The following is a 60,948-nucleotide window of genomic DNA, read 5'->3' on the forward strand; positions in this document are numbered from 1 at the left end:
TAAATCTTATTTTCATCAATTAGAATTATAATCCCGTATTTGTCTAGTTATTTAAAGTCTAATCCTTCAAAAATTCCAATATCATAATTTAACTTTCAATCCTAAAAGTTCCACTATTCGTCTAAATGTTATTTTCTTTAATAAAAATTAGTATCCTATATTTATTTACCTATTTAAAATCCAACCCTTCAGAAATCCGATGTCCTAACTTAATTGTCAAACCTAATTAGTATTATTATCCTATACTAGTTTATTTATTAACAATCCAATCCTTCAAAAAAAAATCTAATGTCATAATTTAAGCTTTCAATCTTAAAAGTTCCACTATTCGTCTAAATATTATTTTCTTTAATTAGAATTAGTATCTCATATTTATTTACTTATTTAAAATCCAACCCTTCAAAAATCCGATGTCCTAACTTAATTTTCAAACCCTAAAAATTCTACTATTCTTTTTTTATTCGTTTAAGTGTTATTTTCGTTAATTAGTATTATTATCCTATATTAGTTTATTTATTAAAAATCCAATCCTTCAAAAAAATCCAATATCATAATTTAACTTTCAATCTTAAAAGTTTCACTATTCGTTTAAACGATATTTTCTTTAATTAGAATTAGTATCTCATATTTATTTATTTATTTAAAATCCAATCCTTCAAAAATCCGACGTCCCAATTTAATTTTTGGTCTAAAAAAATCCCACTATACATTTCTCATTCATTTAAATATCATTTTTGTTAATCGCTATTTCCACGTTTACTTATTTCTCTCTTCTAAAAATTCCAATAATTAAAGTTCAATTATTCAAAAATCTGACTTTCAAACTTAATTTTCAAGATCCCACTATTCACTTTCATCTGTTCAAACATCATTTTTGTCAAAATCCGATTTTCAAATTTAATTTTTAATCTCACAAATCTCACTATTCACTTTCATCCGTCTAAATATTGTTTTTGATTAATTAGTAACATTATTCTATACTTACCTATTTATTTCTCTTAAAGATCTCAATCATTAAAGTTTAATTCTTCAAAATTCTGATTTCTAAATTTAGCTACATGAAATTCCGATTGTCCTATCTCCGAACTTAATTTTCACTTCTCGATATTCCAATTTTCGTATTTATCCAGTTACTCATTTATTGTTATCGTTATTATTGTTACCATTTTATTCATTCGTTTCTAAAAGGTCCGCCTTCAAATGATTTTCAAGATTTCCAATTTTTATAAATCAACTTTCATAATTTCTACTTCTCAAATAACTTACAACTCTGATCCCTTTCAAAATTTAACTCCCAAAGTCCCAATTTTCATAACTTAATTTTTCTTAAAAATCCCGAACTTTTAAATAATTCTTCAAAATCCCAATTTGCTTTCAAATTTAATTTCTAAAATTCTCATTCTTACATTTAATTCCTAAGAATCCAATTTTTAAATAATCTCCAAAACTCCAATTTTCAAATAATCTCTAAGATTCCAATTTTCAAATGTATTTCAAAAATCCAGTTTTCCTTCGAACAATTTTAATCCTTGTTTAGTGATGCATGTGATATGTTTCGTGCTCTATATTATGCACTGACTCCATTTCTATGATAACGCATTGTTCGTTCGTGGCCCAGGTACGCATCCACTCCTATTCTGGTCATTCTCTATTGCATGTTTCGATTCCCATATGCGCCTAATCGATTTGAGTATCCATTGATTTTCCTATTGATTGCCATGTCAGCTTCATTTTATTAGTAGAGACCCGACTTTAGGGACTTAGAGGGGTGCTACGGTCTTTACCGTGCCTTCTCGATAAGCAACCTGACCCCCGAGCCCGATCCGGTTTTTTGTAGATTACCTTTTCCAAAATAAGGAATCATACTAGGAGTTTTCTTTTTTATTTTGTTTACCCTTTAAAAAAAAAAAAAACAAAAATAAGTGACGACTCCAAGTCATTTTTTCAAACAATAGGATCATTTTTTAAACAAAAATTGAGCTCGCCATCAAATGGAAAACGCATGAGCCGAAATGCGGGGTCCACAACCATACATTATTTAATGGCAAAGTTTAAAGATACTTAAAGCTTACTATTTTAAGCTTCTAAACATATCAAAGAGAAATAATTTTGAGAACCCTAAAAATGTATTATCCTTCTTCAAAATTATCATCATTTCTCCCAATGGTTTCACTCTCTATCCCAACTTCTCATTTTAGGTGTACTTTTGTAATATCGTGCAAAAGATGGATGGTAAAGTTCTAAATTTCTTTCGAATGACATATTTTTTCTAATTGTGATGAATTGTTTATTTATTTGAATGATAAATTATAAATATTGATGTCTTCTATATATTTGTTAATTTGAGCATCCTGTTAAAACTCAATATATATTTACTAACTCAAACTTAACCCAATTTTAGAAAAATAAGATTGAATTGGGATTAAGCAAATAAAATTTAATTATGAGTGAGTTGATTGATAACTCAAACTAATCCAATCAAATTAAACCCTAAATTATATAGTATTGCTAACTTTATTATAAGTCTTCAAAATGAAATATGTGATCTATTAAATTTTCTGAGAAATTGGTGGAATTTGATTTAGATAAGTTTGTAACTAAGCGAGAAATTAAATAGAGTTAATTGATTTTCATTAAATTCAGATCTTTTTTTTTTTTTTTTTGGCCTAAACAACTCAATTTCTCATGTATATTATTTGGTTTGGTTCAATTCATTGGCTTTGAGACAAAATTGAGCTTTTATATTTTCTTTCCACATTTGGCATTAAAGTGATCAATATTACCATATTATGCTCAAGAATAATAATATTATGTTATAATTCTAATTGTATCAATGTAAGGTGATCACTTTAAAGAGAGGTGGATAGGGTGATGGTCATTTTTTGTAAATTTAATGATTATATAATGGAAGCGACAATTGCAAGCAATAATATAATAAATATTATAATTTGAGAAAATTGGGATAAGAAATAATAAAATTAAAATATTTCAAAAATAAGAGTAACTTTCTAGTTCTTAAATTAAAAAAAAAAAACTATATTTTATTTAATATAAGAAGACTTGTCACTAAAAATTACATTATAAAATCAAAATATTACATAAGCAAAAATTTCAATAGTATAAAAACCAAATATTATATAAATATACAACTTAGTGTAACTAATTTAACTCCTGAAATTATTTATAAATATTTTTTATGAAATCCTAAAATTTATAATATTTCTTTTCATCGGTCCACTTGATAACTTCAATTTTTTAAAATATTTTCTCATAATTTTCAACACCAATTTAACTTTTATAAGAACTTTGTTTTTTTTTTTTTACTTCATATTTTACATTAAAATTAGTATTTTATGTGTTTTATATTTTTTTTTAAGATTTTAATCAATATATTCTTGCAAATATTCTATTGTATTTTTGTTTCTTTCTATTAAATTCATGTTGAAAGACTGAGCTCAAAACATATTGAAATGCAAAAAGCATGAAACCACGACTGCTAAATGTTGTAAAGATGAATATGACTAAACTCATTTAGAATTTGACTTTTTTTAAGCCCTCATTTTATTTGTACTAAGTTAAATCAACTAATGTCGTATTCATGGAATCTTCTTTAGAGTGTATAGAAGCTCTAGGAAGCATGATACCATGTCCTACTTTAGGTTACATCAAACTTAGAGCAAAAATCAAGAAATCCATACCATAGAGGTCATTCAATACAAAACACATAAGCTCCTAAAGAGAGGCCAACTTGTTTTGATGTCTAATATAGATAACCGTTTAAAATATCAACAATTTGTAAATATCAAATTGAAATTTCAAGGTCCTTATATATATATATATATATATATAATTTAATCAAATTTTAAGTTTTAAAAAATTCAAAAATTTTGGGCTAATTGTTTTACCCATTTTTTTGGCCCAGCCCAAAATTTCCAGCCATGGTGGTGTAAGGCAGGGTTATAGACCCGTTAGGCTATGCTTGACAATAAAAAGGTAGTGGGCCAATCTGTGGATTAAAATAGAGGTGGATGAAGGAAGGTGGTAGAAGATTGTAGAAATTTCAGTCTCCTACCCACCAAATCCAGAATGGGGCAAAAGAATGTCAGAAGAGTCCCGATAACACCAGAATCCCGTGTTACGTCCTATATATACCAATCTCCTACACATCAGTTTCATCATCAGAAGATAATCATTAGAGCTTGCGTCTGAAAATTTTCTAATTGCATCAGCTAATCAATTCAAAGATGTCGCTCATTTCAAGTGTTCTTGGTAGTGGCCGCCGAAGCAACATCTTCGATCCCTTTTCTCTGGACATATGGGATCCCTTTGAAGGGTTTCCCTTCACCACCCCTCTCGCCAACGTCCCCTCCTCGACTCGCGAGACCTCTGCCTTTGCAAACGCACGCATTGACTGGAAAGAGACTCCTGAAGCTCACGTCTTCAAGGCTGATCTTCCGGGGTTGAAGAAAGAGGAGGTGAAGGTTGAGGTTGAAGAGGGCAGAGTGCTGCAAATTAGCGGAGAAAGGAGTACGGAGCAAGAGGAAAAGAAAGACAAGTGGCATCGGGTGGAGAGGAGCAGCGGCAAGTTCCTTCGTCGGTTCAGGTTGCCGGAGAATGCAAAGATGGATGAAGTTAAAGCTAGCCTGGAGAATGGTGTGCTAACCGTGACTGTCCCAAAAGAAGAGGTGAAGAAGGCTGAGGTGAAGGCATCGAGATCTCTGGCTAAAGCCTTGAGTTGAATTCTAGTTTTGGTGTTCTGCGTTTTCGGTGGGTTCATCAATAATGTATGAAAATGATGCTTTCTTGCTTGTAATGTGTATGTATATGATCCAGCCATAAATGGAATCCTAATGTACGTTTTCTTTCAATAATAAACAACATTTTAAAATATTAATGCATAATACATTTGCATTTTAATTTTTAATCTCTAAATATTGTATTGCATTGATTTAATTTTTATTTCTTATTTTTAAATTCTTTAATTCCTAGTCTTACGACTCTTACCAATTCAATTTTATATAATTTTTTAAATTGTCTATTTATATAGGTCGAGACTGCAAGTCAGTGAGAGAGAGAAGGGGCGAGTGGCATCGGATGGAGAGGAGCTGCAGGAAGTTCCGTCGCCGGTTCAGGTTGCCGGAAAATGCAAAAGCGGATGAGACTAAAGGTAGCATGGAGAATGGTGAGCCTCGTCTGTGAATTAGAGACGTTTCCGCATTTAAGATGTTTGATGTCTACGTGTCTTTTGTTGGAATATAAATGAATAATATCATAAATGTCTGCCAAAGCCAGAAAACCAGAGATAGAACTTAGAGATATAGAGAGAATGATAGACGCAGAGCACCTGTTTGAGAGAAAACCAGAGAGATAAAATTGAAAATTTGAACAACCTACAGTGCACTGATAAGTGCTCTGTTTCTTGTATACAATAATTAGTTACAACTAATCAGCCTTCTAACAGACTGTAGTTTTCTAATTAACCATTTAACTGAATTTTCTTAACAGCTGATAAGCATACACAAACAGAATACTAGTTAGCGATTTGTTAGTTGTGGCAACATCCTTAACCGAGGGCATGTAGAAGCTCTCTGTTTTGACATCCTGAGAAGCTTTTCATTCATTCCATCTTCCACGTTGGGATTCATCCAGAGTCTGATTCACAGTAGTATATGTATTAATTATATGACTTAATAGTTAAAAATGGAGGAAAATAGAGGAAGTCTAGAAATTTTCTTTTAGGGAATGCATCATCTTGACAACTTACATGCCAACCAGTGTAGCGGTAATTGACCATCTTGTTAATTTCTCAACATCATCGACTTAAATCATTATGTTTACTTCACGCCTTATTTCCTTCTTGTCATGTTCTTTTTTTTTTTTTTTAAACATTCAGTCAGTTAGGGTGAATTCTCCAAAATTGCATCCTGACGACGCCCAGGGTTCTTCAAAATAACCACAATTTCGAGCTAAAAAGAAGAGGTCACTTAATTGATATTTCCAGAACAGAGGACACCCATATTCACAATGTTCATTAAGGACCCCACTAAAATTGCTTGCAAAAGACCCATCCGTACGAGGAAAATTATTCAACTATTAAAAAAAGAGATTTTAGCAATTGTTTTATGTATTCAAAAATTTCAAGATGTTTTCAACAAAAAATTTCTTTTTTGTTTGATTGTAAAAATGCCAAAGAAATTCTTCAAAAAGATGTTCAAAATATTGTTTCAAAACAAATTTTTGCAAGATGGCAAGGTATCTTGTCCGTTTTTTATTTTGAAATTGAATTTATCAAAGGTGATTCAAACTCTGTTCCTGATTTTCTCTCACATGAGTTTCTACAAGGAAAATGACCTCTCAAAAGCCCAAAGCCAATTCAAAAACCACAAAAGCCTCCTATGCAATGCCCCAAGTCCAACAAGAAAGGCTCAAATCTCAAAACCTGGATATGTTCCATGTTCTTGGAACTTTGCCTTCAAACCAATCCAAACAAACTTTTGCTCAAAAGGGCTCGTCAAGTCAAAGTCAACAATATGTGGCTAAGGCCTATGTGATGAAGGTACAGGTTCTTGAACCTTTTCAAATTTCAAACTTTAGGAAACCGAAAATTTAAAAAAAAAATTCCCATGGTAAATTTTTTCTTCAAAACAACTTAAAGAAAACTCGTAAATTTTATGAGTTTATCTTAGTTGATATAGATTATATAGAAATTTCTTATATTCAAAATGAATCCTTTACAAATATTTGTTATTCAAAATACACGATTTGCAAAGTTCTTTCTCAAAAAGCGTAGGGTCAATCTCCTGATACTCACAAAATGTTTTCTAAAAATTTCAGGCCAAAGTCATATGATTATCATGATTATATTGACACTTGGTACTTTACATTTTTCTTTCGCCCCTTTGATCACTCTTGGTTTTTCCATTGGGGTGATGAGATCAAAAATCAAAATGATTTTCCAAATTGGTTCCAAGGATGGTGGTTATTTTTTGGCGCCGTTAAGGACATTTTCTATCCTCAAATTCTTGAAGGATATCAATACTTTTCTGATCATGGAAGTCATTTGATTTTGGCTCCTTGTTCAAAAGTATTATTCTTCCTTTCAAGCTTTCGAATTCCTTGGATTCTTTGTTAAGACTTTGTTCTTTCACAAATGATTCCTGGTCCTGTATTGGTATAGAAAATAAATAGAAAGAATAACACTTCTATTTGATAATCAATAAGAACTTTGAAGAAATCTCTTGGTTGAATCTGGAGCAGTCACAATGGTCTCGCTTAAAACCCAGATAACTTTGACAAAGCTTCTAGAAAATTCATAAACTTTCAAAGAGGTTCCTTTGATGTACAATAAAAACTTAATGCATAGTTGAATTTGAAATCTAAAATTTCATTCAAAACATAAAATTTACGAGAACTTTGAATAAAATAAAACTTACAATCTTTGAAGCAAGCTTTACAATAGAGCTTTGAGGACTTTGAGCTTTCTTAATACAAGGCTATCTCATAGAGGGAAATCTCACTTGTTTTCTCTTTTTAAACTTTTCTCTCTAACTTCTGATGTTTTTCAATGAAAAGTGCGAGCCTTATATATACTCTTTGAGACATATTTGAATGCCTTTGAAATCCGTGAATCTGAAATCTTTCGAATCCACCGAAAGTTGATTATCTCCTTGTGCAGCTGTCTTTGAATTTGAAATACGGTTTTTGAAGCTCACCGTTTGAGTCCATCGTTTTGAAGAGCGGATATGCAGGAGCATTCTTCAAACCAAAATGCATCACATTCCATTCATAATGCCCAAATGGAACAGTGAATGCAGTTTTGTATTTGTCTTTTTTATGAAGTTGAATTTGCCAAAATCTAGATTTCATATCAAATTTTGAGAAAATTGAAGCATTATGAAGACGTCTTATAAGGTCTCTCTCTGTAAGTATAGGATACCTTATCCATTTGAGAACCTTATTCAAAATCTTGTAATTAATAACAACTCTCGGAGCACCTCTTTCAATTTTCGAACGCTTTTGAACATAGAAAACTACACAACTCCAAGGAGATTGGCTTTTTCTAATAAGATTTTTATCTAATGAGTCTTTTATTTCTTCTTTACAATACTTAAGCAACTGAGCATTCATTTGAATTGGTCTTACTTTAATAGGAATTTGGCTTTCATCAAATCCATCAGCATAGGGCAAGGAAACTTTATATTTCTTTCTATTCCAAAAAGCATTGGGAACAAAAGAACATAAATTTATTTCAATTTGATTTTTAATCTTTTCTATTCTTGTTTGAATATCTTCTTGTAAAAGATTTTCTTCTATTTTTTTGTAATGTATTTCTTTGCTTATAAATTTGATTTGTTGTTTTTGCACTTCAAAACGGTGGGCTCCAACGGTGGGGTTCAAAAATCGCCTTTCAAATTCAAAGACAACTGCATAAGAAGACAATCAACTTTCGGTGGATTCGAAAGATTTCCGATCCGTGGATTTCAAAGGCATTCAAATCTGTCTCAAAGAGTCAATATAAGGCTCGTTCTTTTCATTGAAATACATCAGAAGTTTTAGAGAGAAGTTAGAGAAAAAAATTTAGAAAGAGAAACAAGTGAGATTTCCCTCTATGAGATAGTCTTGTATTAAGAAAGTTCAAAGTTCTCAAAGCTCTATTGTAAAGTTTGCTTCAAAGATTGTAAATTTTATTTTATTCAAAGTTTTGTAAATTTTATGTTTTGAATGAAATTTTAGATTTCAAATTCATCTGTGCATTAAGTTTTTACTGTGCGTCAAAGAAACCTCTTTGAAAGTTTATGAACTTCGTAGAAGCTCTGTCAAAGTTATTTGAGTTTTAAGTGAGACCATTGTGATTCCTCTAGATTCAACTGAGAGATTTCTTCAAAGTTCTTATTGATTATCAAATTGAAGTGTTCTTCTTTCTGTTCGTCCTCGATCATGCCTGTATTGGTATATAAAATAAATAGAAATAAGAACACTTCAATTTGATAATCAATAAGAATTTTAAAGAAATCTCTCAGTCTTATTGATTATCACATTGAAGTGTTCTTCTTTCTGTTCATCCTCGATCATGTTTGTATTGGTATATAAAATAAATAGAAAGAAGAACACTTCAATTTGATAATCAATAAGAACTTTAAAGAAATCTCTCAGTTGAATTTGGAGGAGTCATAATGGTCTTACTTAAAACCCAGATACCTTTGACAGAGCTTTTAGAAAGTTCATAAACTTTCAAAGAAATTCCTTTGATGCACAGTAAAAACTTAATGCACAGTTGAATATGAAATCTAAAATTTCATTCAAAATATAAAATTTACAAGAACTTAATAAAACTTACCATCTTTGAAGCAAACTTTACAATAGAGTTTTGAGAACTTTGAGTTTTCTTAATATAAGACTATTTCACAGAGGGAAATTTCACTTGTTTTCTCTTTCTAAACTCTTCTTTCTAACTTCTCTCTAAAACTTATGATGTCTTTCAATGAAAAGAGTGAGCCTTATATAGACTATTTGAGACGGATTTGGATGCCTTTGAAATCCGCGGATCTAAAATCCTTTGAATCCACTGAAAGTTGATTGTCTTCTTGTGCAGCTATCTTTGAATTTGAAAGGCGGTTTTTTAAGCCCATCGTTTGAGTCCACCGTTTTGAAGAGCGGATCTAAAAGAGCATTCTTCAAACCAAAAGGCATCACATTCCATTCATAATGCCCAAATGGAACAGTAAATGCAGTTTTGTATTTGTCTTTTTCATGAAGTTAAATTTGCCAAAATCCAAATTTTATATCAAATTTTGAGAAAATTGAAGCATTATGAAGATGTCCTATAAGGTCTCTCTTGTTAGGTATAGGATACCTTATCCATTTGAGAGCCTTACTCAAAGGCTTGTAATTAATAACAACTCTCGGAGCACCTCTTTCAATTTCCAAAGGCTTTTGAACATAGAAAGTTGCACAACTCCAAGGAGATTGGCTCTTTCTAACAAGTCTTTTATTTCTTCTTTACAATACTCAAACAACTGAGCATTCATTTGAATTGGTCTTGCCTCGATAGGAATTTGGCTTTCCTCAAATCCATCAACATGGGACAAGGAAACTTTATGTTTCTTTCTATTCCAAGAAGCATTTGGTACATAACAACATAAATCTGTTTCAATTTGATTTTTAATATTTTCTATTCTTGTTTGAATATCTTAGAACATCAAAGAAAGAGCTAGGATCATTCTGTGCCCAATATCGATATGATAATCCTCTCCCTCCTTCAGCCAAACAAGAAAAGTTTCATAGATCTAAGAAGAAGATGATAAATAAAAAATATTCAACTTCAAAGAAGAACCCTTTTATAGGAAACCCAAACATAAGAAACATTCAAATAAAAAATATCAAAACATTCCCTCGAAAAAGAAAGATAAAGAAGATATAAAATGTTTTAAATGTAGCAAAAAGGGACATATAGCCCCAAATTGCAAAATCAAAGAAATCACTGCTGACTTAGACATAAGGAAAACGTCTTAAAAAGCAAATGATAAAAGAGAAAACAGAGAGATAAAACTGAAAATTTGAACAACCTACAATGCACTGATAAGTGCTCTGTTTCTTGTATACAATAATTAGTTACAACTAATCAGCCTTCTAACAGCATGTAGTTTTCTAATTAACCATCTAACTGAATGTTCTTAACAGCTGATAAGTACACACAGACAGAATAAACTAATAAATGACAGCTGAGAAGCTTTTCATTCATTCCATCTTCCACGTTAGGATTCATCCGGAGTCTGATTCACAGTAGTATATGTATTAATTATATGACTCAAAGTTAAAAATGGAGGAAAATCACAGAGGAAGTCTAGAATTTTTCTTTTAGGGAATGCATGGGCATCATCTTGACAACTTACATGCCAACCAGTGTGGCGGTAATTGACCATCTTGTTAATTTCTCAACATCTTTGACTTAAATCATTATGTTTACTTCACGCCTTATTTCCTTCGTGTTATGTTTTGTCAGTTAGGGTGAATTCTCCAAAATTGCATCCTGACGCCCAGGGTTCTTCAAAATAACCACAATTTCGACCTAATATTTACGCAGACAAGGTAGAGGTCATTTCATTGATATTTCCAGAACAGAGGACACCCATATTCACAATGTTCATTAAGGACCCACTAAGAACCAAAGAAACAGAGAAAAATGCATGCAAAAGACCCACTCGCGGTACCACATGATGACCCATCAAACTACTCACAGAAACGACGCACAGCAACACGGCTAACATCAGGGACTCAGCCAGAGATTTGAATGGACTTCACATCGGGCTTCTTGGCCGCCTCCTTTGGCACAGTCACAGTCAACACACCATCCTCCATGGCCGCCTTCACCTGATCCACCTTGGCGTCCTCCGGCAGCCGGAACCTCCTCAAGAAGCTGCCGCTGCTACGCTCCACACGGTGCCAAGTGTCTGTCTTCTCCTCCAGTTCGCGGTTTCTCTGTCCACTGATCTGAAGAACCCGCCCGTCTTCAACCTCCACCTTCAGCTCCTCCTTCTTCAGCCCAGGCACATCAGCCTTGAAGACGTGAGAATTTGGGGTTTCCTTCCAGTCGACCCTGGCCTGGACAAAGGACGACGTTTCAGCGGGGAAACCGGAGCGGATCTGATCAGAGAGAGAGCGGAAGTTGCTGTTGAATGGCCAACACTCAAATGGATCCCATACGTCCAGAGAGAATGGATCAAAAACATTGGATCGGCGAGGAATTAGCGACATTTTCAGGGAATTGAGTGATCTGCAGAGAGGTGTATTGAGAACTGCCTTTACTGATTCGCTGGGGTGAAACGAAGGAATTGGGGGTCCTTATAGGTCGGTGTGTGATATTATCTTGACGATTCCAGACCCTTCCAAAATTACAAATTCTCGAATGTTCTACGCGGACGCGCTCCCACGGCGTTTGCGGACGGTAATGGAATTTATTTGGGCCAGTATTACGGGCTCTTTCTTTGGGTTTCTAGAAAATTTGAGATTGTTCGATGGTCATTTATATCTCGCTCAGAACCCTTTTAACAATACACCAATGCAATTAAAAAACATTAGAAAAGAAAAATAAAATCTAACTAGAGAAGGACCATATTAATTAGGCATGACCATTTAAATTAAGTTTACTAATCATATAAAATTATTATCAATTTGATGAGACATTACCTCTTATAAAAAAGTTTATATTATCCTTTCACTCACATGCAATTCCACATATAGCTAAAGAACAAAATTTTAGCTAGTATAATTGAAGTTATATATATAGACAAATTTACTTCAAAAAATATGTACAAACAAAATATTATCTTTTATTTTTTAAAAAAAATTACAGCAAAAATTGCATTCATTTTTTTTTCTAAATTTTTTGTTTTTCATGATTTATTATTATAGACTTTTCTATAATGTTACAAAAACATCATGTTTGATAGAAAATCCTAAGACCAATAATGACTGAAATTTTAATCAAATTCATGAATGCATTAGAGACAACATGGGTAAATGTAGTTTTAAGAGAAAATTGTAAATTTGCTTTACAATTTCTTAACATGACATGAACCCGACATGTTTTTCATGGGTTTGTTTTAAATATAAATAGATTTTGGTCAAATTTATATCAATTTGCATAACTCAATTAATAAATATGTAATTTTTGGATTAATTTGCTTAACAAGAATGTAATCCAAATTGACTCATTTTAAATTTGCTTTTACATAAATAGGTCAAATCAATTGAATTATAAACATATTTAATAAAGACATTAATCATATAGAGGTATATAAGATTTAACTCAACTTAATTATTAAATAGAATGACCTGATTATTAAATGGGTTAAATGGATTACATGACATGTTATTTATTTAATAATTAGACAATATTTAGGTTTATGTTTTTTATACGATTATAATTTATATCAGATTTGGGTTGAATTACATAATTGAATACTTAAACTATGACATTATATAAACACGACCCACCAACATGAATTACCCCGCTTCTATTAGCTAGTGTGATTTTAAATCATATTTAAAGTTATTCTAAAACCAATATTAATAATAGTAATTTTACGCTACAACCAAAATTTTAATGATGGTTTTAAATTATATTCTAAAATACTCTAGTTTATTTTTAGCTTTATTGACTATACACTAAAACCAATAATAGTAATTACGATTTAATGAAAATAATAATAATAATTATTATTAAAAATAAAAATAAAAACAACAACTCCCCGTGGGCCAAAAGTATGAATTTGGGCAACAGTTCCTATTGCTCCTTTAGAAGGAACCAGTTCTCCAGCTCAAAAAACAGATATTCATATGGTCAATTTTATGCCATATTACACAAATCACCTTTCAAAGCCTCTTTCTTAAATTGGAGTAGTTCTGGTTCAAAAGAAAATTTTCAGGAAATTGGAACCTCAAAGGGAAAAAGAAATAGATACATGATCTGGTTTGTTCTTTTATTAGAAGAAAATTTTATCCTCCTTCCACTTTTTCGTCTCCTCCCCTAAAGTCACGGAGGAGTGTAGGATTTCCCAAATTACTCAACTTGGAAGTTGACTTGATTACAGCTAAACTGAATATATTTATATAATGTGATGATATATGTACAAATTTTAACTCAAAATCAAACGCATTTACAGCTCATCATCATCATCGTCGTCGATGTTATAGGAATCATCAACATCAATGGCCACCACTTTGGCTGCGCTAACCCTGGAAGAGGCGGCCGGAATCTTGAAAGGCAACTTGGTATTGCTCCCCACGACAACATCGCACCCTTCTTCATCCACTTTCTTCAAGTCTCCGGGAGGCAAGAAACAGTCCGTGGACAACCCCTTTATGTTGAAGTCCACTTCTTCAATTGTCCACCTCTCCTCCATGCGTGTCCTTGAATGGCTCTCAGAGTTCTCCCCGAACCTGAACAGTGAAACAGCAGTGGTGCCTGCATGAGCGATGTTGACGCCGTCGATGGTTCGGTAGTCTTGGATGAGCGACTCCATGGTGGTTTCCCAGAAGATGCTGTCATCTGCTGATGATTTAATTCTGAGGAGGTGGGTGTCCGCCAGCTGCACCAGGAGGCCTGTTCTTTGGCTGAAGTAGCCCCACACTGTGTGCCTCATAATCTCCACGTTTCTGCTGCTTCTTGCTCTGAGAGTCGATGTCTCCGTCTCAAGCTTCAGTATGAAGCAGTCCTCTTCATTGATTGTCTTCTCCCCAATGCAGACTGAATTGGAGAATAAATTGGCTGTGGACCTTGGGTCAAGACCCTGCACACACAACATGAACATTGGTACTATTACATTTAATTTTATATTATAACTAGTATGGATATGATTTACTTTTAAAAAGTGATGAATATAAATTACAAGTTGATTATATAAATAACAAGAGGGCAGGCCAAACGTGCACCAAACTCATAAGTTCATAACCAACCACCCCATTGGGGTTGGACTTTTGAACAAAATTCACACGCAAAAGATAGACCAGCAAAATTGTTGACTTTGTTTCTTAATTGCCTTGGTTCTATCTTCTAAATTGACTTTTTGATCAAGATTGAACTTACAATTTGGGGCATAAGAATTCATCTGTATCCTGTAGAAAACAAGCAAAATGATGGTTCAACAATCTGATAATTTGGGTTTGGAAGAGGGGGGCACATGGAATTGGGCCTTAAAGTACTTTCACTCTTCTCTTGGGAACGTCAAAAAGAGAACCATGGGATTAACTGTAGAATCCAGCTAAGTCTAGCAGCCAAGAGGCCCGCCTTGGCCCTTGGCCCTTGGACAAGTATAGTGTTCTAGAAATCCGAGATTGGTCAAATAATTGTAATACTAATTTTTATTTATTTTTAATTATTACATTTATTCCTTACCACGTCTTTTGATGAAGATGAGAGGGAGAAGCTGCGTGGGGGTTTTACACAAAACGTGGAATTTTGGGAATTACGGAAAGGACTTTAGATAAATCATTGAACAAAATTTTCTATGAATATTGTAAAAGACTATCATGTTGCTGGGGGATACGCCTTGTGGCCAAAAAAGGAAGGGTAATTCAGTAACTTGGTAAACAAGGATTCCACCATTGGAAACAGCGAATCTTCATCTTCTGATGATGGTGATGATGATCAAAGAGATTGGAGAGAGAGAGTGAGAAAGGAACCTGTAAAGCACGGCGAAGAGGCCTAGGTGGACCACGGGAGGCATGGGAATGGTGCCACGGGGTCTGCCTCCAAGCCACCACGCCGTCACTGCCGGCACTGATCTTGCAACCAGAGACAACTAGTTCCAGGCACCAGAGCTCCGGCCTCTTCTGCCACAGCACGAACCCACCCATCTCTCCACCACCATGACGCACGCCCTTCACCTTCATTGCCTTATTCTTGCAAACTTCGCCTGCGCTGAACTCCGACGTCACCATCCTCACCTTCCCCATGGCGTACATGCTGTCTATAGAGTTCAAAGCCGTCTCCCCTCCTGCCGCCGCTATGTACTGCTGAACTATATATTTCGCCATTGAAGCCTCCTGCGTATAAAAATTATAGGCTTTAAAAAGAAGGCAAAACCAATAAAAGCTATAAGGGATAAAGAGTCTAATGGGGTTTGGCTTACAATGGGATGGTCTTTGATGCTTTGGTTGATGGGGTGGCGATCGCAACGGACGGGAAGAGGGATCAGCGGAGCTCCGACGACTCCGAGAAGGAGCTGGATCTCCGTGTTTCGGCCACCGAAGATGGAGGTTGCTGATCTCTCGGGGTTGGATTTCATCCATGATTTCACGTTCTGCCATGATAAGGAGGTGCTCTTGTGGGAAGGGAACATCTCTTCTGGGATTGGAACTTCGAGGACAGTGTCGAGCCCATCTTCTCGATCGAAGTTGGGACAGAGCTTCCTCATGAGACAGACAGACAGAGAAATGGAAAAGAAGCGTTGAACAAAGAAAGAATGAAAGGTAGGTAGAAAAGCTAGGGAGTTTCAGGTTGTGGTAGTGGAGTTAAGGGAGGGAGGGAGGGAGGGGGAGTGAGGAGGAGAACTAAAGAGAAAGAAAGAGAGAGACTTAGATTCAAAGGGAGGGTAGCTGCTGGTGTATATCACCAACCGACCATGGCCCCTTCCCAACGTGCTCCGCTTTGGCTGTATCGTGAGGGCACGCTCCTTCTCTCTTTCTTTCTTCACCAATAACCATCTTAAATAACATTTTAATATTTTATATTTACCATATGTATAAGGTTGATTTCTCTCCTCCACCTTTTTTGCCTTTTAAATTATATTCCCCTGTTTTCCAACCTCCCAAATTATTCATAGGAAACTATGATTTACTGCTTTAGATCGAGTTCCTAAACTGGCGGAAGAAAAAAATCCTCCCCCCACCAACAATACTAGCTAGACTTTTAAGGATCGCTAGATTTTACTTACTCAAAAGTAATACCTATATTAAAGGTTAAGTCAAATCTACATTTGATTTACAAAACCATACATTAGGTAAGGAAAGGATGGAGGAAAAAGAAAGAAAATGAGGCTTGAGTTAGAAAGGGATGTGTTGGACAGCGTCACTTTGTTGCTCTTTTCACTGCAGGGGTGTCCAGCGACCACCACCAGGCTCGAAAATGGGAATAGTATCTGGAATTAAATTAAGATTAGAGAGAGTGTCGGTGATACTGGGTGATGCCATAACACTCGACCCACCTTCATTTTGATATTCAAGAGGTACGGTAGTTAGGAGTCTTAGGACGACACCCAACAGATACCGTCCCATTAGCGGTGCCACATTACCTCCGACTTTTCTGATCAAATTCCTAAATTAAGGCCCCCCCCTTCATAAATTAGTAGAGCTGCCGCGAACGCATCAGGGGAAAAAAAAATGAAAATGAGCACCAAATCATGCAATGCACGTTCTCATCAAATCTAATGGGGGCAGTGGATGAAACATTCTCGAGATGAAAGTGGGGAGGGATTCCGGATTCGTTTAATTTGTAAATTATTTTTCATTAGATTGGATTTTGAGGCACCCAACGGTAAAATGGGGTGGTGTCAGACGCCCACGTTGGTCACTAAAGCATCACATAAATGCACCTCGTTTGTTGGAGTGCCATGGCTTTTAGCGGCCTATGTGGTGTGGGGGCCTTCTTTACAGCTACAGCCATATTTTCACACTTCACCAAAATCTTTTGAAACAAAAATATTTAATTTGAAAGCTTTCCATACTCTGGGCATATTCAAATGTTTCCATAATATTCAACAATTGTAGTTGAGTTGTTGATTTTTTTTTCTCAATTCATCCTGGCATTTTTATTTGTATCGTAATTGAACTTGTAATTTAAGGACAAAATAAATTAGAATTATTTAACATGTTTAATGTTTTTACAAACAATACATTGGGTCCAAACAAGACTTTATGGAGAGAGAAGAACCGAAACTTATGAGAATAATTAATAAGTGAGTTCCAACTCAGAGCTGTATCAGGCAACCTACGACTGCCACCGCTAATTACGCCTTATTTAAAGCAACTTCTGACGACGATATCTGAGAATGGTAATAGGTTTATAATTCAAGCGTCACAGCCGCATTCGGTGTTTGTCTTTTCTACCTTAATGACTCAGCACCCATAAACGACTATTATTTTTTGATTCATACCATGAGCATGATATCGTCACATGGCCCCTCTTGTAATGAAATTACACCATAAAAATTCAATCTCCATTTGTACAGCATCACAATTCGTCTTTCCAGTTTCCAATAGAAATTCTACAACCAAAGGGAGGCCAGGAAGGCCAAGGAAGTGAAACAAATACAGTGGGAACCAGGTGAAAACAGTATACAACAATATTTTAGGTTATGCAGAAGAAAATAAAGGAAATAATAATAGAACACAACCAAGTACAAGGTTCATCAAAAGCTCTTATATGAACAATATGCTTCTAGCAAGAATGGGCAAGGCATGCTGGCTGGGGATGGTACCTGCGCTGAGTTGCTAGGAGCCTTAAGGCTGGTCTGCTTCTCGATCATCATGTCTCAAGAGAAATGCTCAAGCCTCAGTCGAGAAAAGGATTTTTATGCTGATACATTGAAGTGAAAAAGCCAAGAGATGACAAAAGCGAAGACCATACAAGCTAGAAGGAAATTCAGGAATCTATGGCCTTGCCAGAAGTTTCGGATCTCTGTTGGGCGTGCAGGTGCTGCTGCAGTTGCAACATCAGTTGTGTCATCCCACTGCTCCATCAACTCAGCCTCATTTGCACCAGAAACATTTCGCGCAACTGATCCACATATCTCACAGATTCTGCAGTGAGAAAATTAAAATTGCAGATTGATATAATGTCAAAAATCATAACACCACATAGAGAGGATGTTCATAAAGTAGCTTATATAACACAATATATAAAAGGGGAAAAAAAAGGCCCAAAACTATAAGAAAATGAACTAGAGCCAAAACAATACAAGAAAGGATGAAATTCCCTACCTAAGCCAAACACAAGGTAAGCAAAAAGTAGAGCCAAAGCCAACATCAGTCCTATTTAGCATATCTCCTCTAGACAAGCCTCTTTCCTGATGAAACTTTAGAATATGCTTCATATTGAGCACATGATTTCCAAATTCGCTTGACAAATGGTTAGGATGCAATAGTTCAACTGTTACATCATCCAAATCTACTGTCTAATATCACATTAGAAACATTAAAGAAGCATGTGCGCTAACACGGTTTCCCATAGCTCCTTATCAAGGTTTATCCAATTTCACATGAAAAGAGTTTTAAATTTGGGATTGAAATGGATGCCTAAATTTAAGTCTAATTCAGGTGAAATAGTTTTGGCATTTTGATACTCAAAGAAAATGCAAAATAAAATTCAGTTGAAATTCAAAACTGGGAAGTTTGGGAAATCAGGTATCTTTGGACAAGTGGAAAAAAGTAAACTGAGATTGACTGTTTCTCAACTTTTGGACAAAATGGTAACAATCCAAACAAAAAGAGATTCAGGCTAGAATGAAATTGGATGCTAACTCACAGATATAGAACTACGATTTATAACTATAGCCATTCTCTTTGTCATAATCTGTTTATGGTCATAATGATAGAGATTCTTGTCATTTTTAAGCATATATATGTGAGGAGAAAAAGTACTGATAGAACCTTATATCCAAGTACTGGTGAAAAAGTACTTGTAAAGATTCCTTTGACATGAACAAACGCATGTATGGAGGGAAGAAGTAATGATAGAACTCTAAGTTTCAGCATCATCAAACACTTTCAGAGAAGAGATCGGCTATTATGAGGTGCAGATCATTTCTTTGCTTGGATGGCTGCAGCCAGTGTAGGGGTTGATGCACAGCTCCATAGATATAAATTTGATGTTTAGCACTCCAAGAGACAAATCTATGCATATCCAAAGGTCGAGTTTAAAATATAGATTAGGGATTTTAATATGATTTCTGAACATTGGAGAGAGATCAGAAACTGTCAGGGAATGATATTAAGAACTGGTGGACAGGAGACTAGGTACAAAATAAGTTTTTTGATAAGTAGGAGACTAGGTAAAAAATAATGGAATGGGAAGGTGGAGTAAAGGCCACCAAAAAAAAAAAAAGAAATCAGAAAGACACCCTTGAATCCACCTTAGGATGAAGTTTGGAAATGTAATAAGAGTGAAAGGTAAAAGACCATATTCAACCTTAGGACAAAAAACCTTGAATCCACCCAGAAGATGAGGAAAACCAAAATAATAGTCAACAATTATTAGGAATAATGAGTGTAATGATGTAATCAAGCTTTTTCCTAATTGGACTGGTTATTGACTATAAACTCAGTAAAAAGTAGAAAATTTCTTAAAACACTTGACGATTGTGACCATACAAAAATAAACTCTCAAACTAAAACCACAAAATTCTCAGAAAAAATTGTAAAAAATGATATAAAGAAAAAAAAACAAGATTACAAGCACAACTTTTAACAATAAGAAGGAATAACAACACAGGATAAAACTTATGTACTGGTCCAAGCATTTGGGAGCAGTTAGCCAGCTGACCAAATTGCCCATGTTTTTGGATCATAAAATACATCTGATAGATGGAGTAAATCGGTTTCAATACATCGTTCTTTCTGAAATTGATGCACAAATACTATCCACACACATTCAAGAATTAAAGCCGGCAGTCAGACCCAAATCTAATTTTAATTTCCTAGGTCAAGCAACTTCCTTAATATATGATTATAAGAAATAGTGATATAAGGACCCTATGCAATATAATTAAAGGAATTATAATTACATATATATAAATGAATAAAAGGAGTATCAAACAAAAAGCAGTAACTTCTTATAATAGAGGAATGATCCACTTTATATCAATCAGAAAAGGCAGGGGGGAATCAGAATAGCTTTAAAGAAGGGAGGTTTACCAAGAAAAACTGTCGAAAGGGGGCTCTATGATCACCTAGTTGCAATATGTAAAACAAAGTGCTCATATTGATATTTAACACCCAAAAAGCATGAGAATTTTAGGAACAGGTAAAGCATGAGACTTTTAGGAGCAAGACCTGTTCAATCAGTTCACAGGAATTGAAAAAATGGATATTGATTGGAAATGGAAGATCAACAAGACAACAGACTACACACCACTTTCCCTATGGATAAAAACTAAACCTGCCATAGAAATAGAGACATAACCATTGCCTGCAACAATTTGAAACTATCCAAAATAAATACCGCAAGAAAATGTATACCTAACATCAGTTGAAATATCAGAAACACCCTCGACTGTGTAAGCACAGGGTATACCTGCCAAGATAATCTAGGGCAAGTTCAAAGGAGAAGGAGAACAAGTCGGGTATGAGAAATTATTCCACATAATGGAAAAGGGGCATCGTATTAGACAAGGACATTTGTTAATTTCAACCATGAATAGGATAAGCTAAAAACTTTGATCTTGGAAAACCTGACAGAAAAGTCATTTTACTCGAGACAATTGGAAATATTTCTAGTCTAAAGACATTTATTAATTTCAACCATGAACAGGATAAGCTAGAAGCTTTGCTCTTGGAAAACCTGACAGAAAAAGCATTTCACTCAATTGACAATAGGAAATATTTATGAAAATTTTTTATACTCAACACTTATGCAGTATCATAATACAACCAGGCTGATGATATTAATATTTTACTAAAAAAGTTTAGCTACCAATTTACCTAAAAGCTTTAGTTGTTAAGTAACAGACCGATAATGTATACTAGGCTAACAAAAGAGGTATGCCAATCGAGAAAAGATAGGAAGGCTGAAATGGGCAAAGATGGAAATAGAATAAAATCTGCATTAAAATCCATGCTTTAAACGAAGGTTAACTTTCAATAAACTGGAACAATGGAGGATGATTTTCATGTCAAACCTATATAATAAAAATAGACAAGGGCACTGTTAATGAGCATAATGGGATAATTAAATTTACTAACTATAACTAAAAATTTAGCTTCCGATAAACTGAATACAAAAACAGAATTTAGATTGTCAACCCCAACAAATAGGATGCAGCATTGACAATAACAATAACATATAACATGTCAGGTTAGACAACACAAGTGCAAGCAACAATAGTCATCTAGAAGAATAACAGCTGAAAAGAATATGAAATAAAATAAAATAAAATATAGTTTATGCACCAATTTATGCAAAATAAAGATGAGAAACAGCTATATATAATGATGAAATGTGTCAGCATTCATCTTTAAGAGAAAGAAGTTTCAAAATAAGTTTGAAGAAATCATGAATTGATTTTTTCCTTTTAATTAAACAAGAAAGATCTGATGACAACAAGAAGATGCCAATAAACCGAATAATAAGATAAGAATATCTCAAACCAATAAACCCAATAATAAGATAAGAATATCTCAAAATTTATGACATGATATAAATTTTGACCATATCGCAGCCACCTTCATAACAAACATTTCCGAGTAAATTAAATCTCTTATTTATTAGATCACTATGCCACCATGGAAATGGCCCTATCTGTCCAATTGTCGTTTTTCATGGGATCACAGAGTGAAACACCGGATCTAAAGCTGCCATATCAATAGCACCTCTTAAATTCTTTTAAAACTGGCAGATGATGAAGCATCCTCCAAAGTTCTGCATTCCAATATACTATGTGCTGGTAGCACAAGATTCAATGTTTACTGGCACAAACCTAGAATCACAATGACAATCAAAATATCACATCAGGAATATCTGCGAGTGCAAATGCTTTAGCCTAAACAAGGAATACATGGACAATAGTCAAAACCCAAAACGAAACAATGAGAAAGACAAATGATAAAAGGAAATAGAGAGAGGTCTCTGGACGCAATTAAATTCCAATAAGACAGAAATGGAGAAGAATCATGAGCACAGTTGTAATACAAGCAGGACCTTCTGTGCGTCCCATCTTTTGTTTTACTTTCTTGATTCTCTTCATTTTATTATTACCTGCTTTTAGTCTTTTTCTTTTTCTTTTCCTCCCCAAAGTAGAAATATTATTCTTATCCAAGTTCATTATTGTGAGCCTCTCATTGAACAATGCCTAATTAATCAATCTTTGGAGGTCGGAAATTAATCAAGAAAAAACTAGTTCAGAATCCAAAAATAGCAAATTCAGAAGACTACTTCCTCAAACGGGAGCCAGATACCCAAAGATAAAAGAATCATCTTCAAGAACTTATCATACCAAAAGAAAACTATAAGCTCCGTTTGATTGCTGAGAAAGTAGTGGGAAAGGGAGCACAACTATAATTTTGAACCTTACATATTTCATAAGTGAAGAAAATTTCGAAACCCTCATAAAACAAAAAACCCAAGGTTTTGTAGTAGTTTCCTTTCCAATATTTTCTCACCAACCAAATAGAGGGAAAACTCAGATATTTCCTTGTAATCACATCAGAATATACAAAATACTAAGAAACCACAATAGGTTATCTGCAGAACATTTTAAAGAAAAAAGGGAAAGAAAGAAAGAATCACTCATTTAAGCTAGACATACTTGTTGCCCTTAATCTTGAACCACGCCTCTGCACACTGTTTATGAGCGGCAGCCAAATCGGCCTTGCAAGAACAACCCAGTTCAATCGGAATCCCAGACTCCTGATTCGTTGAATCCAAGCTTAGGTGACAAATCCTACAATCCCTCTCCACTTTCGCCAAATGCACCTTAATCTCCGGAACCCCACGTCCCAGATCCACGTCTACTGAACATTCTGACACAGAGGATTCCCTCCCCTTTTCCGAAACCCCAACAATCTCCGTCCCCGGCCCCCTCGAACACCTCTGCTCCTCATCGCCGTATGAGCCACCGACACCGCCGGACCCACGCCTACCTCCCTCTTCTACATCACCATGACGCTTCTCTACAGTCGACATTGTGGATAAGCTTCATGTAAATCATGAATGCCCCCACAGCGGCTTGGAAGAAAGAAAACTACTCTCCAAACGATACCAAATACCCTCAACCTGAGACCGACTGTACGGTGATTTTCTGGGATTTGAACAAATGGGCACCCCCAGTGTCTCAGGTGAAAGCCATCTCTCTCCACCTCTTTCCTGTCTGTCTGTCAGTACATAAACATGAGGCAGCTGCCAAGAGAGAAAACTTCAGACAGAAAAATACGAATTATATACTCAAGGTAGGTGAAAAAGAAAAAGAAAAAGAAAATCCCTGTTTTCTTTCTGCATCCTTTCCACTTTTCCTCAAAATTAGAGAAAAATAAAACTCACTGTATTTGATCATGGCAAAGTTTCAGAGGCCAAAAAAAACCAAAGATTTTTCTAAACCTCATGCAAATAGAAAAAAAATAAAATTAATATATGTACAAAATTCTAAGACGACTCAAATTAACCGACCTTTGAATTGAAAATAATAAGGAGATAGGTCTAGTGGTGCAATTAAAATTCTCCAAGGCATTGGGGCCGTTGAATATTTTTATTAAAAATTGGAATTTCAATCATTTATGAAATTAATTAAACATTTTTCCCTTTTCAAAAAAAATTAGTGAAATTTAATTAATAGAAAGTCGATAATGATTGACGAGAAAGAAGTCCTCCAAACATGCCACCACAAGAAAAACGTGGGCGGCCACAAGACTCTTACAGGGAAGAAAAAGGATCAACAAGGTGGGACTTCAAAAAAATAAAAACATGGACGGCACAGGAGAAAGTGCTTTACAAAAAGAGATTCACTGAAATTGCCTTTAAAATGGCGTTATTTTCCGCTAATAAAAATGAGTTTGTTTTTATTTTTTTGTTTTTAGAAAACAGGAATATTGTGATGAGACCTGAGTGAATGAATAATGGCGACGATCCAGAGTTTGCGTGCTAGGGCTCGGAGGGTGATTCTGACTTCTAGGGAGTGACGTGGGTTTCAGTCTATCACATGCGGGTTTCAGAAAAATATCAAAAGTGGTCCAATTATTGTTGCAGGAGTTAGTTAGAACTTCGAATCAAGATAGTCTTTATATTTTTATGGGAGAATTACCCGCAACGGTGGGTTAGAAAAAATAATTACTATAAAGGTTCATTATTTTAGAGGAGAATTTTACCCTTAAATATGTTTTTTATATTATTTATAAATAAATTGAGATTGTCAATCATGTGGAGCCTACACATGATGATAAGTACAGGTTGATAAATGTTGTGAGATCCATACATGATGATAAGTACGGCAATCAACGATGAATTTCTTAGGTTGAAAAAATTATTATCAATTTTGAATAATTAACTGTTTAAAAATTTGCTATTTTTTTATTTAAAAAAACTTGAGATTTTTTAAAAAACCTTGTAAAAAAAAAATTTAATATCTCATAAATAAAAATCATATTCTAAAGTTATTATATCGTTTTATATATAAAACATACAATTAAAAACTTTGTTATCATAATATAATAAATAATTATTTTTTATGAACACTCATCAATTGAATAATATATAAACATTCAATTGACTAACACACACCTATTAAATGGAATAACTCACAATTATTCATTAGATAATATAGGACGTGAAAAAATTAAATAAAAATAAATTAAATTATGTTGTAATATATTGTAATGATAGTGTATTTATATTGTAAGTATAATGCATTTATGTTGTACCTATATTTCATTATAAAAGTAATAATTTTAAAAATATTTATTTATACTCTATTGGTATTAACACATCGTATTAATATATTAACAACATTTATTTAGTGTTTTGAAATTATTTAATAATTTTTGTATATATAAACTACGTGAATTCAAATTAGTATTTTATTTTATTTCAGAAATTATTTATGATATAGGTATGTTGTGAAATATGGTATGATCATACAAATTATCATTTTTATAAAAAAAATTCATAAATTTCTTAATTAGGTTTTATTGTAATGTATTGTAATGTAAGTGTATTTATATTGTAATTATAACATATTTTTGTTGTACCTGTATTTTATAATAAAAGTAATAATATTGAGGATCACCTTTTATACCTTATTAATATTCAACATATCAAATATATTAACATCATCCACTCGATGCATTGAAAAAAAAAATTATATGAAAATTTATAAATAAAAAAAAACACTATGCAAAGGAAAAAAATCATATAAATTTTTTAAAATTATTTTATTATAAAAATAAAAAAATGATTAAACATTCTCTATCATTTTCTTATTCTTTTTAGATAATCTGAATGAAAAATTAAACATTTTATCTTTCTTAAATTTAATACAAAAACATAATTTGTCAATTTAACATATATATATATATGAAAAAATCATCATTTTTATTATATAATTATAAAACTTATTTTTTTCTTCATAAAATTAAAAATTAGAATAAAAATAAAAAAAAGGAAAAAAAACAATAAATGATATTTTGAAAATATTTTTTAAAAGTATTTTTGTTTTAAATAGTAAATTTAAATAACAAATTATATATAATTGTAAGGGTTAAACCCAAAATTTTGATTTAAAATATAAATATCAATAATTACAATAAATGTGGAACCCATATACCATAAATGTATTGACAAATCAAGTGAAGTGCTTTAAATGCTTTGAATTTTAAAAGTTTTAGTTAAAGGGCAGTTTTGGTATATTAAGCTTATTAAAGTCCTCCCCAAAAATTATTAAAAGATACCACCCTTTCTAATAATTGTTCTCCCCAGCCTACCCTTTTGGATAATTCTCTCTATTTTTATTAAGATACGTGTCTCATTAAAATCTATTCTTCTCCACTGTGTTTGGTTATATGATAATTTGAGGAAAACACATCACAAAGAAAAATATTGAGAAAAAGTAATAGAAGAAATATATATATAATAAAATAGTTTTAAAATATATAAAAAAATTTAATTAACTTTAATTATATTTGATTTTTTAATTTTAAAATCATATGAATTGGAATTTTATTATAATTTGTAAAGATTAAGCTTGATCACTAAAAACAGAGAAAAAAATAAAATATTAGGATTAATTTGAAATTTTATTAAATAATTCCTTCTATCTTTCTTATTTATTAAATTATAAAACTAATTATGATTAAGTATAAACTAATTAATAATTATGGTTAAGTATATGTAAATCAAATTAGCCCTTTATACTAAAAATTGAGAGCTTCATGCTTATACATTCATCAAACCATTCATAAAAAACCTCATTTTAGAGTCAACTTGACGTCAAGTATGTTTTACATCCATCTCTTCACCCCCAACGAGAGGCCTTCTTCAGAAAACTATTGTCCTCCACTAAGTAATTCAGGAAAAAGACACTTGCAATTCACTCATTTTAGAAGTCTACCATCCTCCGTCATTTTAGAAAATATTTATAACTTTTCTAATACTTGAATTATAAAACTTTTCATAGTGTTAGAAACGTCAGAAAAGCTTCCTCTAATTACTGTCAAATGGAGGATTTGTGCCTAGGCAGGCATCTGGGTCGGCAGCACCTCTGGCATCATGCCCATCAGCTTGTTCCTTCCCTCCTCAAGTCGCAAATGCTCATTCTTCAGTTGTGCTGCAGCTCCCATACAGAGCCTCTGTCCGGCTGTTTCGTCCTGCATGCTACTGCTGCTGTTCACAAGGCCACTCTTGATCCAAGCAATACTGTTCAACTCTGCAGCTATGGATGCTAATTCATGACTAGAGAATGGTGGGGGTTCCATGTATTCAATAAATTCAGGCCCCAACAGAGACCCTTGAGATTGGCCACCAGTTGGAGCCTCACAGCAACCGTGACCACATTGCAAAGGGATCGTGGGTTCACTGTAAACACCTTCAAGGAATTTACAGACCTCCAAGTGTGGTTTAGAGGTTTGGACCAAAGGCCCCTTCATTGGGGCCGCCCTTGAAAATGCAGATCCGACTCTCAGGCCACTCGGAGGGTTGTAAACACTGAAGGCACTAACACGTGCCATTGGACGAGAAATGGAAGAATGATCTTCAGTGGTCTGAACCTTGTTTTCACACTGATAGGGTCCATCATCCATCAAGCTCGCATCTCTTCCTTCTGGGGGCTTCCGTGAGTCGATATCGCCTGGCGACATGGTTTCTTCTGAGGATGCCTTTGTTCTGTCAGGGCTACCATCTTCCAACATACTACCAGATATTGGTTTAAACATGTCAAGCTTCTTGCACTGTCGCTTTAGTGTAGAATTCCAGTGGTTCTTGATTGCATTGTCTGTTCTGCCTGGCAGGAGCCTTGCAATTGATGCCCACTTATTTCCATGATGTGAATGGGCTGCAATTATAATACGATCCTCTTCCTCTGCAGCACAAAGGATGCATCGTTTATATTAACTAACGAAAAAACAAGTAAACATGGATGTGAGTCCAGTTCCATTGACATGGTACATACACAAGAACATGCAGAAAACATCCACTAAATAATTTATGACCAATGATCTAGATGGAGCAGTGGTTTTGTTGGTTACATAATGGCAAATCATGGCAACAACCAAAAATAAATCTCAAATAGAAAATAGACAAAACCAGTAAGTTCAAGTGTCAAACCAACAAAAGAAAAGACTAAAATAGGAATTTTTTGTGACTAATTATAAATAAAAAAATTGGTTTTGCCATTAATCCAAAAGAATTAGCAAAATAGGTGGTTCCATGGATAGCAATATCTCAAAAAACATGTTGTATAGTAACAAATCCCATATTTTGTCCATATACGATAAATATAAACTCTTTCCCCTCCCCACTTTTTGTTGTTCACAAAGAACGACTTTCTGGGGATGCTTACAATTTACTATCCGTCTACTTCCAGGCTCCTAATTTCTTGGAAATTGACAGCCATAGCTTGTCCCAAGAAATTGCTAATAGGCTCCTAATTAAGTGTTCTAAATCTGGTCAAATTTTTTACTGAACTTCCTGACTGGCTGGCTCAACATATAGGCCGAGCCAAAAGCTTGACTGAGGACAAAACAAAGTAGTAAATGTCACATGACCAGGTGTGAATAGTCCAATTAAAATGGTTCTTATGCCAGTCTCCAGCTACAAACAACTAATTGGCAAATGCAACTATTCTATCAACAATACAAAAATCTAAATTCAGTCCAACAAGATAACCATAAAAACATGAGCTGTTTGAATGAACAAGGAAACCAGCCCACACAACACCACAATTTATAGTGGTTCGGCCATACACCTACGTCTACTCATGGAAACCTCACCGGTTTTCGTCCATTAACTATATATGGTTTCCATTGTTAATCCAAAATATTACACCCTTAGTGCTAAAACCAGACACATACAATATGGAGGACAAAAGAATAAATGAGAGCAGAGGTTACCAAGCTTAAGCAATCAATAGTGAACCATCTACCAACCCAGCCTTCCTCGCTGTTCTCTAGCTCCAAGCTTGAAGGCTCCATCTTTTGTACACCACACACCCATCCAATGCACTCACACACAAATAATGGGATTTATGATTTCTAGTGCATTCAATCTTGCCCAAAGAACATTTGAACTTAAATGTGATGAAAATGCTCTCTCTAGGTTGTAAGCTCGATATCAGTGTGTTTTTTTTTCCAAAAACTGAGCCTAAGCAGCTTAAATAGTGGGGCTAAAGATGGCCCCAACAGCCACAAAACTGAGCATCTAATGCTCTGCAAGTTCCAAACTGGATGATCGGTGAAGTCACCATCCAATAGATTCCAATGAGTGAGGCAAATGAGAGCCCCAACGGCACAAAAATCAATCATTTAATACTCTGAAAATTGCAGAGCAGCTGATTGGTTGAGTTACCAGCTGATTGAACTTCCAATGGTCCCAATTTGAATTTAAATGATTTTAAAAACATGAGAATCCAAATGGGTACTTGCCAACCAGACTAGACTGCTCTCCAGACTCTAAAATGTGACAAAGTCCAAAATGAGATCTCTAGAGAGGAACCAGCTGACCAGAATTGAACAGCCTACCAGTCTCCTTGAGGACTGAAATCCCCTGGTCAAGATGCTTTAAACTTAGAACCAAGGTTCAACCAAGTCAAATTTTTGCCATAGACTTGAGTTTAAATGAGACAAAATAATATCACCAATACATCCTAAACACATGAAGAATCAAATCATCAAGTATACGACTTGAATTTAAAGGAAAAAGTACCAGGAAAAAACACCTTTTGAATGTTTTCAATTAAAAAAATCTACAAGCCTTCTAAAATCTAATTAAACAGCCTGTTATTAAAATTGACCTTCTGATTTTTATTTACTCATCCTACTTCTTTCTCATTTTACTCTATCCTGAAACTCAAAACACAGTTACTTAAATTCCTTTGAAAGCCTTCATCTATCTTGTTGTGTCTTGATGTCCTATCACATTGCTCAGCCATATGCAGGAGTACTACCATATAGAACTGTTTTGAAGACGACATTTTCACAAGACTCAACCCCATAAACAACAGCTTCGTCAATCAGATTGTTGCTTAGACTCTGCAGTTGCATCTTGAGAAATAATATCCACAATCAAAATTCAATAGTGGGTAAGAAAATAGTATACATTCTTGAAATAAAAACATTTTTTAATAAGCCGAACAGAGAGGATCCAGTAGAATCAAAGATTTAAGTACTCCACCATGACTCAAAGTAAAACATCACCTTTATCTATCAAAGTAAATGAACCAAGGATTAGAATCATTACACTAAAGTTTCAATTTGAGATATAATAATCATACAAGCAACACAAAAGTGGTGGGCTCTTTATCAGGATACATGAGAGGTGGGCTTTTCATCATTATACATGCTCATATTACGCATGGATTTATAAAGCTTTTATGCCACCTGTCAACCCAATGCCTCCTAACTTCTTTCTTTGAGTTTAAGATTAGCTGTGTGACAAAATAAGGTCTTATAAGGCCTAATTGGTAAACAAGTTTTTTTTTTCTAAAAAAAAAAAATCCTATCCTGAAATGAGTCATACTAAATAGGAACACAATAACTGGGATGCTGAAGAACAAAACACCAAACATTCTTCTTTCAAAGTTCAATTCTCAAATCCTTCGACTAAACCCATGCTTGCATGCATTTGCTACCTAATTTCAAGTCTAAACAATCCCTTGCAATTTCAAGGGAGGCTATTCTTTTACCTCTGTATAGCCTTAATTGAAATGCTTGACGAATAGGAGAGATTAATAATTCAATTTTGACCATAGATTATAGGGCTGCCTTCTCCTTGCATCATCATCACTGCTTCCACTTGGGGCAAAACTACTCAAGAGCATGATCTAATACTATTGTTTAGCAACAATTGACCCCCCAAAACCTCTCATATTTTCTGGATATCAAACAACTTATGACTTTTTCAATGGTTATGCATCCTCAGGTACCTTCCATTAGCACAAATTCTTTCAGGAATAGAAGGCACCACCAGATTCGTTAATTGGAGTGCAAGAATTAAGTAATCATAATAGTAATAGCAAATTTAATGCATTCATTAGTTACAACATCTCTGCCTCAATTTACATTATCGTTGCCATTATTTGCTCCAATCTCATCTAATAGGTTATTGAACTGTGCTGACCAATGCTTGCGGCACAGTCAATTTAGTAACTTTACTCACCTCCTTTGTCACCATTTTTAACAAGATAGATGAAAGCTAGTTTTCATACCATTCTAAATTTCTAATAAACCTTGATGGACCTTTACATAATACACTATTGAACAAGGGATAAAAGGGGAAGGATGTAATAGCTTAGCTTCCAACTAAATTAAATTTCTTGTTCAAATTTAATGACCATAACAAAAGCTCATTACAGATTTAACAAACCTACTTCCCTAGCATAAGAAATACCCACAACATTTCCAACTGAAATCCATGAGTTTAATAAGCCTAAATAACAAAATCCCAAAAGATTCAAACTAAACTAGCTTCTCAACACTATATAAATAAACAATGCTAAACATCTCAATATTTTTTCTTTCGTTGTTTCATTTCACTGCCTGCTAAGCAAATCACTTGTGTATATATAAGAGCTTCATTCAATTCAATGTAGTAAATTGTCTACTAATCAATGATGAGCAATCTCATCTGTCAACTTGGAACTCATGGCCTCTCCAGATTCTCCTTCCCACCAAAACAAAGAGAGCCTTGCTAAAGAACTCAGAACATGTATAAAAAAGGAAAAGAAATCTATTTTTGAGAATAGGTGTCATACCAAACATTCCCACCTCCACCCCCACCTGAATTCCATCCTATGGCCATAAGAATATAATGAAAGAAAAGTAAAGGCAGCAAAAGCTAAAGGAATGAATATAAAGATTGCAATCCCTTAAACACTGACGCACCATACTAGAGTCAGAACATAGTATAAATGTCCACTGAATACTACCTATCAGAAAATAAATGAATGGCCCCTGAATATTAATTTGGGAAGATGGTGAAATAGGAATCTGAAGACATATTGAAATCCAAGCAATATCAACCAAAGTCAGAACTCCACAGACAGTACCAAAAGAAAACCCAATTGATCCCAATAACAAATACGGCAATGCAGTAACTTTAATCAAAATAATCATGCTGACAACGAAAACTCAACACTACCCATCAACACAAACAAGAAAAAAACACTAAAAACAATTAGATAAAACACTAAAACGACTCCAAAAAGTAACATCATACAAAACCCTCATCGAAATTCCAACTAACAACTGAACGACGGAATTTGACTGAAAATGGCGGTTACCAGTAAAGGGCTTCCGCTTGACGCAAGGGTCGAGCTGGTTACACCAGCGAAGCCGGCAAGACTTTCCAGAACGACCGGAAATTCCACGGGCGATCAAGCTCCAATTCCGGGGGCCGAACTTGCTGACGAGTTGACTGAGAATTGCGTCTTCTTCCGGAGACCAGGGACCCCTGACTCGGCTACTGCTCCCACCGGCCCTTGTATCACCATCACGGCGGGCATCGTTGGCAGTGACGACGTCTTCCTCGTCAACGAGGGCGGCTGCTGCTGAATCAACTTGGAGTTGGTCCATATGGGAGAGGGGGTGTGGTGAAGCGCAGGATGCATATACCTGCCTAACGGCAAAACCGGAACACGCTCTTCATTTTTGCCCAAATGTTTCCGACTCTGTTGTTCCGAGCCAATTCCTTCAAACGACGTAGTTTATAGTGATGAGACACAAAAGCGACGTCGTTTGAAAGAGTGAAAACGAATGGTTAAATAAATCCTCCTAATATGATTATAACCCATGCTAAATATCCTTAATTTACATAAAACTATATGGTCCCACTGCACACATTTCATAACAAATTGACACAATCAAATTAACTGTTGGTTTGTCATTTTTAAAATAAAAAACTATTATAAAAAGTATAAATTTATTTCACATAGTAAATTTTTTTTAATAGATTTTAAAATTATAAAAAAACCGAAAAAAAAGGAATTACTAAGATTTTAGAAAAATTTAATAAAAAAATAAAATTAATTTTCAGAACTGTTCTTCAATATTTTATAAAAATTTATTTGTATTTTTAAGTATTTTTTTTAAATGAATCATTATTGTATAATTACTTTTTAAAAAATATCATTAAATAAAGGGAAAATAACTAAAATATGTTTTTTAAAAATACAATATTTTCTTTTTATACTAATAAAAAATATTTTTATTTTCTTTGAAGGACTTGTTTCAATAATTTTGTTAGCCACCTCTTAATGATACATAATGATCAAGTATGACTTAAGCTCCAAAATTCACATGTAACACTCAAACTATTTGATGTTGCTGAATCAATCTTTTTCCAAACTTAACTTATTATATTAACAACCAAAAAAGCAATATTTAAAGAATTTAGAAGAATAGTTTGTATTGTATAAAAATGCTTTATAGGGTTAAGAATGCTCTTAAGTGCTTGATCTCTTAACCAAATAAGGTTATCTTTCATTTATAGGCATTTTATGGAACTCTCTGAATCCTAAAAAGTTTCTTTGTAGAGTTTCTAAGCTTCTCTAAATTCTCTTATTAGTAGGGCGGTGTAGATGTTTTCAGGTAATTTCAAAAGCTTGTTGCCCTTTCATATAAGTTATTTCAAGACATTAAGTTGACGTTACCAAGAAGTGGGTAGAATCTGCTTTGGGTCACTACAAGCCCGTACGTTGCATGTCTGAGATTAGTCCACCTTGAGTGCCCAGCCCAATAATGAATGATATGCATGTTTTTGTGTGTCACAAGGGCCTCATTTTCAGCCCAAATTTGGAATGGGTTGGACGAGGTAAATTATGTTTCTCAATGGAAGAAAGTGGCTCATCTAGCTTTTAGAAGTTGGGGGTCCAACTTCTTTTCAATGGACTCGTTAAGATATTTGAATAATTGTCTCATTCAAATTCACACTTTTCAAGTTGGGTTGGGCTGAGAAAAACTTTCTTCATCATCGTCATCATCATCAAATTTATTTTTTTAGTATGATATTTTGCTCAAACCAACTCGACTTCAATTCATTTCAAGCTTAGGCAAGATTTTAGGTTTAAACTTTTTTTTTTTCATTTATTTATACTAAAATCTAAATAATAATTGACATCATATTTTAGGATAATAATTAAAATATGAAAAATAAATTTACCTATTTTTCTAATAAAATAAAGTAGTAAATAATATAATTATAATTTATTTAACATGTTTTTCTTTATATATATTTTAAAAATAATTTTTATTTATAATATTTTATTTTTAATCATTCTTTATATTTATATAATTAATAAAAATAAAAAATAATTTAAGAATAAAAGCCTTACCCTTTTTTTAAGTCTTTGCCTTTCCTTTTCAATCTAATTGTCCCCAAAATATGGTAACTGTCTCATCAGTCATCACCACTAACCCTAATGGGCAGGCAAAGACTTCCATCCATACGAAAATCAAACTTAAATAGCCTCGTGCGTCAAAGACACGTCTAGCATTACTGCTTTCATTGACTCACCAAACGTGCTTGTCGGTTCAATTCCTCCTGTGGTCTTCGGCTTCCAATCTCGTTTCTTTATTCCATTTTCCTTTCTTTTCAGCTCAAGGATGATTGCATGCTTATCCTTTTTCCTCCTAAAGTCTTTGTTCACAAAAATAATCTAAACTTTATTCTAGAATCACAGGCTTATTCTTTGTGGGTATTGAGGTTAATCTTCTGTTCATGGAAAACTTCAGAAGTCGTGATACAGTGGACGGTCGCCCAAGGAAAATGAGAGGTAAGCAACCCAACAACGACAAGCGATGATTGCGCAAAGCGGGACACTTAGAAAATGACACCAAAATGATTCAAGCCATGAAAAATAATTTCATGTTGAAGATCATTAACTTGAATTGTTTGAAGCAAAAGATGAAATGAGATTCATAAATTTCAACTTGTCATCAAAAACCCAGTTGCCTTTACAATATTGTCGCAGTAATCTTTGAAAATTAACCAGCAGCTGCGGTCCACAAGCACTGTGTAATGAATTTGGACTCTTTAACTGCACTTGATATCTCCGTTGTTGCCATCAAATTCAAAGTTCCCTGGCAGACCAGGAAATGAAACCAAGAAGACTCGCTCCATGTGAGGAACATGGTCCCGTGAGGAAGTTAAGTGTGTCAAATTACTGGGTGCAGTAGAATCATTAATACATAGAAAAATTGATATCAACTACCCACTATGGGTGAAGTACTGTCCATTCTTCATACAAAGCAAGGCTGTGTTGAGCAGATCCTGTATTAATTCGGCATGACATTCCTGACATGTCTTTTGTTGGAAGAAGGTTTTGGGTTACTTGCGAGATGTTCAAGAATCCGGATTTGATTATTTTATCCTTAAATTTTCTACAACAAATCTTGAATAGAACTATGAATACGACAATCACTCTTATTTCCATGAGAGTTTCTAAGTAATTCCAATTTTTCCTTTTTTAACATTATTAAGTGGAGTTGGGTCTGTCTGGCTGAGCACCCAAACCCATTTTCAACGTCTTTGCTCAATTCCATTCATTACAACCGATTTTTTTTCTCATTTTTCTGCCACAAGAGAAAAAAAAAAAGTGGAATTAATTTAATACCTTCTGGGACTGGCCTGCAAAATCATTTTTAACTTGAAATTCATGTTAAATCTCTTCATTGTTTCTTGTCTGGAAGATTGATGGTTCTTTGAATCAATAGACATTCTATCTTGAGATGAAACCTCTGCTTAATCAGACCTCTAATAGCATATTAGCTATCAATTATTTGATCTAAAAGATTAAGCTGTTAGGTATGTGGGAGTATTAGGGAGTGTATGGCTACCATTAAAAAACGTGCCCATGCTTTTGTTTTCCCTCGGATTCTCACGAATTGAAGTGTTCCCATCATGGTCTCAATGTAGAATATTTGCTTATCTGAAAGACTGAAAGTAGGATTAGGTAAGGGAGCATTACAAAGGAGAATTCTCTTCTCTGGTCATGGTCCCCTCAATTATATTATATATATTCAGCCATGACTTTCATTAATTTGTACTCCAAGTTTTCTGAGGTTGCATAAGATCTAGAAAGCATATTTTTATGGAAAGTAAAGCAGATGGAAAGGCAAAGAGGTCACTTAGGATCACTAGCAGAGGGGAAGCAGAATGACAACACCAAAAAGACAATGTGTGCTTACTTTTCCAACCAACCTAAGTGCATGGACCAAGTTTCACTGCAAAATGCAACATTAAAAGGACCACATATACCAAAGTAAATGCACCAAGCCATCCATGGATGGCCCTTTTTGGAGGGTCACTTATGCCTTTGCTTATGCAATCGTGACACCATTGGGGTAGCTCAAATTTGTGGCCTTCAATCTCTTTGACATGACTCGGATTTGCATAATCCTCACCCAGCTGAAAACACAACACTCACACTCAGGGATGTGTCTGGGATGAAGATTTTGATTTGCCATGTAGAGGGGTCTCCGGAACTATGATTAAAAGTATATTTGATGCTTATGGAGTTGATCCATGGTGTTGAAATGGTTCTTTCTGATGAGGCAATATGTACTTTATCATGATGTCAGAGTTGCAGTCTTTAAATTATTAAATTTCGAACTTATTTTATTATTTATCATAATGAACTGCTTCTGTAAATATTATCCGAGTCGAAGGACCCCATCCGATATAAAATATTACATTCATATTCATATTCATATTCCCCCTAGGCCAAAGTTGAGGAAGTAGAACATTGGTGCCATAAGACACACACCATATATTTGAGGTTGTCAAGCCATAAATGGGATCACCAAGAAGACCCCTTTTCAAAATGAATGACCAACAAAGTCATATTAAAATAGTTAGAGAATAGAGACCAATAAACTCATGGTACTAATTGAGCATAAAACCCACTATTTACTGGGTGGAGTTGGGTGGAAAAGGAGTTCCAAAAGTTGGAATTGTGGAGTAGAGAGCATGGGACCCCAGTGACGCCTTTGGTCATCCAATGATGGCTCAAGGAAGATCATCGATATCTTATATAGGTGGGCATATTCAAACAAAAACATATGGCAGGAAGTTACAGCCATGGACAGTAATTCCTGGAAGGTATGGAAGGTGACTACTAGGATTGGTCTAGGAGGCTAGAAGCGTACTGAGGGGATCCAAAGTGACAGCTAGAGTCACCTTCGAAGTTATAAATCCTGTTGCCTGTAAAAAATAAAAAAAAGAACATCCAAAAGATGAAAATGGACTAGCTATTTCTTGATCAGACACTGAATGGCCCACTTCTTACAGACAACAGATTGAAAGCTATGGACTTTGATGCCAAACGAGTTGGGAGTAGGGCAGAAGGTAGGGTAGAGGGAGTCCTTAGCCCTAATTGAATTGTCCTTCATGGAGACCCCCCAAGTTGAATCCATGTGACATTGAAAACCCATTTGCTATTGAGAAAACAACGTATGAGTGACCTCTTAGAAACCATGGTCCTTTTTATTTTGGGGGTGCCCTAAATTCCCTAGACACACGCAAATCCCAGTGAGTCTCTTTCTTGTAAGTTGTAACAACACCATATGAGAAGGGCTTTTAAGCTCCTATGCCACAGCTGCTTTATAATGGGGGAAATCTTTACCAAGTGGCAGGGAAAAAGGTACTTTCATGACCTTATAATGAAATTTCCAGTCTTTTCTAAGGTGCAACATTGGTGGGTTATGACAACTGAAAAGGAACCCCGACTTCACTCTAAATACGTATATGTTAAGTTAAAATTTTCAATTTTGTGCCATATGTCTTGATTTCAATGGAAGAAGTTAAAGATCAAATTTTCATCTTGCACAGCATGACGCCAGCTGTTGTGGTCCAAAAGCCTTAAAGGTCCAATAAAGTCATGGAAGTAGGGTTATCCCTAAGGGACCACTGGATATAAAATAATTTCAAGTGACTCAAAACATAAGAAAAGGGTGTTGAGAAGTTGGTAAAATTGATTGACTGTTGGGACAAAAAAAAAAAGAGGAAATTAAATAAAAATAAAAATAACTGAAAATAAAAACAGTTAAAGGGACAGGGAAGCAGCAGTAGTTCAATTCTCTTTGGCCATACCATGGTGTGATGGGAGTTGGAGGAACCAATAGTGAACCAATTCCATCAGAGAAGCAACCACTGAAGAGTCCATTCCAAAATGCAGACAAGAAAGGACTGTGAGTGGGGGTTGGCACTAAGTCAGGTTGCTGTGTGAAAGATGATGAGAATAGGGTTAGAAGAAGAAATAAAAGAAAAGGGCAGGTACTCTTTCGAATGAGTCATGCTCTACCAGATGGGCAACAAGGGCTGGTTGGAAACAAACATTTATGTCGTGTAAAGAAGGGACCAGTGTCCTTAGAGGTGAACCCCTTGTGATGGACATGAACCAAGATACAACCAAACCCTACTTTCATATCACATCCGACAGTATCAGCCAACCCACAATTACCCCACTTGGTGTAAGAGTAATATATCTAAAATGGTGGAGCCCTCTCACCACCATACAAGGCCTGCACCTGCTCCTGTGGTCCTTTGTGCTTCACTAGTGTGGACAAGATCTAGCATCTATGCATCATGCATCATCATCATCATCATCATCATCATCATGGAAGAGGGCATCATATCCATGGCTGAGATGACTTTTGTTTCTGGAGAAATCAGAAATGTATTGCTCTTGTTGCCAACCACTAGCATCATTTTTTTCTCCTTTCAATTATTCCTTCTTTATGGTTGAGAAGAAAGAGGAAGAAAAGCAGCAACTCTTTGTAAATTGTAATGAGGATTAATATTGGAACTGCTTTCCATCTTCTGGTTCCAAGCTAACCTGCACAAGTGACAACTAGTCCCAAAAAAGGACTGAGGTTCAAGTGGGGAGAGAAAGGGATCAAGTGAATTGAAAATATATCCATTATTGTACAGTTGTTCATGGAATTTTTCTCTTTACAAAATCTTTAGTTAGAGCTCTGAACCCACATATGGTACATCGATATATTGAGTCCCTTACTCCTTACAGAATCATACTTAATCATTTCAGCATTTTCTTTTCATGATGAACTTCCATTTTTTTACTACGTGCTCCTTTACTTGTGATGAAAATCCAACGTATCTTAAAACTTTCACTTCACTTCCCCCTTCTTTTTTTTCCAAGTCCAACATGCTGCAAATGAATATCTGAATATAATTAACATACAAATTGATAAGAGAGATAATGACCTACGTTCCCCACCATTAATTATAACCATCAAAAACGTTTTTCTCAATCCTTAAATCCATCTCTTTATGTGGGGGGGCACCCCCAAAATCAATAGGAGTGAGAGGATGGATTCAACAAAGGTGGCTGCCTTGGCCCTTTTCAATCAAGATCACAAGTTCATGTCTTTAATTTTCTGTGTTGCAAGGATTCCTTTCTGTCACTGTCCTCCCCTATGAGTAATCACTGGTATAATTAATAAATTCCATACAATTAATCCATCAGTATTTCCTCCTTTTTCCCATCTTATTCTACATTAAGAGCTGTATGTAATGAATTGATTTTCCAGTTCAACCATAGCTTGATAAAGTAAATTAAATTAGCATGAAAATTTTGAGTCTGAAAGGGGTTTCTGAATCATTTGATTTACATGGGTGTCAAGTGGAAACCCTAGTTATGATTACCTTTTAGTTAATTGACAATTTCTCTTTCTATTAGAGGCTTTTGTAAGGAGAAAAATCCTTTCAAATCACTTATGAATCATAATTGAAATTAAGAATACGTTTGATAGTGATTTTAAAAAGTGTTTCTAACCTTTATAATATTTGAAAATTTTCATTTTATAAGTATTAAAAATATTATAAACACTTCTTATAATCATTATCAAATACACTTTAAGAAATAAATTTTTTCCCTTTTTCAAGAAGGATTTGAAAATTTTGTACTACCAAAAGCATGTTTCTTGTCAAAGTGGCACATATGCTGTAGCCATTAATAATCTCAAAGAATGTAGATAAGGCAAGTATTTAAGGGTCAGCCCCCTTGAATGCAAATTTCATAAAAACTATACACAAGTAGGTGGTACTGATCACATGCAGCATGCACGTGAATTTGTTGTTTGTAGTTAGGGCCATTAAGCAGTGGGTCCATCCACCATGTGTTCCACAACTGAACCTATGTAAGAGCGGGGTTGCTTGGGCTCAGGCACAGCACCAAACCAAGGTAACAAGGGCTATGGCCCCATGTAAGGAGTCAATAAAAATGGCCTATATAGAGAGAGTGATGTTTGTTTACAACTTGGTCATGTACTAGAGTGGAAAAGCCCCTTGCTTCCATTTGAAAATGAATGATGGGTATTCACTAGCTCGCTCAGCTTTTGTCTTCATCATCAAACTCTGCTTTAATTTCCCAATTTGAACTCATTCTATGCCCTTTGACCCTGGCTGGTTTTTTAACATCTCATCATCAGTACTTTCTTGGGGATGAGTTTAATTTACAGCTAGCTAAGAGTAAGAGATATCTTTGTTAATGAAACCCTTTTAAAGGGTACTGTTGTGCCTATTTCCATCTGCACTAATAGATCATTTGGTTGAAAAATATTCTAAGTGGAAAAATTCTTGAAGGGCTATGCCACCCTAGCTACATCACTCATGATGGGCATGCCATGATCTTCCCCCCTCCATTTCTCTGCGCTTAGAAGCCTTCAATCCTTGATATGGACATATTCTTCATTTTTATTTTTTTTTCATAGAATGAAAAGCTTTTCCCATCTAGATCTCTCCCTTTTCTTTCAGGTTCGTTAAATATGGTCCCAAAAGTCATAATTGAGAATTCAACTTTGATTAGTGTAAATCAATAGTCTTCTACAAACCTCCATGAAAAAGACTTGAAATTTGTCGTGTTTAACCAAGAAACAAATCGATTAGTACAATGATGAGCGAATTATAATAATGAAGATAATAATAGATCGGATCAAAGTGGTTGAAACGACACTATACATCAAATATTTACTTTATTAATCAACCATAATTAATACCATTCTTAGAAGAGTTTTAAGAAACATGAGCATTGTGTGGTTGTCATAAATGTGTCCACTTCAAAGGAACCCTCCAACCTAGTTTATAAATGCCAGAGATAAATCACCAATAACTACTTTTTTTAAGCAAAATGTCCATATTCCTCTAAAACATGAAATGCTTTTGAATGTAACTTATCATGAAAATAGGATCATATATTACCATGCATCACCCCTTTTTTCTTTAGGCTCCCCCATACGTCACTCCTCGGTGTACTTAACCATATTCCAACCACTGATTCACCCAGTGGGATCAAAAACTAAAAGAATGAACAAAACCAAATAGTGACACCCAAGCACTTTTCTTTGGGTTGTAGGACTAGTCACCTCCTCTTTCTTGTCATTTTAATCTTTATCCATATTTCCCAACATGTGGTCACAAACAAAAGTAGGGCGACATGTTTATTTATATGGACATCCCAAGAGATATGAACCTTTTATTTGTCAATGTAACACAATAATAGTAATTAACAAGATAACATAGAAAATATATACTATAGATGGATTGTGAATTGGGGAAAAAAAAAACCCTAATATGGATCAACCATATGAGAACATGAATCGCTTCTGATCTAGTAATATATATGTATTTCTGGGTCAATCATATGATCATATGATTGACTGAAATTAAATACGAAGACATAATACATATTAATTTTGTTAAACAAGGATAAAAAAGTATGGTGGTGTGTGAGGAGAAACATAGATGGACCACAAACCATGGCCAAAATAAGGAAATAATAAATAAAAACATTAATATTACCACCCAACTTGTTGGGAATTTCTAAGAGGAGATGCGTGTGACCCACTAGTGGAAAAAACCCTTTCCATGTGTCTGGTTTGTTAGAGAACAGTGGGTCTCTGCCAATAAACAAATATCTTGGGAAAACATTTTCTGATTATTAATTTGTAAATCTAAGGAATTGAAAAAAGAGTAACAATGGGAATTTTCAAAATGAAATTTAGTCGTTGTTAGAGCACTTAGCTACCCTCTTTTATATATATTGAAGGCTCCTTCATGCCACTTTCCTCTCTCATACGAGAGGATAGGGTGAGTGTGTGAAAGAGAAAGAGAGATGTGTTAATTTGAACTTTGAAGGAGCTATCTTCCTTGTTTCTACTGCAACTGGAGGAGGCATCCAAAGGGATCGCATTGATCCCAAACTCTCCATGTCTTTGGATCATGCTATCCCTTTGGATTCCTCCTTTGGTAGCTTCTTACTTGGGCTGTAACCATATCCCACTGCACACACCTCTCATAATTAACTCATCTTATCATATACAGACACATCCCTCCACAACTCCATCCCTCCATCTTCGGCATTCCCAGATATAAAAGACTCTCCCTCGGGCTCATCAGAGAAGATCAGACTACGCCAGCATCTTCCAACAAGTAAGTACTGTTAGATAATAGCCCCTTTTTGTCTTCCAAACTGATCACCATCCACAACTCCCTCTCTTTCCCAGTATGATATATATATTTCTTTCGTGACTGAAGCTTTGCATGAACTCTGATTCATCGTCTCTACTTCCACAACTTTTTCGTTTCTTCATACAAAAGATCCCATGTCCTTCAAACTAGAGTCCCTTACCCTTATTTGGAGATTTTTATTTTTGTATGAAAGTTTGAATCAAACCCCAAAACCCATATGAACACATTGGATCTGATTTCCAGACCATACGGCTAGCTAGCTCCGAAAAGCGTTCCATAACCAATTACTCATCTCAGTATTATCCCTTACCTTACAGTTGTCATGAATGTGGATTTTAATTATTTTTATTTACATATTTCTTTATGCTCAGACTTAAAATAGAAGTGAGATTAAAGCTGTACTTCTTCCTTACTTTCAAGCAAACAATAACTTGTCCTTGGATGAAGTATAAGAGGATCATTTACAGTAATTTTTGAAAGGTCAGTCCACTAGTCTTGATTCTCCTTTTCCTTGATTAATATATTGGATCCTTGTTGCTAGTTTCCATATATATGAATTTACATAGTACTAGTACGCAAGGACGTGTGCATACATGTATGTATATGCAAAGCTATTGTGTTAATTGAAATGGCATGATCATGTTTGTGAATCATGAGCAACAGATCCTGCAGTGGAGGCTAGCGATATATGAACAACAAAAAATTGTGAATGAAACAGTGATTGCTAGTGAGCATAATAATTTTCACATGTCCTAGGAGACAAATTAATTCCATTTTGGAAACTTTTGATCATTACATACTTCCAACAGCTTGATTTCACCTTTAGAAAAAGCAACTTTTCCAAGAAATTAATGATTCATTTCAATTAATCGACCATCTCCAAGCAGTCTCTAGAAACCATTCTAATTTCCACTGTTTAGAGTTCCAAATTGTGTTGATTATCTGGAAACTTTAGTGCTAGTACTTCATAGGGGAAACCGCTAGCTCCCAAAGTTTGGTTAATTGAATTCAATTTTTCGTTGCTGAATTGAAAAAAGGAGACCCACTAAGAAGCCTACCTCGCATATTTGCTGAGCAAAAAGGTCGGTCCTTGTTTCTGCCTGGCCCTAAGCTCAATGTCGATGTTATTAATTTTTGTGGACCAACCACCAGGGAGAAAGGTCCGAGACCAAGCAAGCACGGCCATACCTGTAGCCCTGAGTGTGAGAGCATTCCAAATCACATGCCTTTAACAAATATTGGAAAAATCAAATACATGCTTTAGGGACTTTAATTAGAATCCAAGGCAATGAAAGATAATATTTAAGACTTCTTTTTTCCCACTTTGGAGTGTCCCAAAGGCAAAGGAATCGGAAACATGTGATGAGACCTTAAAAAAGTCCTCTTAAGCCATTGTTCTAGTTTTGGAAAATAAAGGGTCTTTTTGTGATCCCTCTTACCACATGTCCCCTACCTTTTTAACAATCTCTTGCTGTATGATCCCTCTAATCACATGGCCCCCTACCTTTTTAAACATTTTCTTGCAATGTGATCCTTGCTATCACATGGCCCCCTACCTTTTAACAATCCCCCTTCCCATTTTCTAAGTCCCTCCAAGCTAAAATGGGGACATGCAACCACCACCAAGGCCAGCTGCTATGCTACCCTTCATTGTATGTAGAAAATGGTGGATCAGTAAGTTTAATATGGAAAACATATTCAATTCAGCAACAGGCAATTATGCTTAAGAGTACTAAGGTTTAGGAGATTGACTGCTTTGGACTCCTGTTTGTTCCAAACATTAGTTTACTGTAAGATATGTACTCAAATTTTTTGTGCTGTAAGACAGACCTAGCTGCTTGCATGCACTTTATATTGAAGTGTTAGAAGTTGGAACCTGTTTGAGAATTTTATATTTTAGCTCATTATGTTATAATTATAAGAACTGAATTCAGAAAAATTCAACCAAAAACCCATGTTTGGACAAACCAAATGAACTATTTGCTTGGTGCAATCGGAAAAATCAAGCCAATTAATACAGATTCAGGGAAATTTTCCCCTAAACTCATGAATTAAGAAATGTGGTTTCCCAGCCAAATAAACAACTAGCAAGCCAATATTGTTCCCAGTTTCATCAAAATGCTAGAAACTTTGAACTGCTGAAATTTATCAAAAGATTATGAATATGAACAAAACAAATACTGGGAATGGGTGAAGATTGAAATGAGACGCCAAAAAATTGAAAAATATTGGTAGAAAAGCTAGATGGAACTTCAGCAAAGTGTTGTTATCCAGCATGTGCGGTCTGTGCTAGGACAATATATGAAAGACATAGAGGGTTTTGTTATGTAATGAAAGGAAAATTTGAAATGGAACTAGTACAAGAAGATGGGGTCCTAGGCTAAGAGGGAAGAATTTTGGACACTAGAGTGTACAAATTGTCTTCAAATACGAAATATGTAGTCCAAATGTCTCCCTCTTGGACTACACAAGCTTTAAGTAGGACATGTAAGCTGCCAAAAGAAAAACCCTAGAAATGAATTTTTTTTTTTTTTTCCAAGTCCAGAAGGGACTGGATGCTCCTTGCCTGGGGACCCAGACCCCTTGGCCCTTCAAATTCAAACCTCACCCATCTCCTCATTTCTTCCCTCTCTTCCATTCTAGCTGCACTTTATCAAACTCAAATTCTAACCATGGATTTGAGATGGGGAAAGATTTGACATTGAGATGTATACTAATCCAATAATCCCCTATCAGTACTTGCATTGAAGATAAATATACTAATTTGTGGAGGTTTCGGTATTTCTAGCCCACCCTAGAGAATACTGATACACTGCTGAAAAAAAAAAAAAAAAAAAACACCCCGAATTTATTCTCAAATAAAAGTTTTCTATCAAACGTATTTTTTAAGTTAAAAAAATTTCAAAAAATATAAAACTATTTTTATCAGAAACAGTTTTGAAACAGGCTCTGAAGATATTCCTCTCACCCCAATAATTGATGTTCTTTAAGGAGAAAGCCCTAGGAGAATGGGATATGGGGATGTTGCTCGTTCACCAATATATATATGGTGGTAGGATGACGCTCCCCAGTCCTGACAACTCCATTTGTGAATGCTAATGGCTTGATCAAATGCTGTGGGAGTACTGCAGTGAGATGACTAGATATGAACATAGTGGGACTATACTTTTTTATTTTTCAATTAAACAATGGGGGAGCCACCAATGATGTTGGGATATTCATATAACAAGAATCCTTAATTCCATGGTGGGCTTGACCCTTGAGTGTAAACTATCAAGAAAAACGTACATACCAAGCCACTGGTTTCTGAGGGGCCCTTCCTTTTTCACATTTTAATTTCCTTCCCAGGGATCTATGTTTTCAAGGGCAATAAGTACCGGATTGAATATCACATGCAGGGTAGTGCCTCGGCTGAGGTGGATACTCAGGACCACTGGAAGAGAGCGGGGCATTGTCATTGGTTCTGAATTCCCATTAAACTTTTCCCTCCCCTACCAAATTCAGTACTTGTGTCAACTCTGATAGAGAGAGAGAGAGAGAGAGAGAACAAACAAGCACTGGCATGGATTTCATTCAAGCTCCAAAGTTGCAAGGTTTTCCTCGAATTATCAGCAATAATACTTACATCATAACTTGTTTATTGGCTTGTCGTGAGTTAGGAATTTCCGATGCAACCATGGATTGGGTTTAGCGTAAATTGGACATATTGATAGATAGGTTTGATTCGAGTTCATCTTTTCATCTACCCAAGCTGCAATCATATAAAAAATGCTATTGGTGATTGTATTTTGAGGATTAATTTTAATTTTTTTCTTTGTTTGTTTTCATTTTCAAAGAAAACAAAAATGTTTTTATTTTTTGAAGAACTATGTTTTAAAAAAAAAAGCTAAAAATTTAAAAGACACTACTTTACTATTATAGAATATTTTTTTTTACAAAAAATATTTTCTAAATAATTGGACAAGAAAATAAACCAAATTTACAATCATGACATAAAAGGAATACAAATATGAAAAAAAAAAAAAAACCCTCTATTGAGAAGAGGCCATGTAATTGTTGTTTTCTTGTGCTAACAAGCTAATAAAAATCTCACATTTTCTTTTTAAATTGTTGTTTCCTTCCCATACAAACTCTAGGTTTGAATTAAAGGATTTTGTAACGAAATCTTATTCTCAATCATATCATTCATTATATTCTCGTTATCTTTTTTTTTTCCCTTCTAATTTTGTTGGCATTCCCGTACAAAACAATCATTATCTTCCTATTAGTTTGATCAACTTTTTTTTTCCCTTATTTTTTCTAGTTGGATGAAAACTATAGGGGTGATTTTTTCACTCATAACAATTAAAATATCATGAGTTACTTCAATATTAGTTGTTGAAGAAAGTTTAGGCAAAAAATATTAGTATGATTGAAATAAGGATCGGAACTAATTGAATTTTATAAAAATATGAAAAGAAATTTCAGACTAAAAATGTCAATAGGCTAAAGTTGATTAAAACTTATAAAATATAGAAAAAACTCTTATCAATAATAAAACAAATAAAAATACATATATTAAAATTATTGTATTAAATATATATGATATAATTAGTGTTCAAGAATAATATATTAAATTATTTGTATATAAGGATATAAAAAAATGATTATATATGTATAATTATTTTTATTTTAAATTTTTTATAGTATTATTTATAAATTTATATTTATTTTATATTTAATGAATTTAATAAATATAAGTTGCATAGGCTTTCTATATTTGTGAAAATCTAATGAAAAAAAATTTGGGAAATAATTTTCTTTTCCTTTTTGGCTTTTTCTTTAATATAGATTGCTACCATGGCTTTGGTGTTACCCCAATTGTTTTGGCTCCTATTTTGATTTAGAAACTAAAAGTCTTTTCTAAGCTCAATGAGAGGTTCTATACCTATTTGACTAAATTTGTCAAAAATATTTATAATTTATAAAAAAATTAAAAATAAAATAACCTTAAAATAGAAGCTAGACAATGTTACATCTTGTAGAAATTATATTCTAGTTTATTTGGGAATTTATTTTATGTTTGACAAAACTTTTACAATAATTTCACAATAGACCTCTCAATTTTCAATAGAGAGTGATGTCTGAAGCTTTATGGCCTTAATACTACATATACGAGTGTGCTAGAAAACCTTTGTTCTCAAAATCATACATCTAATCCTATCAGAGAGGAATCAATGTCATCTTAAAATAGTATTCCTCCCATGAGTGAGTTTGCTCAAAAGAATGAGTTGAATCTTAAGGAAGAGCATGCACAAGTTAGGGCACTCTACACAAGCTATGGATTTTTCATGCCTTGAGAAAGGACTTCAAAATTTACCTTACTTTGGAATATGGATGAAATACAAGTAGATATAATTGGAATACAAATGGTAGTGAATACCTAGTCTATTTGGAATAATTGTTGTTGAATTGAAGTACTACTACATACAAGGAAAAATGGACAAGATGAGTTAAAAGTAGTCATCTTTAGTTAACGATGATCATCCTCAAAAGAGTGATCTTTCTGGCAGTTATTTTTTAGGGAATCTTTTGATAACCGTTTTAGTAAGTCAATATTGACTTATTCTTTTTTTTCTCAATTGTATTCTCTTAATAATAAATATTTTTTATTGTCGTCTTTATTTTATGATGATTATTTTTTATAATCACTTTTATGAAATGATGAGTTATTTTTTAGTCATTATTATTGAACAATGATGAGTAGTTTGAATGGTCATCTTTACTAGTTATTATATATTTTTTATTTAATATATTTTCTAGTATTAATCATGAAATGATGTCATCAAATATTCAAATTTTAATTAAAAAATGGTAGACCTATTGTTATGTTAGGACCTATTGCCAAATGTCATTACATCTTTATGCTTTAAATTTAATTAAAAAAGTAGAATATAATGAAATAAAAATATATTAATCCATAAAAAAACAAGGAAAAAATAAAAGAACATAGAAAATGGTCTATGAACAAAGAAAATATAGCAACATAACATATGTTTCATGATTTGTAATTACAATAAGACATATTCCAAACATGGAAATATGATCTATAAACCAAAAATAAAAAATAAAAAATTGCTAATGTCTCGTGAAGATTTGTTCCTCTAAATTTTGCTAGATAAACAATCTACTTTCTAGAATTTTTGAAACTTGTAATCTTCCATGACATCAAGAATTTGTTAGTTAATCATTTCCCTTGTTGGAAATAGTCCAATGAAACTTTTTTACTAGTGTCGAATTTGTGACAACAATACACAAACTAAAAAAGCATAATCAATCAATGATGTAAAAACAAGAAGTAAATCACCATCTAGTGCTATTTGAAATGAGAACCACTCATAAAGATCTTCATACTTGTTGCAACTATAGGGGAGATACAAAGAGGTCAGAGAGTAAAAAATGAAGGGAAAAAAAAAAAACATAATGAATTAATATATATGATCTATCTAGTCCCAAAGCGTAACAAGGAATGTTTCACCAATGTAGTTGGTTTACTTGTTCATGACATACAACTTAAGTTAAAATATGAGTATTTTCTTACCATTTTTTATTTCTCTCTTGGAGCAAGTAATAAATCATTCAACTTTTATATCTTCTATAATAGCAATATCATGAACATCAATCTAAGCAACCTTTTATCTCATAGATAATCATTGAAATAGCAATTTGAACATTACCTTAATTGGTTCAATAGATAGATAGATAGACTATTTCTACATTAAAAAAAATATAAAACTAAGACAAAACAATATATAACACTTGATTGTTGATTGCAAATTTAATAATGAACTATCAACTAGTCACATTTCTAATGGTAAGATTGAGTAGAAAATAAATTAACAAAAATCTCATTAATTTTTAATAGAAAATAAGACTTATTAAAAAGATAATGAAAGTATAAGAAAGAGGACTTCTCTATAAAAAATAAGTATAGGCCTGTATTTTTCACAAGCATCTCCACTTAATGGTGAAACTTGTTTTTTATTATGAAAATTTATTTCGAAAAAATTAGAATTATCAATTATTTTTGCTTATTTTTAAAGAAATAAAACTCTAAAATAACTATTTTTTCCAACTGAGTATAAATCTAGGAGTCGGATTACTTATTGGGAATATATCATAGCGTATCACCCCTTTAATAGACCTTGGATCATGGATACCAAGAAAGAAAAGTAACAAGGCATAATGATGAGAAATAAGAAATTGATGATGAATATATGGGCTATTTACATCAAAAACCCTAATGATTAGGGTCAAACAAATAAAGATAACCCAAAAGCATAGCATACACATCAAATAAATCAAACAATCAAGTTAAAGAAAAAAAATTGTACCTTAATCATTCCTAAAACAAGGGAAATGAGCTTACATAGAAAACATGGATCAGTTCACAAATGAAATAAGAGATTTAACATCAAAGTAAGGACCACCCAACATGTAGAAGATATATACAACTTAAATCAAAGATAAAAAAATAGTTAAGCTAACATCAAGAGAGACCAAGTTATATAAACATGCAAATAGATCATAATAGAGCAACAAACATACACTTACAAAATAAATTCAATTAAAAGGGTTAAAGGGTAATCATGCTACAAGACAGAGCTTATTTAACATATACAAGATGTATACAACTCTAATTAAAAGCCAAGGAAGGCTAAAAGTGCATTGAATAGGACTAATTCAACAAGATACGCAAAGGGTGAAAAAACAAGTCAACACACTAATGTGTGAATAGTGGACTTATTCAATAAGTCTAGAGATGAGATTAAAAATCAAGGCAAAATTATACAACATATACAAGGTGTCTAGAACACATTTAAAAGCCCAAGGAGCCCAAACATACACCAAATGCACGAATTTCACTAAACATCCTATAGCTTAAAAATAAGGCAACACAGTGAACATGCATGAAATTGAATTATTCAATAAGACTAGATGCGAGATAAACATCAAGGAAAAAATTATATAGCATATACAATATGTCTAAAAAAACATTGCAAAAGCCAAAAATCCCAAACATACATCATATGATACAAAATCTTATAAAACATCTCGATCACAAACAAAAAATATGGCAACATAGTAAGCATGCAAATATTAATTTATTCCACAAGCATAAAAACAAATTTTGCAACAAGGACAAAGCTCCCAAGTTTATTTAAGTTATGTAGATCAAAGTCCAATACTAAAAAATATTTAAAAATGAACGAATTGAGACTGGTTCACAAAACCACCTCAACATACAAAAACAAGATAGTAGACAAGCACTTGGAAAAACCATATCATTCAACAAGCTTGCAAAAGAATTTTTTAACAAGAAAAAATCTTTGACACATTCAAAACATCTAAAGCACATCCCAAGCCTCAAAAATAATATAGAACAAATCAAAAAGTTCGATTTTATAAAAACACTTTGAGAGTAAAAAATAGGGTAACAAGTAGTCAAAATTTGGAAATCAAGATATTGTCTTAAACATAAGCTCAACTTATTTTACATAGATAATCCAACATCCTAACCCTCGAATGAAAATAGGAAGAGGCTCATAAGGGTTGGAGATATTCTCATTATTGCAAGGATAGTTCATGTTTTCAAAATTAAGAAAAATTGAAAATGAAATATTTAAGAAATGAGTGATGTTGGCTAAAGATTGAAGTTATAGGTTAACTACGGGCTCTTTCTTCTTCACAACCCTCAAATGAACATAGAATTAGGTTTGCATAAGACATGGAAGGCCTAAGTTGCACTCAAATTTGGAAAAGAGGGATGAAATTAATGCATAGAAAACATCCATAGGAAGGGATGCTCTCATGTGGATTCAACTAGTATGTGCCAAAGAATATGGCAGCCATTGATACATGTAAACTAACCATGAATTTGAGCCATTAGTGATCATGAAAGGGAATTCACAAGAACTGAAAAATTGTTCTCCAAAATCAGTTTAATTTTTTTTTTTAAATCACAAAAAAAAAAAAAAAGTAACAATCCATATTTTCAAGCAAAAATGAGACCTAACATTTGGCCATGAGACCGACCATTAAAAAGAATTTAAAGTTTGGTTAAAAAGAAAATGAAATTGAGATTTTACAATTAGTTTTGAAGAAAAGGCCAAAGAAGACAAAAAAAAAAAGTTCAAAAAGCATTTTCTAGGAAAAAGGTTTTGGCCACATATGGCTCTCAACTTTCTCTTCCAAAATCAGTAAAATAAATAAATAAATAAAAACACCTCCAAAAATCATCACAATAAAGAGAAAACCATGACCCCAACCTAAAAGAAAAAAATTAACCAAAGATCATTAATCAAGATTAGCCCAATATCATGTTTCAACTCAATGGGCTTCCAAAAGGGAAAAAAAAAACCAAGAAATAAGCAACCTAACAAGGTTTGAAAAATGATTTTGACAAATGAACAAACATCTAGTAAACACCTAAAATGACAAAAAGGAAGCATAGTAACTTAGAACCCAAAGATAAAGAGAAAATACCCAAAATCAACCATGTGGCTTTGCAATATCCATAACCTATATAATCATCATATCAATAATAATAAATAGATGAAAACAAATTGAAAATAATCCAAAGAAAATGAAATAAATAAATAAATAAACTTACCAAAAAATCTTCTCTCAAGTGAAACACTTGACTTCTAATAAGCATCAAACTTGTTCTCCAAGCTAAGCATTCTTCAAATTTCTCAAACTTTCTTTTCATCTTTCTCAAAACTTGGGCAAAGTTCTAACTCGAGCGGCTAAAAATGAGTCACAAGACCTATATTTATAGGCCAAGGGAGGGTGGAGATTTTGATACATGTCATCATCTCCACCTATGCCCAAATTCTTCTTCCAAACTCTCAAATTAAAGCCCAACAAATGAGACCCAAAGCCTCAAGTTTAGGCCCATAAAAACTCTCCTAAAAACCCAAAAAAACAGTTAAAGGGTTTATTTTATACAAATAAAACCCAATCTAGGCTCCAAACATGTTGAAACTTTGGGGACTCCTAAAATATTTATAATTGAAAACTTTAAAGGCTCCTAAACTAAATGTGTTTTATATAGATTAATAGATGACATTCATACTTCATTATTTGACATAATTCCATGAACTTGATTAGAAACATACCACAATCAATTGTGGATGGTTATTATAGTGTTTTTTTTTTTTAGGTAAGACATATGTATATTAGAAAAAAAAACATTAAAAAATTACCCAATAGTACACAAGAAGTATAAAAAGAGTGTCAACATTACTAACAAAAAAAAAAAAAGGAAAGTCTAACAAAAAATAACACCCATCAACAAGCTCTTAACCAAGTCATAAAATCTACGATAGAGGAGCAGCTCAAAACTATAAACAATTTGGACCAAGCTCACAGAGTACAAAGAAAATCTACAATGGATGATTATTAATTATTATAGATGAATATCACTTCAAAAATAATGAACAAGTGTATACATTGACATTGATATAAAAGACATACAATCAATCATTATGCTTTTAAACTTACTTTAGACAACAGTGGGCACAAAATAATCAAATTTTGATATATAGTAGGCAACCTGTTTGTGTTGAATCAAATGATTATAAGCTTAATGTTCATATACACAAATAATTTCTTAAAATTACGATATTATCTTCCAAAATAACAAAACAATATTTAGCAATGAAAGTGTATTCCTATAATTAGCAATTTCTTTACAAATGTATCTATTCTTCTTCTTCGTTAATTAATAAATAATTAAATCAATCAATCAAGGGATGAAATAATCATATTCACTAGAAGAAGAAAAAAAAAAAAGAGAAAAATACATTTCCATATACGCATATGAAAAAAAAAAATCATAAAATAAGAATTCAAGTTTATAAAATACAAATTTCAAATAACTATTCAAAAATAATTAACATTATATGCATTTTTTTTATCAGATATATTACTTTAACCATTAGTATCTTTTAATTAATGATATAGGTATTATATTTAACCATATTAGGTACTACCTTTAATTAGTCATAAAACTTAAATAATTTTAAAGGGTCCCATTTTTATTTTTATAGGAGTACATGGAAACTCACTTTTTTCAACCAAAAAAAAAAAAACTAATAAGACGGTGGATCACAACAAGACTTAAATTTCAAAATTTTGAATTTTTTATCAAATTAATGCTTGTGGGTTGTCGTGTTATATTCTCTAACATTCATACTCTTACCAAACTGGGGAGATAAATCATTTTGAATTCACAAGTTTGGTAGTTTTTTTTTTTTTTTTTACTAAAAATCATATTTTTCAAAATTTTAAAATAATAATAAAAAAAGTATAAATGAATTTTTGTTTCTTTCTTAAAAAATCAAAAAATATATATAATTATAGTTTGATATTTTCCTTTAAAAATCTAAAAAATAAAATAAATATTATTTTATAAGATAATATACCTTATTAATATTCTAAAAATATTAAATCAAGGTCAAGTTAGAGTTTCATTGTTTGAACCTCAAATGGAATTTAACCTTAATCGAATTCATATTGGACAAACTTAGCATAGATTAAACCTAACTATTTAAAATGATTGTACAACGTATCCAAATGTTCTCTTGACCCAATAAATTGGGATAATTTTCCTTCATTCCCCCAAAAGAAAGCACTCAGGCCTGATGCACAGCACATGAAATAAGCTAAACCACCCCCTTTTTCTGGTGTCTCTCCTTTCACATCAAAATCTCCACACCTCAAGAACCCTAGAAACCCAAAATCTAAGGAACAATCGATTTCAATCATGGCCACATTTTCATTTCCTAGTTTCTCTTCAACCGTTTTCCCTTTAGTCTTCTGGTTCCTAGCGCTATCTGCGAAACCCATTTCCTCTTTCTCGTTCCAAGATTTCCAAAAGACCAGCGTCGATTCAGAAATCGCCCTTTACGGTGACGCCCGGATCAGCAATGACGGTTCATCGGTCACTCTCACGCCTCCATTGGCCTCAAGTTTTGGCCTTCTGGCCTACAACAGGGGCTTCAGGCTTCTTGAAGCGACGTCGTTTTCTACGGACTTCTCGTTCTCGATCTCGCCCGACAACGGCGATGGCCTCGCGCTCGTTGTGTTGCCTAATGGTTTCGCCTCGAAGTTGGACTCGAGTGTGTTTGGGCTTTCTAGGAAAATTCTGTTTCTGGGTGTTGAATTTGACACTTCAATGGACGAAAATGTAGGTGACCCAAATGGGAATCATGTGGGAATTGATGTGGGTAGCCTCGTCTCTGCGAGTGTTAGGAATCTTTCTTCAGCAAATTTGCTTCTGAACAGTGGGGTGAAATTGAGGTCGTGGATCGACTACAATGCGAATTCAAAGAGATTAAAAGTTTGGCTGGGTAAATTAGAGAGTTCCAGGCCGAATGATCCCATCCTCTCGTATCCCATCGATTTGTCGAAAATGTGGAAGGGGGAAGAGGTGTTTGTGGGCATAAGCGCATCCAGTGGTAATTCATCACAGACAAGCAGTGTCTACTCATGGAGCTTCCGGTTAAGGAGTGTTCCAAACTGGTTGCATTCTCAGCCTGTTGATCCGAGGCGTGAACGTGGCGAGCCTCTTAGGATGCAGAAGAGTAGTGTTTGTCCTTTGACAGTTCTCGCCGGAGTGATTTTTTCCACTGGGTGTTTAGCATTGATGGCATTTGTTTTTCTGTTTGTCTGGGCAATCTTTGTTGCGAGGCACACAACGGTAGCAGCAGCCGCAACAGAAGAAGAGTATCCCAAATTCCCTGTGGATTTCAGGTATCAAAAGATCGATGTTGTAGACACCAAGGATGTCAAGTAATGTTTGTGAATTTGTGTCGGTAGCCCTGAACATTGTAGTTTATGTTGTTCTCTGATGAATGAGGGCGACTTTCTTGGGGTTTTAATTGTGATCTTGAAACCGTGTTTCTGAATCTAAAATCCTTGCCATGTATAACTCTTTCTAAGCTATGACAAGCTGACAATCTAATACTTAAAAACGCTTGGTTGATTCCTCTATGATTGTTATTATCATTATTATTGCGTTTGCCTGTGATAAGTGAATTATCCTCTACCCAACAAAGAAGAAAACAAGCCTACTCTGGAGAGATTTCATAAATTGAAGTACTCTATAGCTAACCAAGGATGGCTTCTCCCCGCAAATAAGTAAATAACGCTGCAACCTTGTTACAGGGAACCATTACACCTCTTTGTGTTATCTGGAGTTTCTTAGAGCTCTAGCATATACAAGAGCCTTAACATTGTCCTTGAGTTTGCTTTCTGTATTTCTATTTCAAGTATAAGAATTTCTTGGAGTGATAAGCTGATAGGATTTATGCTCTGCTAATCGGGACTTCGTGTTCTTTTAAAGTTTGTAATATTCAAATGAACATAGCCAAGGTTCCCCATTGGTGAGGGGAATGCTAGGATGTATGGTAGAAGCACACAGTCCTGGGTTCGATTCAAGTCTTTAGTTGAATGCTCTGGATTACCCATATTTTCTGGTGGAGATTTTTGTTTTTTTTGTTAGTTGTAAACATATTTCAGATCCCTCAACCCACCCTGTTTCTATCACAAGAAGAATATTTAGGCAGTATTTGAAATTCGAGGCCAGCTTGATGACATGATTATCCATATGATTAAACATTTTCTAAGCCTGGAATCTTGTGGCCCTCTTAGATGTTCATAAAGGCTCTTACAGGAAAACCATTGAAGCCTCATCCAAGTAACTAAAGGAAACACACTTGTGTTGGTTTGGGGACAAACCCAACCCAGTCCTCAACCTCATTACATTTCAGTTTAGCCTCTGGCCGCTCCACACCCCATCTAAACTCAAACATTAGGTCATAAATTTTGGCCTTTCTATCACGGACTTAGTCTTTTCCTAAGTTCGTACAGCACTTAGACAAGTCAAGACACTTAGGTTGTGTTTGGTTCCCGAAAAATACTAAGGAAAGAAAAAAAATGTAAAGGAAAATGATTTTTTCATGTTTGGTTGTCCTATGAAAAATATAAAAGAAAATAAAATATAATTAAAACTAATTAAAAACTTATATATTTTTACATTATTTAATCTTTATATTGATGAGTTAAAATAAATAAAATAAGTTTGAAGTAATAAAAAAAATAATTTATTGATTTTTAATCTATTTTTTATTTTTCTTCACTTTTTCTTTCCTTCTACTTTTCCTTTGTATTTTCTTTCCCTTACATTTTCCCTCAAATTTTCTGGGAACCAAACATAGCCTTAGAGAGCTTGCTAAGTTAGCTGCTTTAGAAGGTGTAGTAGATAACTCTTGAAGAATGAAAGTTTTTATTACTCAAAGGAAACTTTACAAGTGCTTTGGAACTCACTTGCTTGGTTGATGCCTTGGCTAAATGAGGTCCTCTAATGGAACTCTCTAGAACCTTGGAGGGTTTCTTACAAATTAGGAATAATCTAAAAGCTCCTACACTAATCTATGTATAAGGGTATATACGAGATGACTTTGGAAGATTCTAGAACACCCCACACTATTCCAATGCTCTCCTAACCAAGTGTAGAGATGTGTAGACATCTTTAGCCCTCTTTAGAAGCTTTCGTGCTCTTCCACTTTGTAGCTAAGTGTAGATGTCTCCAGGATCTCTAGAAGCTTCCCACCTCCTATATAAGCCCATGGGGAGGGCATTTTGTAACACTTTGCTCACTTAATACCTGGAAGGCTGGAATTGGACCGACTCCCCATCTTGTAACACTTCGCTCACTTAATACATGGAAGGCTGGAAATGGATCGAACCCTAAAAGGGGAAGTCTCTTCCTGTTCCCAAAATAGGGCCTCTCTCTCAACCCTGCCATCATATGGTATGGTGGGGTGGAACAATGATCACTGAAAGAAGTTGTTCTTTTATTTTTTTATTTTTATCACCTGCATACACATCATTGGATAAATTCAAAGGAAGTTAACATATGTAAAAGTGTTTATCATATTCAAAAATTTGTCTGTATACTAGCTTTGCTGTTAAAATTCGAAAACCCTTTCAAAATAATGTAAAACCAAAGAGCGAGTAAGCGAGCATGATTGCTGCAATTGTTATTACACTTTCCTAAGCTTTTTTTTAAAAAAAAAAAATTTATGATAAATAAATTTTAAATTTTAAAAATAAAATAAAATTCTTTCACATTTAAATTCTGTTCGATCACGTGTTTAAAAATAATTTTAAAAAAAAAACAAATAATTGTTTTTAAAATTTTCTAACATTTGACTTAAAATAATTGTTAAAAATAAAGTGAAATAGAAAATAATTTTTAAAGAATTACTCATTTTTTTAAAATCAAAAGAAAAATAAATAAATAAATCATGTAATTGATATGTAAAATTTTTAATTAAACAAATAAATTTCAAATCAACTTATACTTGATTAAATAAATTTTGTTTAATGAATTACATTTGATTTATATTATATACAAAGAATTTGCAGTGTTTTTACAAAACCAAAGTGAAAAAATTATTTTTTAAAACAATTCATCAAACCCCCTTATTTTTATCAAAAACTAAAAAATCAATTTTTTAATTTTTTTTTTTTTTTGCTCTCTAACTTAAAAACGGTTTTTGAAAACATACCTTTATTTATTTATCTATTTTGCTTTTCATTTTTTTAATAAATCAAATAAAATTTTTTTAAATTTATTCAAAATTTCTCCTTTTCGTTACTTTAATTGGTTTCATACCATATTTATGGAATTACCATAAATTTTTTTGTAATCTCTTTATTATTGAAAGAATAATGGTTAGGCCTCTTGCTTCCCAAAAATTCAAGTTCTCTGGGTATGGGCCTGCCTGCAAGTTGAAGACTCGCATCTTTAACGTGTCTTTGATTTATTCCATGCTCCGAATGTTGTCGACACCATTATTGGCATTATTGCACGTTTATTCCATATTTCCATGTCGGAATCATAAAAGCATAATTTATTAATATCCTCAAAATAAATTGTAAGTATATCAATTATATTTAAAAGATTTTTTATTTTTATTTTTGTTCTTTTCCTTCTTTTATGCGCGCCATCACAAAACCTTGATGAAAAAGCCAATGAGCCTAACCTTATTGGTCACGTGAGTTGACAGAAGTTGTAAATCATATAATTACGAAGAGTGTGGAATTGGTCTTGTAACAAAAAAGAAAAGTCACTTAGAAGTAAAATAAAAATTAAAACACGTGTCTCTCATTAGGGCATTCACAACTTTAATGGTTGTTAATGCAATTGAGAAAAATAATAGTATGGTAACTTTCCTAATTCTATAGAGGTCATAGTCGATGACAAAGCCATACACTACCTCGGGGGCCAAATGCCCTCCCTGAAATTTAGCCCCCCTACCATCCCACATAAGAAGTTTGGTGCTATTTTACCCTTTGAAATAAGTTTCATATAATGTCCGCTCTGCTCTTCGTCATTGTAATCAAATAAAGATTCATAATAAAAATAAATAAATACAAGTCGAATGAGGATGTATAACTCAATACAAGTCAACTAATAACCTAAATCACTTTAAAGTATATTAGTAGCTAACTGATATAAGCAAAAATTGGATGTTGATTTTTTTTTTTTTAAGTGGTTAGTGAAAACCAAGTTAATTTAATTTGAATATACACTCATATCAGGGGGTAAGAAATAATTAAAGAGCAATAATAAGAAATCGAGAGAAGAATATTACAAATTCTTTTATAGTGGTTCGGTAAACTGTCTATGTTCACTCTCTTCAAACTCCTGATAACGTGAGGGTTCTACTAATTGCAAAATCAAAACTATAAGCTTTCAAGGTCTACGCTTGAATTTCAAGATTCTAATGGACCTTTACAAACTATTCAAGTGATATGCTTCATTGGAACAACCTTTCTCATAAAGGTTAACGAAGGCAAATTTATGAATTTCAATCCTAGTAGAAATTAGGCTCTCAATACAAGGAACAATTAGGAAGGATTTGAAGGTGCTCAAAAAAAGATGTTAGGATTTTAGCTATATCAACCTAAGGTTAAAAAAAATAGGAATTGAGTAATCTAGGTTTTCCTAATAATAACATTCTTACAACAAGTCCTAAGTTACTTTAGTCTTTATGGCATCTCATATCTTTAAGGTATTTATTTTTTTTACTATGTGATAGTAATAATTAATTTTTATAGTTTTTAAATATAAAAATTTAATAATTAAAATAGTCATAAATTAGTAAGTTATAAATAGATCATTTTAACATGATTAACTAAACAGAATTGAACAATCCATCTCAAATAATTATTAAATAGGTTATACGAATTGACATGATTATGACATGAATATTATTACTAAAATTTGATTGTTTTCGAGTTGTATGGTTTCTATATATAGAGAGAGAAAGAAAGAGAGAGATGCGAGTTAATATGATTATAATATGAATATGATTATTAAAATTTGTATTGTTTTTGAATCATATCATACACGAATTAACATGATTATGATATCAACATAATTACTAAAAATCGTATTGTTTTCAAATCGTATTATCGTGTAATGTAAAATTTGTGAACATAAGGGTCATGCACTTGTTGAGTGACTGATTTTTTCCTCAACTTTTATGAATTCATTTTTTCTCTCTCTTCATATTCCTCCCCAACTGTAGCCTAAAACTACAAAATAAACACGAATTCAATGAAGGGGTTATAGAGAAAATCAATCAAACTTTGAAGAGAGGGTTGCTTCCGTGATGGGTCAGATGATGTCATGTGGATAAGTAGGATGCGTTGTTGCGTAATTCCATGCTTGGAATCTTCGGGGCACCACCACCTTTTTGATTTCGCATTTATTCTATGTTGGAATCATAAACTCATGATTTAATATCCTCAAGATAAATAAAATTTCTAAACATGTGACCAAAATAAAAAGAGGGAATATGTAAAGGTATATTGTTTGAAAAATATGGATGAATTCAAAATTTAAAAAATTTTCATGAAGAGTATATTTTAAGGAAAATAATTCCTAAATCATGTATTAAAATAGGAATTTGTGTATGTTTCCAATATTACCCTTCAAATCAATTGAAAGTGGGTTGCCACCTATACTGGATAAGCTAATAGGTATACTTGATTATACCTTACGTGTGTAGTTATCAAATCACTTATCACCATTTCAATATACTACTCAAAATAATAATTTTTACCTAAAAATAATAATATTAGTAATTAAAAGTACCATTGTGAATAACACACATTAACCTAGTTATCACTCATTGTCACTTCAGTCTCTACATCAAATATGTCATTGAAGATGGTAACATTGTTTTTATTTAAAAATAATAATATTAGTAACTAAAAGTATCATTATAAATAACATAAAGTACTAGCTATTTAGTTTTTTTATTGTCATTGCAATGCCTTTGACAATGATTATTAAATAATATAAAAAAATGCATAATATATGATTTAAAAAAATTATTTATTAAAAATAAAGACAATTTTAATGGTTTAAATTTTTAATTAAACAAAAATGCACTTTTTTTTTTTTTTACATATTTAATAAAAACATT

At 33.4% G+C, this 60,948-nt stretch overlaps 5 protein-coding genes, 2 long non-coding RNA genes and 2 other non-coding genes across 15 annotated transcripts; 5 read left to right on the forward strand and 4 right to left on the reverse strand.

The window, feature by feature from the left end:
- The first annotated feature begins 4,044 nt into the window (after positions 1–4,044).
- On the forward strand, positions 4,045–5,460 carry LOC100249611 (18.1 kDa class I heat shock protein). Its single transcript, XM_010660191.3, has 2 exons — positions 4,045–4,767; positions 5,048–5,460. The coding sequence occupies exon 1, from the start codon at positions 4,245–4,247 to the stop codon at positions 4,737–4,739; it is 495 nt and encodes a 164-aa protein (XP_010658493.1). The 5' UTR covers positions 4,045–4,244; the 3' UTR covers positions 4,740–4,767; positions 5,048–5,460.
- Positions 5,461–11,074: 5,614 nt separating this feature from the next.
- On the reverse strand, positions 11,075–11,858 carry LOC100254733 (18.1 kDa class I heat shock protein). Its single transcript, XM_019224594.2, is given in 2 exon segments — positions 11,075–11,289; positions 11,292–11,858. Coding segments are annotated over 2 exon segments (486 nt in total). The 5' UTR covers positions 11,755–11,858; the 3' UTR covers positions 11,075–11,266.
- A 1,588-nt stretch (positions 11,859–13,446) lies between these two features.
- Positions 13,447–16,175, reverse strand: LOC100263234 (uncharacterized). The gene is made up of 3 exons (XM_002276326.4): positions 15,633–16,175; positions 15,184–15,546; positions 13,447–14,291 (listed from the first exon to the last, which is right to left on the reverse strand). The coding sequence occupies exons 1-3, from the start codon at positions 15,915–15,917 to the stop codon at positions 13,659–13,661; spliced, it is 1,281 nt and encodes a 426-aa protein (XP_002276362.1). The 5' UTR covers positions 15,918–16,175; the 3' UTR covers positions 13,447–13,658.
- Positions 16,176–17,695: 1,520 nt separating this feature from the next.
- LOC100259842 (uncharacterized) lies at positions 17,696–24,428 on the reverse strand. Of its 6 annotated transcripts, none has more exons than XR_009467286.1 (3): positions 24,310–24,428; positions 23,022–23,611; positions 17,696–18,300 (listed from the first exon to the last, which is right to left on the reverse strand). It is a non-coding gene; the product is annotated as an uncharacterized LOC100259842 (transcript). The 6 variants fall into 6 exon arrangements; XR_787142.3 differs by lacking the exon at positions 24,310–24,428 and adding an exon at positions 23,879–24,194; XR_787143.3 differs by lacking the exon at positions 24,310–24,428 and adding an exon at positions 23,753–23,861.
- Positions 19,409–19,607, forward strand: LOC109123758 (uncharacterized). The gene is made up of 2 exons (XR_002031582.2): positions 19,409–19,515; positions 19,551–19,607. It is a non-coding gene; the product is annotated as an uncharacterized LOC109123758 (long non-coding RNA).
- A 2,163-nt stretch (positions 24,429–26,591) lies between the features above and the next one.
- Positions 26,592–32,600, reverse strand: LOC100240975 (transcription factor MYB1). The gene is made up of 2 exons (XM_002276305.4): positions 32,193–32,600; positions 26,592–27,776 (listed from the first exon to the last, which is right to left on the reverse strand). The coding sequence occupies exons 1-2, from the start codon at positions 32,482–32,484 to the stop codon at positions 26,932–26,934; spliced, it is 1,137 nt and encodes a 378-aa protein (XP_002276341.1). The 5' UTR covers positions 32,485–32,600; the 3' UTR covers positions 26,592–26,931.
- A 9,351-nt stretch (positions 32,601–41,951) lies between these two features.
- On the forward strand, positions 41,952–46,035 carry LOC132254989 (uncharacterized). Of its 2 annotated transcripts, XR_009467475.1 has the most exons (3): positions 41,962–42,358; positions 42,769–42,877; positions 45,796–46,035. It is a non-coding gene; the product is annotated as an uncharacterized LOC132254989 (long non-coding RNA). The 2 variants fall into 2 exon arrangements; XR_009467474.1 differs by lacking the exon at positions 45,796–46,035 and having other exon boundaries at positions 41,952–42,358; positions 42,769–43,057.
- On the forward strand, positions 42,094–42,176 carry MIR393B (microRNA MIR393b). Its single transcript, NR_127799.1, has one exon. It is a non-coding gene; the product is annotated as a microRNA MIR393b (primary transcript).
- Positions 46,036–54,026: 7,991 nt separating the features above from the next.
- LOC100265027 (L-type lectin-domain containing receptor kinase VIII.2) lies at positions 54,027–55,435 on the forward strand. The gene has a single exon (XM_002280228.5). The coding sequence runs from the start codon at positions 54,207–54,209 to the stop codon at positions 55,236–55,238; it is 1,032 nt and encodes a 343-aa protein (XP_002280264.1). The 5' UTR covers positions 54,027–54,206; the 3' UTR covers positions 55,239–55,435.
- The last annotated feature ends 5,513 nt before the right edge of the window (positions 55,436–60,948 follow it).

The sequence above is a fragment of the Vitis vinifera genome, chromosome 13 (assembly GCF_030704535.1).
Source record: "Vitis vinifera cultivar Pinot Noir 40024 chromosome 13, ASM3070453v1".
In the NCBI taxonomy this organism is placed as follows: Eukaryota; Viridiplantae; Streptophyta; class Magnoliopsida; order Vitales; family Vitaceae; genus Vitis; species Vitis vinifera.

What these genes read in the sequence shown, in the direction of transcription:
- LOC100240975 (XM_002276305.4), bottom strand. Translation starts at nt 32,484, where the DNA reads ATGGACCAACTCCAAGTTGATTCAGCAGCAGCCGCCCTCGTTGACGAG. An exon ending in CAAGCGGAAGCCCTTTACTG is followed by an intron (nt 27,777 to 32,192) that starts GTAACCGCCATT and finishes TTTGTGCTGCAG; the next exon opens with AGGAAGAGGATCGTATTATA.
- LOC100263234 (XM_002276326.4), bottom strand. Translation starts at nt 15,917, where the DNA reads ATGAGGAAGCTCTGTCCCAACTTCGATCGAGAAGATGGGCTCGACACT. An exon ending in GCATCAAAGACCATCCCATT is followed by an intron (nt 15,547 to 15,632) that starts GTAAGCCAAACC and finishes TTTTATACGCAG; the next exon opens with GAGGCTTCAATGGCGAAATA. An exon ending in CTCTTCGCCGTGCTTTACAG is followed by an intron (nt 14,292 to 15,183) that starts GTTCCTTTCTCA and finishes TTGTGTGTGCAG; the next exon opens with GGTCTTGACCCAAGGTCCAC.
- LOC100265027 (XM_002280228.5), top strand. Translation starts at nt 54,207, where the DNA reads ATGGCCACATTTTCATTTCCTAGTTTCTCTTCAACCGTTTTCCCTTTA.
- LOC100249611 (XM_010660191.3), top strand. Translation starts at nt 4,245, where the DNA reads ATGTCGCTCATTTCAAGTGTTCTTGGTAGTGGCCGCCGAAGCAACATC.